The sequence below is a fragment of the Myotis daubentonii genome, chromosome 2, assembly GCF_963259705.1.
Source record: "Myotis daubentonii chromosome 2, mMyoDau2.1, whole genome shotgun sequence".
NCBI classification, from domain to species: domain Eukaryota; kingdom Metazoa; phylum Chordata; class Mammalia; order Chiroptera; family Vespertilionidae; genus Myotis; species Myotis daubentonii.
In genome coordinates, this window is record NC_081841.1 from 7,789,622 (window position 1) to 7,857,658 (window position 68,037).

Consider the following 68,037-nt stretch of genomic DNA (forward strand, 5'->3'; position numbering starts at 1 on the left):
GCCTTTGACCAGAATCGAACCTGTGACCCCTCAGTCCACAGGCTGATACTCTATCCATTGAGCCAAACCAGCGCGGGCTCTAATGAGAGTTTGTGTAGGCGGGGAGTTAGCAGAGTTCTGAGAGTTCAGACTCCCTTCCCTGAGAAGGTGGCAGTGACCTCTGTCCTTTGCTGCGCAGCCAGGGGCTGCCCTGAAGCTTGAGAGAAGGTACTAGAGCTGGCAGCCCATTTGGGGACACTGAGCCCCAGGAGGGCAAGCACTTGTTCAGGTCAGAAGGTCAGCGGGCCAGCCCGAACCAGGACCCAATGCAGGGCCCCACAGCTGAGCAGGGCCCTAGAGGTGCCCCGCAGGGAGAGACCCCTGGGAGCTCTCTGAAGCCTGGGACCCCTGGTGCACACTTCATTTCCTGGGAAAGGAAGAAGCACATGGGATTGTGACGGGCGTGTGGCAAATGCACACGGTGGGTGATTGATGTGCAGGTTGTGTAGGACCTCTGTGCTGTGGGAGCTCTGGGTGTGTCACCATGTGCCCTGGGGCTGTGCCGGAGTGACCTGTGCGCCTCCGTGCGAGGTCCCTGCCAGGTGCGAGCAGGAGCCTCTGGCAGGGGGTGTGGAGGGGGGATCGTGTGTGAGAGGGTGTGAGTGTGAGTGTGTGTATGTGTGAATGTGAGTGTGTGTGAGTGTGATTGTGTGTGTGAGTGTGTGTGCGTGCACGTGTGTGTGAGTGTGTGTGTGATTTTGTGTGTGTGTGTGAGTGTGATTGTGTGTGCGAGTGTGAGTGAGTGTGTGAGTGTGAGTGTGTGAGTGTGCGTGTGATTGTGTGTGTAGTGTAGTGGGGTGGTGGCTGTGCGCGTGGGGGCCCAGCCGGGAAGGTGTGTCGGGAGCGGCGTGCGGGAGGGTGTGACCTGCGTGTCCGCCCCGCCCCGGGAGGCCGGGCAGGTGTGGGCGGGCCGCGCGGACCCCGGGAGCCGCCGGCCGGGAGCCGCGGGAAACAGGAAGCTGGGGGAGGCGCGGCCGGACGGCGGGGAGGCAGGGCGCGCGGGGGGCCAGCTGGACTCGCGGCCGCCCGGGCGGCGATGAGGGGAGGCCCGGGCAGCCCCGGCGGCGGCGTGGACGGGGACGGAGCCGGGAGCGCCGGGGGCGCCGGGGACACCGCGCCTTTGCGCCGGCGGAGCCGCCGCCCGAGCGCAGAACCCGGCGCCCGAGGCGGCTGCGGGGCGCGGGGTGAGTCGGGCCGCGGGGGCCGCGCACAGCGGGGCGGACGGGGCGCCGGGGGCAGGGGGCGCTGGGGCGGTGGGGCGCTGGGGCCGGCGGGCGACGCCCTGGGATGAGATCGCTGGCGCCCCCCTCCCCCGCCCGGGGCGCCCCGCTGATGTCCGGCTCCTCTGGCCCGCAGACCCCGAGGACGCGACCATGCCGGGCGGCGCCGAGGCGGGGGAGGCGGAGGAGGAGGCTGGGGCCGGTTCGGGGTCCGAGGCGGAGGAGGACGCCCTATGGGAACGGATCGAGGGCGTCCGGCACCGGCTGACGCGCGCCCTCAACCCGGCCAAGCTCACGCCGTACCTGCGCCAGTGCCGGGTCATCGACGAGCAGGACGAGGAGGAGGTGCTGAGCACCTACCGCTTCCCGTGCCGCGTCAACCGCACGGGTGAGCCGGGGTCGGGGCCCGGGTCGGGGTCGGGGTCGGGGTCGGGGTCGGGGTCGGGGTCGGGGTCGGGCCCCGAGCGCGGAGCCCGGAGCCAGAGGCCAACAGCTCTGCCTCTGGGCCGCAGGGGGGATGGCCGGTGTGCCCACCATCCCGCCACCTCCCCGACCGCTGGCAGGAACAAGCGGTCCGGGGCGCCCACAGCGGCGTCTGGGTTTTGTCTGCCTTGGGGTTTCCTCCCACGTCCCGGGCCACATTAGAGGGGTGCTGGCGGTGGTGGTGGCGGTGGGTGGGGGGGAGTTGGATGTGGTCGTTAGGGCGGCCAGGCACCTCCGGGTCACAGCCGGTGCCCTTGGCATCTTCCTGCGCCCTTGTTTCCTCAGTTCTCTGTGCCCTCCCCGAGCCACACACTCTTGGAGACTCACTTTCCTCCAGGTGCTCAGGACCCATCTCTGCTTAGCGAGGGTGCCCTCCCACAGCGCGGGTCCTGGAACCAGGGCTGGCAAAGGGCTGAGGGTCTACTGGACTTGCAGGAATTGGCCCATGGGAGAGCTATTTTACTTCGCTTTTGGCGATAGAGGGGGCTTTGGTGGGTGTGCCATTGAAAAGGCAGGCAGCATTTGCTGGGCCTGTGTGTGTGAGTGTGTGTGTGTGTGTGTGTGTGTGAAGCTCAGGTGCTGGGGGGGGGGGGGCTCCTGGCTCTCCTGGCTGTGGCCGACGGGCTCTCCCCATGATGAGTTGAGACAGGCCCCTGTGTGTATCAGTGTCTTAAAAATGTGGGGAATGTGGGCCCTGGAACACTGGGGGGGACTGGCTAGGCACTGGGGGAGGCCTCCCCTTGAACCCTGGGCACCCGCCTGCACTTCCCAGGGCGCCTCATGGACATCCTGCGCTGCCGTGGCAAGAGGGGCTACGAGGCCTTCCTGGAAGCCCTGGAGTTCTACTACCCCGAGCACTTCACGCTGCTCACCGGCCAGGAGCCGGCCCAGCGCTGCTCCATGATCCTGGGTGAGTGGGTCCGCCGTGGGCGCCGCAGCTCCCACCCCCGGGCAGAGGTCGCGTGCCTTGTCCCTGTCAGGGAGGCACCGCCATGATCCCTGTTGAACAGATAGGGAGACGGAGGCACAGAGAGACCGGAGAGGGCTGCCCGAGGCCCCGGAGCAGGCTGAGTGTGGGCTGGGATTCTAATCCAGTTAGTCAGAGTTCCGAACAAGGCCCCTAAAATTGATTGCAGGCTTGTATGTGTCAGACATACATGGGTGTACGGTTTCTTATGCAAAAAGTTCAAACAGTCCAGGTGACTTTAGAATGAAAAGGAAAGACCTTTACTTCTTTCTTCAGCTCTGCTCTGCTGGTAGCCCTTCGTCGAGTCTCCCTTTTCTTTGCATTTATACATGTGCCACGTACACACACACACACACACACACACACACATACATGGGATCATCCTACATGTGCTGCTCTGTATTTCACTGTTTCTCAGAACAACTGATTTTCCCCACATCTGTTACACTTGTTTTAAATGACTGCATGGTGTTCATTAGTGCTGCTTGCCACAAGTCACTTAACTGGTCCCCTGTTGATGGACATCTAGGTTGTTTCCAGTTTCGCAATATTACAAACGATGCTGGGAACATCCTTCTGTACGCATCTTGGTGCAAATGTATATATCTCAGGAGGAGAGCTTCTGAGAAGTAAAGTTTCTCAATGAGCATGTGTATTTTAAATGTGAAATCAGCATACATCTCACCAGCGGTGTATGGGTCTCCATGTTGCTGTACCCTCATGCATCCTGGGGATGTAAAAACATTTTTGCCAGTTTGATATGTCAAAAATAATGTTTTTAAGTTTGTCCTTCATTGAGAGATATCATTCATAGCTTACAAGTTAGTAAACCTTGGGCAATGGACATGACCTTTCTGTGCCTCGGTTTCTCTGTCTTTAGGGTAGATATAATAATAGTACCTATATTAAGTGTTGTCATGAAGATTAAATAAATTAACATATGTATCTAGCCCAAAGAATAAAGTTAAATGTTAGTGGCTATAATTATTATTATAATAATGGTGAGGTAGGGCCTATTTATTAGCCACTTTTGTTTTGGGATTTACCTACTGATAGTTTTTACCCTTATTTTTATTTGTTTGCCTTTTTTTTATTGACATGTAAAAGCTCTTTATATATTGTGGTTCTGAATTCTTGTATTTTTCTTTTGCTCTGTTGCTTGTTTTTTTAACTTTGTTTGTTACATCTTTCATCATTCTGAAAGTTTAATATTTGTATATGGATTTATCTATCTTTTCTTTTATAGCTTCTGATTTTTGTGCCTTATTTAGGAAGGCCTTCCTTGCCCCTAAATTATAAAAACATAGGGTGTTCCCCCAAAAATATATATACACACTTTGAATAATTATAAAGGCAGTGTTTATTAAAATACATTTCATTTTCAAAATTGAGCTATCAGCTATTAAATAAGTGGGTATGCATTTTTTGAGACACCCTGCATATTCCAGAGTTTTCTTCTAGTGTTTTTGTGGTGTGGGTGTTTCTGTGCAGCTTGCTGTCCCTGTGGGTTTTATTTGCCTGACTTGGCTTTTCTCCCCACTGTGTCTCGCAGATGAGGAGGGCCCTGAGGGCCTGACCCAGTTCCTGATGACCGAGGTGCGGCGGCTGCGGGAGGCTCGAAAGAGCCAGCTGCAGCGGGAGCAGCAACTGCAGGCTCGCGGCCGGCTGCTGGAGGAGGAGCGGGCAGGACTGGAGCAGCGGCTGCGGGAGCAGCAGCAGGCTCAGGAGCGCTGCCAGCGGCTGCGGGAGGACTGGGAGGTGGGCAGCCTGGAGCTGCTGCGGCTCAAGGATGAAAACTACATGATCGCCATGCGCCTGGCACAGCTCAGCGAGGAGAAGAACTCGGCCGTCCTGCGCAGCCGGGACTTGCAGCTGGCGGTAGGCCCTGGGAGATGGACAGGGCACCGTGGGGCAGGGGCGACCTCTATAAAAAAGGATGGTAATGTGGTAGCCAGCTCGTGTCCCAGAGCCACCATCTGCCAGCTATTGGACTGTGGGCAAGGCCTTTCACTACCCTGTGCCTCAGTTTTCCCATCTGTAATATGGGGTTGTTGGTGGCACTTATTTCATTGAGTTATGGCTGTGGTTCTCAACTGGGGACAGTTTTGCCCCCCCAGAAACAATAGCCATGTCAGGAAACATTTTTGGTCGTTACAGCGAGGTGTGTTCTATTGGCCTCTAGTGGGTAGAGGCTAGTGTTGCTGATAAACATCCTGCAGAGCACAGGCCAGCCCCCAAACCAAGAATTATTTAACCCAAAATGTTAGCAAGTGCCGAGGTGGAGAAAACTTGGGTTACAAGGGTGCATCAGTTTCAGATATGTACAGTGCCTGCACAGCGTTAGTGCTCAGACCCTGCATTGTCATTAGCCATTGTCGTTTCTGTTGTTATTATTATGTGCTTCTGTGTGCCATGCCGGTTACATGTATCACGTCACATGTTCCCACGGAGGTTCCCTGCACTGGGTTCTCATTCTGAAAATCAGACGCTGGGCTTAGGTTGTAAAGGGGCTTGCTCATCACACAGCTGGGAATGGCACCTGGCTTCGAACCAGGTCTGCCCGGCACCAGTGCCGGCTTTCCCCCTGATGCTGTCCTGCCCGATCTTGTCCAGGTGAAGTCGCACCGGGCCCTCCAGCAATGAACGAGGCCCCGCCTCTTACAGGTGGAGAAACCGAGTCTCACTTCTTGGTTTCCTATGGGCACTCAGCATGGGGATGAAATTGGAATTTTACTGCCCAGGGGATTGTTTCAAGGATTTTATTTTTAATCCTCACCTGAGGATATTTTTTCCATTGATTTTTTTCTTTTCCCAGAGAGAGTGGAAGGGAGGGAGGGAAGGGAGAGAGAGAAGGAAAGAGAGAGAGAAAAACAGAAACATCCATGTGAGAGAGACACATCGATTGTTTGCCTCTCACATGCTCCCCCACCGGGGCTGGGGATCCAACCTGCAACCCAGGCCTGTGCCCCTGCCTGGGAATCTAACCTGAGACCCTGCAGTGTGTGAGTGGATGCTCTAACCATCGAGCAACACGGGCCAGGGCTGTTTAAAGGATTTAACAGTGCCAGCGGCACACAGTAGGCTCTCTCCCGCAATACTGTGCGAGGCTGCCTGGGGGGATTCTGACCGTGGGGTTGGAAGACCCATGAGCCTCAGCGGAGGCTGCGGCATTGCAGGCGTGACAGGTGCCTGTTGGAGGCTGTCGTGTGGGTGCACTGGAGTGCGGGAGCCTGTGGCTGTGCACACCAGCATGTTGGGGTTTGGGGAAACGAGTCCTGATTGGGGGCGTTGAGGCCACAGGCTGAAGGGCCTAGACTGCCAGGCCCGATGGGGGGCGTGGGAGGCAGATGCTTGGAGTGGGGTGACCAGGAGGCGGTTCTCTGCCTGCTTGGTGTTTGGCATGAGGTAGGGCTGTCTGAGGCCCAAGACTGGCTGCAGATTGAGCGAAGGGTGGCCTGGGCAAGGCTTTCCTCTCTGTGCCTCCGTTTCCTCACCATGCTGGAGGCGGGAGGTCACGGAGAAGGACGACATAGTGAAACAGCACCTCCTATGCCCAGGCACGGTCCTCACTGCTTGCCATGCACCGACCCCTTGAATTTTCCAACAACTCTATTGGGACAAGGGTGGCGGCACTATTACTGTCCCCATTTCTGGATGAGGAAACTGAGACCCAGCAGGATTGGTTAGAGCACTTCCCCAGGGTCCCACGACTGAGAATTTCTGAGCTTGCTCTTGGCACTGCTAGGGTGGGGTGGGGCGGGTGGCAGGTGGGGAGAGCTGGGTTCCCCATCGTCATCATGCCTGCTTTTCTGAAATGGGCATGAGACCTGCTATGAGTGTTCTTGGAAGAAGGGTTCTGCTGCCCAGAGAGGACAGTGTGAGGGCCACTGGCCCAGGGAGTTGGGAGTGGCCGAGGCTGGAATGGCCTGGAGCATCATTCGTGCACCAAAAGGTTGCTGGTTTGATTCTCGGTCAGGGCACATACCTAGGTTGAGGGTTTGATGTTTTTCTCTCACATTGATGTTTCTCTCTCTCTCTCTCTCTCTCTCTCTTTCTCTTAAAATCAGGTGAGGATTAAAAAAAAAAAAGAAGAGGCATTGGAGGTGCCTCTGTATCTGCAGATTAGCTATAGGTGTGCATAGTGTGACCACCTAGGGGTAAGAGAATCTGACACTAGGGGAAGAATGGCTGCTTTTTCCCAGTTTAGGGGGTAGAGCAGTGGTTCTCAACCTTCTGTCCCTTTAAATACAGTTCCTCATGTTGTGACCCAACCATAAAATTATTTTCGTTGCTCCTTCATAACTGTCATGTTGCTACTGTTATGAATCGTAATGTAAATATCTGATATGCAGGATGGTCTCAGGCGACCCCTGTGAAAGGGTCGTTCGACCACCAAAGGGGTCGCGACCCACAGGTTGAGAACCGCTGGGGTAGAGGGTAAGGGGTGAAATTCAACAAATGGATAAGTTTCTCTTTAAATGTAGCTACTGTAAATTTTGCCTAAATTTTGGGGGCTTTCTTCGGCCACAAAAATGAGCAAAGGCGTTGCAGATGGAAATGAGTAGAACAGCTGATGGTTCCTGTCTTGGCAGCCTGGGCCTCCTTTCCCCACGGGCAGGTGTGTGGCGGCTGTGACTTAATACTGTGCTTTGTAAGGTGCAAATTTAATGAGCGGCGATTTCCAAGCAACATAATCTTAAGGAACCAACACTGTAATTTTGTGCTAAGTGAGTTTGTACCCCAGGATTAAATGCACCCGCATTTCCTGGCATTCAGCAGAGACTCCCAGGTGCTCTGCCCCCTGAGCTCATCGCGGGAGTGTGCTGGCCAAGGGTCAGGCGGGCGGCCGTGGTGTGTGGCTGCGGTTTGCTGGAGAGGGTGTGACCACGCTTGCCCTTGTAACCAGCTGTCTCTCTCCGACGGTTTACAAAGCATGTTTTGTGAGGGAAAGGAATGTGAGAATCACGAATTTCTTCCTGAGCCTTTTGCGGAGGAGGAGAAACTCCTGGCCCAGCCTCAGACCCGTGTGTGTGTGTGTGCGTGTGTGTGCGTGTGTGTGTGTGGCCATGCTCGGCTCTGGGAAGTGTGAGGCTGCCATTCATTTTCCGAGACAGGCCAGGGCATTCCGAGGGCACCAGACATTGGCACGCCGGAGTGTAGCACCAGAGGTCATTGTGCCTTCTTTCAACAGTGACTTCGTTTTGTGGCCTGCCACCTGCTGCTCCTCTTGTCACTATTCAGCAACCTCGGACCCCACATGAATTTGGAAAATACCTCTGGCTGAGTGCGGTTATGATCCAGCAAACCGATCGTGCATATCTGCTCTCAGCCTGCCGGCCACCTCACGGCCGTCCAGCCACCACCCCGGCCAGCTCCGGCTGCACCCACCGTGTGGTGGCAGGTTGGGATTTTTTTTTAAAGCTGTGAAGACAGCCACTGTCACACCCCTGGCAGCTCTGCAGCCAGCCTCTCACTGCTTAAAGATCTCTGCCCACCTTCTGTCTTGTTTGCTTCTTGCAATGACTTTGGGAGGCAGCGCATGCACGGAGCAGGGGCAGTGAACGGGCCCATTTTACCTATAAAGAAACTGAGGCCCAGAGGAGGTCAGTGACTTGCTCAGGATGACAAGAGGGCAAAGTGGTACAACTGAAACGCGGACCCCAGGCTTGGAGTTCCTGTGGAGGATGAACTAACAGCACAGTCTTCTAGAGGGGGGCCTGGGAACCCTCAAAACCATCCTCTTCCTCCTCTTCCCTGGGAGATGAGGAAACCGAGGCACAAAGAGAGCCCAGGACTTGCCAAAGGCCACACTGAGTTCGAGGCGGAGCTGGGCCCAGACCCTGGTCCCCCTGTTCTGGGTGTAGCCCTCCTCCTCCTCCGTCAGCTGGTACTGGGCTCTCTGGCCTGTTCTCCGTGTCGGAACCGTGGGGCTGATGAAGCAACGTGGCCAAAAGTCCTTGAAGCAGAGGCCCCTGGGAGGGCGGCTTGGCCCTGCCGCCCCCTTCCTTCCGCCTCGTGTTTGCCCAGCCGGCACTTCCTTCATAGACAAGTCCAGGAGGGCGCCTGCTCAGGCCCCTCTGGGGATCTGGGAGGCACCCAGGAATGAGGAGCAGGCCTTCTCCCCAGGGGCCTCCCTGGGGTCCTTCCCTGGGCTGCATCCCTCCCTGGGCTGACCCATGTGTTGCTACCCAGGTGGATCAGCTGAAGCTGAAGGTGAGCCGGCTGGAGGAGGAGTGTGCGCTGCTCCGCAGGACCAGGGGGCCACCCCCCGGGGCAGAGGAGAAGGAGAAGGAGAAGGAGAAGGAGCCGGACAGCGTGGACCTGGTCTCTGAGCTGCGTGCAGAGAATCAGCGGCTGACAGCGTCGCTGCAGGAGCTGCAGGAGGGGCGGCAGCAGGTTCGGAGGTGGCCACTGGGGGGGAGGGGCCAGAGAAGGAGGAGCCTACACCTGGGGTGAGATCGGATGGACCCTGGCTGGCCTCTTGTCTTGGCTGAGCGTTCTGCTCTCTCCGGCCTTTAGTCCATGGTCTGTGGGTGGCCCCATGAGGTAGGTCCCTGGATCCTTTGCTACTGTGCACCTGATTTTGTGTGTGAGCATTTTTAGGGGGAAAGCGCCCCAGCTTTTATTATTTGTAGAAGAGTCTGGAAGGTTGAGACTCCTGGGGTCTGGGTGGCCCAGGGCTTGCTGGGGGTCCTGGGGCAGGTCAGTGGCAGTGTGGGCTGGCCACCCGGCCATTGCTCCACACAGGAAGTGGGGAGTGGGAGCCAGGGTTCTGGTGTACTTCCTAGGGTTGGGGGTGCCTGGCTGGGGTGTGGGTTTGGGGGTGGATCTTGGACCCATGGTCTACCTGCTGGGGACAGGCTCAGCCCCTACGAGGACCCCTTGTGAGAGGGGCCGGAATAGGCCTGGGAAATGGCCGCCTGTCTGCTGCCCTGGGCGGCTGGTGGGGGCCCGAGCAGGAGAGAGCGTGCCTAGTTTTTGTTTCGGAACATGATCCTGGCTGAACTCGTTCAAGCATGCCTCACACCCTTAGCTCATCTGCACCCCAGATGTTCCCTGGAGGGTGGGCAGGGCTGGTGGGCCACGCCCACTCTACATTTGGGAAACCGGGGTCCAGAGAGGTCAAGGCCCTGGGCCCAGATGGCAGAGCTAGTGGAGTGGGGCTGAGGGCTGAGGGCTGCGGGTCCCCCTTCCCCTGACACTCAAGGTGGGCCCTGGGCCAGAGGCTGAGGCAGCCCTGAACTCTGACCCCCAGGAGGCAAGCCGGCCGGGGGCCCCAGGCTCAGAGCGCATCCTCTTGGACATCCTGGAGCATGACTGGAGGGAGGCGCAGGACAGCAGACAGGAGCTGTGCCAGAAGCTGCACACGGTGCAGGGGGAGCTGCAGTGGGCCGAGGAGCTCCGGGACAAGGTACGGTCCCCGCGTACCATCCCCACCCTGCCCTGCCCCCACCTTCCTTCTTACACAGCTGGGGAGGCTCCCGGGGAGGAGAGGGTGGTGGGCATCACCAGTTCACTTGCGCCGACCTTCCCTGCAGGTGTGCCAGGCACTGTGCTAGGAACGGTGCATTCATTCGTCCTCAAGTATTTATTGCGATACATCAGGGAACAAAACCAATGTCTCTGTCCCTGTGGAGGGTAAATCCTAGCAGGGGAGACACACCGTCTGCCATACACGCAGCTGAGTCAACCACTTCACGTAGGGGAGGTGATGAGGGATGTGGAGAAGCAGAGCAGGGCCAGGGAGCAGGTTGCAGTTCAGAGGGAGGCCCAGGCTGGTTGGGAGGGAGTCATCATTACTGGTGGTCCCATTTTACAGATGAGGCAGCTGAGGCCAGGGAGGTGAAGTCAGGCCCAGCTGGGGAGATTGGATGGGCGCGTGTTTTATGGGCTCAGGCCTCTCTCTCTGGACCTGTTGGGCACCTGCTGGTTGGCTTTCCTGGGTCACCAACCTTGTGGTCTGACCCTGGCATGTTCCACCCTGTGCCGCCCCACCCGCTCGCCCGCAGTACCTGCAGGAGATGGAGGACCTGCGGCTGAAGCACCGCACGCTGCAGAAGGACTGCGACCTGTACAAGCACCGCATGGCCACCGTCCTGGCCCAGCTGGAGGAGATCGAGAAGGAGCGGGACCAGGTGAGCCCCACCTGCTGGGCCTGAGGTCGTAGCCTGGTGGGTGGGCAGACGAGGAGACGTGGACGGGACTAGAATTGTGGAAAAGAGACTCCCACGGGGCACTGATTGGTTAGGAGGGCCATGTAGGCCAGGAGGACACAGGCGTGGGGCCTGGAGCACTCCAGGTATGCCAGCCTTGCCCCTGAGCACACCTGCTCACCTGAGCTCCTGGGACAGTTAGGGAGTTGGTCCTGGCGCTCTTTACTTCTGAATTTCTATTCTCTCTCCAAGTCAAAAACAAGACCTACGCAGGGGAGGTGCTTGCAAATATTTGCTGATGAAGAAATTCTCTAAAGTTCTGGCTCCCAAGCCCTGGGCACCAGGGCCCTCTCCGTCTGAGGCCACAGGGTGGGCCGAGGGCCCAGGCCAGCTCCTCTGGCCCCCAGGCCTGTGTGAGGCTCCCACGCTCTGGGGAGGGCAGGAGGTCCTGTCCTCGGACCAAGTTTGAATCCCACTAGAGGAGTTGAAGTCAGCGCATGAGAATGGGGCTCAGAATCCCCTGGCGGGCTCGGTGAAGAGGCGGGTTCAGGCTTCATCCGGACACTCTGGTTCTGTGGTTTGGGTGGGCTCAGCGATCTGCCCTTTGCCCGGGTGCTCCTGGCCGCTGGGCCTGTCTCCAGCTCCCCTGGGGCAGTGGGTCGGTGGCAGGTCCAGGCATGGGCCCAGCTTTCAGGGGCCCTGGGCTTCATCGTGGGGAAAAGTGCTGTGGATGCAATGGGATGGGTTTGAATCCAGGCTCCTCCACTAGGTGGGGGTGCTGTGAGTTAAGCTGGCTACACACAGTAGGTCTCACAGTTTTAAGTTGTTCTTGGGAAGTGGTCAGAGCCTGGACTCTGCCTGGGTTTGAATCCCAGCCCTGCCCCTGCTGCCTTGGTTTCCTTATTGACAAGATGAGAATAATGAGACTGCCTCACTTGGAGGGTGAGTGTGCTGATTAAATGAGCTGATATTAAGCCCAGGGTCAGGCACAGGAAGTGCTATTCCTGCTGCCACCCCCGTCTGTGTGGTCAGAGGCCAAGCCAGCTGAGTCAGTGTGGCGCCTTCGCCCTCCCAGGCCATCCAGAGCCGTGACCACATCCAGCTGCAGTACTCGCAGAGCCTCATCGAGAAGGACCAGTACCGCAAGCAGGTGCGGAGCCTGGAGGCCGAGCGGGACGAGCTGCTGACCACGCTCACCAGCCTGGAGGGCACCAAGGCCCTGCTGGAGGCGCAGCTGCAGCGGGCCCAGGGCGGGCCCTGCCTCAAGGTGATGGGCAGGAGGAGTACAGGGTCCTGGTTGGCGTGCTGGGGCCCTGGCAGGAGCTTTTGGCCAGGGGTGGGAACATGGGGGAACTGGCGGGAGCCCTCAGCTGGGAGTGGGGCTTGCAGGATTGATGGGAGCCTTCAGCGGTGGTGGGATGACATGGGACCCACTGGGAACGCTCAGCTGGGCCTGAGAAGATGCAGGTTTTGGGAGGGAATGTGTGGGTCCTGGCTGGAGCCCTCATGTGGGTCAAGAACACGCTGGCTTGGAGAGAGCTCTTGGCCAGGAGGGAGGATATGCCGGTCTGGTGGGGGACCCCAGCCAGGGTGGGTGTGGGTTGGTGCATAGGGAACGGGACAGAGGCATGAGGCATGTGGGTCTCTGAGCTCCTGGGCTTGCTGCTGGGGCACCAAGACTAGTTTAAAGCCTGTCTTTGCAAACCCTTGGAGAAGCCCAGTGGCCTGAGGGCCTGTGAGCATCTTGGAATGCAAAACACGGGCCCTGAAAGCCCCTCAGAGACCAGCTAGTCCGGTGCCCTCATTGCACAGGGCCCAGAGAGGGTCAGGGGCTTACCCAAGGTCACACAGCCTGACAGCGCTGGAGCTCTGCCCGCAGACCCCTTGAGAACTAGATACTAGATCTTGGCCGTCTGTCAGGAACTCTGCCTTTTCTTATCTCGATTTTCCTTGGAGATAATCAACAGGCCAGGTGTTTAATACCCAGAGGAACAGAACAAAGGAAGTGTGAGTCTGTGACTTCTCACTTTTTAAAACCCTCAGGGGTGTTTTGCTCTTAGGTAAAGACAAAGCCCTTCCTATGCCCTAGAGGCCCTTCAGGGGGGCCCTCCCCTCCCTCTAGCCTGGTCGTCTGGGCTCCTGGAAGGTGTCACAGTCCTGACTCAGGGCCTTTGCACATACTGTTCTGTCTGCCTAGAGCAGTGGTTCTCAACCTTCCTAATGCCGCGACCCTTTCATACAGTTCCTCATGTTGTGGTGACCCCCAACCATACAATTATTTTCATTGCTACTTCATCACTGTAATTTTGCCACTGTTACGAATCGTAATGGAAATATCTGATATGCAGGATGTATTTTCAGGGCTCGCGACCCACAGGTTGAGAACCGCTGGGCCATCCTCCCCAACTTTATCTGTTTAGCGCCTGCTTATCCTTGAGCGCTCCGTGTAAAGCACACTTGCTCTGGGAAGCACGCGGATGCTGCCAGGCTGGGTGGGCCTCTGAGCGCCTTCCCTGCGCTCTGCTCCGGGCAGTGTAGGGCTATTTCCTTCATCTGTCTGCTTGTTTACAGCTTGTGTCCTCTGGGCTGAGCGCTCCGTGAGGGCAGGCGCTCACTAAGTGACTGGGGCTGGCCCTGGCCCAGCACGGCTGACCTCATCCCTCCCCCTTCCTCTCCCAGGCCTGCACCTCCTCCCACTCCCTGTGCTCCAACCTCAGCAGTACCTGGAGCCTGAGCGAGTTCCCCTCCCCGCTTGGAGGCCCAGATGCAGCCGGGGAGGCCACTGTCCTGGGGGGATCTGAGCCCCACATCTCGGTAAGACACCTGCCCACCTGAGTATGGGGGGACACTGATAGTGTTCACATAATTGCTAACGTGGGGAGTGCCCTCCAGTTTGCTGACAAAGCCCTTACTAGGCCCCAGAGGCCCTTAGGGTGGGCCCCTCCCTCCCTTTAGCCTGGTTCTCTGGGTCTCAGCCTTTGAATTCCTGGAAGGTGTCAGAGCCCTGCCTCAGGGCCTTTGCACATACCTTGGAATGTATTTCACATAGGAGGAAATTGAGACCCACAAAGGTAAGCACCTTATTAAGCTTATCCAGAGCCAGCTGGGCCTGGTACCAGGAGACCTGGGGGCCACTCACACTGTAATCTTGTGGAGCTCACTCCTCCGCTCTGGGCCCCAGTTCTCATCTGTGGAATGGGCGCAAACCTAGGTGCATTGAGTTGGGGGAAGGTGCAGTGGGGGTGACCCAGGCCCTGTCGTGACATTGCAGGAGGAGGCTACAGACAATGAGAAAGAGATCAACCGGCTGTCCATCCTGCCCTTCCCTCCCAGCGCAGGCTCCATCCTCCGCCGGCAGCGTGAGGAGGACCCTGCACCTGCTAAGAGGTAAACAGGCCCTGGCCAGTTTGGCTCGGTGGATAGAGAGTTGGCCTGCAGACTGAAGGGTCCTGGGTTTGATTCCAGTCGAGGGCACGCACCTTGGTTGCTGGCTGGATCCCTGGCCTGGGAGGCAACCAATCGATGTGGGGAAAAACACACCCAAAAGGTAAACAGGCTGGAAAGAGAGTGGCAGAGGTCCAGCCACCTCCCAGAATCCCCCAGGCCAGCGTCAACACTTGGCGGTCACCTCCCCAACTGCCTTTAAATGGCTAGAGTGCTGGGAACCTAGGCCCTGAGAGCAGGCGTGACTGAGGTCAGAGGTTAAGACAAGGCCAAAGGGCAGAATGGGCTCAGCCCCAGCCCAACACTCTGGCATCTGAGTCACTAGAAACTGGACCGCAAAATTGCTCAACCCAGGGGAAGCCTGATGATTTAGGCCGGGAGGGGGAACGTCTGGCCCCTGGGCTGTATCAGGCCTGTGACGCCATCTGGTCTGGCCCTGCCAAGCCATCAGGGGTGAGTTAATTCAATGTCTGACCAAATAGAGCCGCTAACTTTTTTTTTTTTAAATTTTATTTTATTGTTTAAAGTATTACAGATGTTAGTACATATGTCTCCTTTTTTCCCCCCCATTGACCTTCCCCCGGCCTCCCCTACCACCCCCCCGCCCCCCCGCACATGCCGCACCCCATCTCCCCAGTGTCTTGTGTCCATTGGTTATGCTTATATGTATGCATACAAGTCCTTCGGTTGAGTTCTTACCTCCTCCACCCCCCCCAACCATGTGAACATCTACCATGCCCAGGGCATCTTACTATTTGATTTTCATGTGTGTTTTTTCATTGAATCGCTCTTGTTCTAAGCAGCAGCTAACTTTTAAGTGGACAATGTTGTATGGCCCTTGAACGATGTTATAAAAATCCACATGGCCCTCGGAAGAGTAAAGGTTCCCCATCCCTGGTCTAGGACGCGGGCTTGCAGAGAATATTTCCAGGTGTCAGGGCCTCAGGCAAGAAAGCTGGCCTCAGGTGTGGGCATCAGCAGCCAGTGGGGCCAGAAAAGGCAGCCATGTCCACTGGTGGCGGGACCGAGGGTGGGGACGACCTCCCTTCCTGGTGTGGGTCCGGTCTCGAGCTTGATCCCCGATGGGTGAATCTGCCAGGAGTGGGTGTGTGACGAGGAGATCATGATCTAGAGCAGCGGTTCTCAGCCTGTGGGTCGCAACCCCTTTGGCGGTGGAACGACCCTTTCACAGGGGTCGCCTAAGACCATCCTGCGTATCAGATATTTACATGACGATTCATAACAGTAGCAACATGACAGCTGTGAAGTAGCAATGAAAATAATTTTATGGTTGGGTCACAACATGAGGAACTGTATGTAAAGGGCCAGAAGGTTGAGAACCGCTGGCCTAGTGCGAGCATGTCATGGCCGCGAGTTGGACTTGCTTGATCTAGTGTGAGAGGGAGCCCAGGAGCCACCAACGACAATGTAGAAAGTGCGGATGAGATGGGGCTGAGAGGTCAGGGGAGGCCTCCTGGAGGGGGTGGCATTAAAGAACAGGCCGGGGCATTCTAGGTGGAAGGCCATGGGCTGCGGCCAGGGTGTTACCTTCTTGCCTCTGTGAGTGTAGGGGAGCTGGGTGGCAGGCGTGCCCTGTGCCTGGGACTCCCACCTGCTCTAGCCTGCCGGTGCTTGGGGGCTGCAGGACCGCTTGGTGGCATAGGGGCAGGAGGAGGGAGTGGGGCAGATGCCCACGGACTCTCAGCTCCTGCCCCTCCCGCCCGTCCTCTCTCTGCCCAGGTCCTTCAGCAGCATGTCCGACATCACAGGTAAGGGCCCTCGGACACTCCATGGGGAGGGCTCACGGGGCGGGGGGTTGGGGGGGCGGGGGGGAGAAGAGCTTTTCAGTTTACCTGAGGCCTGTGCTGCCTGCTCTGCTCTTGGCTTGTGACTCCCTCCCCCAGGCCCAGCTGTGCCCTGGACAGGCAGGAAGGCTCTGCTCAGGAGGCATCTGGGGGAGTGGGTTTACCCTGAGCTCAGCCCTGGTCCTGGCTGTGCTGTGCGGGGGGGCCCCCCTCAGTTCTGGTCCACCCTTCACCCTCTTCTAGGAAACTGCAGGGCCGTCCTGGCAGGCGCCGGCCCAGCCCTGAGCCCAGTGGGTCCCCTGTGTTCTTGGGGCCTCCAGCCTGCTGGGCCCCAGGCCTCTGGGCTGTGGGTGGTCTTGGGCCCTCCCCCATGTTTCAGTCCAGCGGCCTTGAACCTCACTCCTTCTCCCCAGGGAGTGTAACGCTTAAACCCTGGTCCCCCGGCCTCTCCTCATCCTCATCCTCCGACAGCGTGTGGCCACTGGGAAAGCCGGACGGTCTCCTGGCCAGAGGCTGCGGCCTGGATCTCCTCGGCAGGTACGGACGCCACCTGGGTGGGGGGAGGTGGGGGCCTGCGTCTCAGGGCCTGGAGCCGGGTGAGCAGGACGAGGGGGGAGGGAGCAGAGCTAAGCCTTTGGTTTATGCAACTGTCAGTTGGATTCCAGCCCCGTCGCCACCGTTTATCACCTGCGTGACCTTTCTCGGTTTCTTCAACGGGAGCAGTGAGCTCTCTCTTCTGCATGTGGGTGGTGTGAGGGGTAGGATTCATGTCAGTCAAGCACCTAGCTTTGCCAGGCACATGGTAGATGCTGAGTTAACCCTCTGCCTGTCTTCCCAGCTCTGAGCTCCCGCCCAACAAAGCTTCGAGCTGTGGGTGGGGTGGGGCCCCTCAGGAGCCAAGAAACGCATTGGCTCAGAGCGTGCTGGAGGCAGTGAGCTCTGTGTGTTGGTCGCGAAGGGCCTCCCCGGCCAGGCTTTGGAGCGGACCTCAGGAGGGGAGAGAGGGAGGCCGGGCTGACAATGTGGCCTTTGAACTCAGCCACGGAGAGAGGGCAGGTAGGGAGGGCAGCTGCATGACTGGAAGAGGCAGAGAACAGAGGCTGTTTGGGATGGGCTTGGAGTTTGGCGTTGACGGGTGCACGTGGGAGTGGGGCTGGGGGGGAAGGCCAAGCCACAGCAGGCTCTGAGTCAGGCTGGAAAAGTGTGGACTTTGGCTGGTGCACTCTGGGAAGCCTGCGAGGGATTAGCTATTACTAACTGCAGGCCCGCTGCTGGCTGCCTTCGGGCGTTCTCTCTGTCCCTGGAGGAAGGCGCTATTATGATTATCCTGGTTTCCTAGGAAAGAAACTGGGGCTCAGAGAGGTTAAGCGCCTTGCCCGAGGTTACACAGCTGGGAAGTGCCCTGGCCCAAGTCCATGGTGACCTGATCAGACGTGGGTTTTGGAAAGGGCGTAGGAAGCACTGAGGTCAGAGCTGGAAAGTGGGGGTGCTGGATACAGAGCACAGGTCACCAGGAAACCAGGGCAGAGCAGGACCAGGAGCCTCCCGCCCCCTGGACGCAGCTTGGCCAGGCCCGAGTCCAGAGCCCTGCCCCCACCCTCCGCCCCGGCAGTGGGCCCAGCGTGACATTGTTTCTCCCTGTGCAGGACGTGCTTCTGAGGGAAGGGGTGGAGGCACCTCCCTTCCTGCCTGACTTGGCCCTTCCTCCCTCCAGCTCAGGCCTGCAAAAGGGGTCTTGGCTCTCGTCCAGGGGGCGCCGGGATGTGGCAGAGGGAGCAGGAGCCGTGTGCTCAGGGGGCCGCCTCTGATGCCCGTGCTGTTCCCGAGGAGGAGGGAGATGGGGGAGAACACAGGTCAGGATGGAGGCAGAGGTGGGGGATGGAGAGAGAAAGAGGTTGAGGGACAGGCAGAGAGGGAGGTGAGGTGCGGGGCATGTGTCCTGGGGCCGTGCGACAGTACAGTGCAGGAGACCGTGTGTCAGTCAGCTGAAATCTTGCTCCACTGTGGAATCTTGGGCATGTGACCTAGTTTCCCAGTGCCTCAGTTTCCTGCTCTGTCAAATGGGGTCACAATTGTGCCTGCCCCCTTAGGTCGTTGTGGGGGTCCCTGTATTCCTGTTAGAGTGGCTCAGAGTGAGTGGTAGTGCCAGTTCTGAGCTAATGTCATTGTTGCCCTGTTGCTTAATTCTCAGAGTGGCCTGCAGGCTGGCATTTCTAGCCGCCTTATTCAGATAGGGAACACGAGGCTCAGAGTCAGGAATTTGTCCCAAGGCCTCTGAGTGGTGGAGTTGGGGGTTCCTGGGTGCCTTCCTTCTGTCTAAGTCACATTTTTTGGGTTAATCCTCACCTGAGAGTATTTTTTCCATCGACTTTTAGAGAGAATGGAAGGGAGGGAGAGAGGGAGAGAGAGAGAAGAGCTAGAGAGACTTGGATGCCTCCTGCACAGGCCCTGACCAGGGCTGGGGATTGAACCTGCAACCACAGTACATGCTCTTTTTTTTTTTTTTTTAAAGTATATTTTATTGATTTCTTACAGAGAGGAAGGGAGAGGGATAGAGAGCCAGAAACATCGATTAGAGAGAAACATCGATCAGCTGCTTCCTGCACGCCCCCCACTGGGGATGTGCCCGCAACCAAGGTACATGCCCTTGACTGGAATCGAATCCAGGACCCTTGAGTCTGCAGGCCGAAGCTTTATCCACTGAGCCAAACCGGTTCTGGCACAGTACATGCTCTTGACTGGGAAGCAAATCTCCATCCTTCCGTGCCAGGTTGATGCTCTAACCACTGAACACACTGGCCAGGGCCGTCTAAATCAGCGGTCGCCAACCTTTTGGACCTCACAGACCACCAGGGGTCCGCGGGCCACCAGTTGGTGACCGCTGGTCTGAGTCACTTGAATCTCCCACTTGTGTTCAGTGCTCACTCCATGCTGGGTATTCTCAGCCCTGTCTCCCCTGCCCCGCTGGCTCCTGGGGCCTTGGGGCAGGGCAGAGGAGGGGGGCAGTGGGGGTGCTGGGCAGGCTGACGGATAGATGGACGGTGGACAGGCTGGGAGACAGTGAGGCGCTGAGTATGGAGGGGCGTGTGGGGAGAGGACCAGGTGCCGTGCCCCTGGCCAGGACCCGCCCCTGCCCCCACTTATTCACATAGCCCAGTGGTCGGCAAACCACGGCTCGCGAGCCACATGTGGCTCTTTGGCCCCTTGAGTGTGGCTCTTCCACAAAATACCACGTGGATGACCACGGGCGCGCACGTACAGTGCGATCGAAACTTCGTGGCCCATGCGCAAGTCGGTTTTCGGCCTGGGCGAGTCTATTTAGAAGTGGCGTTAGAAGAAGTGGGGGTACTTTCGCTGAGGTCGACCCCTCAGATTGAGGACGTTTTTAGCAAAGGCCAGCTTAGGAGCGCCCTAATTAAGTTAATAACAATGTACCTACCTATATAGTTTAAGTTTAAAAAATTCGGCTCTCAAAAGAACTTTCAATCGTTATACTGTTGATATTTGGCTCTGTTGACTAATGAGTTTGCCGACCACTGACCTAGCCTCAGGATCCATGGCCCCTTCGGTTTGCCCAGGGGCTTGAATAGGTCATTGCCCGACTGTACCACCCACCCGCTGTGCAACCCTTGTCTAGTTATAACTTCCCCATGCCTCAGTTTCCCTTTCTCAACATGGGGGGCGTAACAGATGTCTCCGTAGGGTTGCTGGCAGGGTTAAGTGAGGTCATCTGTGTGGCTTGCTCAGGTCTCTGGGTCCCTGACCTGAACAAAGCCGCCATGTACGCTGCCCAGAGATCTCCCCACAGTGCCCTGGGTTGGGGCTGGGGGCACTCATCCAGGCCACTGGGCCACCACTAAGGACTGCCCACCCTCCGCCTGCCTTCCCGTGACCTCACCTGACCTGATCCCGGGGGAGGGACTGGGAGCCCTCACCTGGCGGACAGGTTACCCCATCCTCTCACGGCCCACAGGCAGGGCTGGGGGGCAGTCGGATTGTGTTGCTGCAGACCCAGGAGTCCCAGGAGGTTGGAGCAGGCAGCCCTGCTCGTACCATGTTCCTCTGTCCCCTGCTGCTTGCTTGGGTGCTGAGGCCCGGGACTGAGAGGGACCTGGTCTGGACCCTGCCCTCAGCCAGCCCAGGTGCCAAGTGCTGGTAGCCCGGGGCTGCGGGGGCTCAGAGAAGTTACTTGGTCCCTCAGGGAGGTGGGCAAGGGAGGTCCCGAAGGAGGGGCTGCCTGATGTGTGTCTTCACGAAGCGCAGGACTTGGCAATAAGACACCGAAGCAGGCAACAGACTGCTGTATTTCAGAGGGAAGGGGGAGCGGGAAGACATTAACCAATGAACTTATGTGCCTACATGCATAGCTCACGGACAGACAATAGTGCCGGGAAGGCCTGGGGAGGGAGGGGAGGTGGAAGGAGGTGGAGGGGGTTAGTGGGGGGAAAAGAGAGGACATCTGTAAACCTCAACTCTAATGGAAAAATAATAAAATGTTATTAAAAAAAAAAAAAGCCTGAAACCCGGTTGGAGGGTGGAGTTGCCCCCACCTGGGATTGCAGGGAAGGGAGGGGCGTGCTGAGGCAGGGTGGAGGTGGTGCAGGCTGCTCCCTGGGTCCTTGGGGAAGCCGTGGTGGTGGATGGGCTGTGGGTGTGAAGCAGGCGGAGAAGCCCTGCGCACAGAGGGGTGGCTTGTCCTGAGTCACACCTGATAACAGCGACTGTCTGATGTTCATCGGCACTTAGTTCTCACCAGGCACTGTTCTAAGAGCGCCATGTTTTTTAAAAATATTTTTATTGATTTCAGAGAGGAAGGAAGAGGGAGAGAGAGATAGAAACATCCATGATGAGAGAGAATCATGGATTGGCTGCCTCCTGCAAGTCCCCCACTGGGGATCGAGCCCACAACCTGGGCATGTGCCCTTGACCGGAATCGAACCTGCGACCCTTCAGTTCGAAGGCCGACGCTCTATCCACTGAGCCAAACGGGCCAGGGCATAAGAGCGCCATGTTTTAACTGGCTGAATTGTACAATGAAACAGGGAGACGCAGAGGGGGCTGCTGAGGACCGGAAGTGGAGTAGCCAGGCCTTCTGGCCCCGGAGTCCTGCTGGCGCCCACCAGGCCACATTGCCAAAACTCTTCTGTCCGTACCCCAGCGAGAGAACCCGTGTGCACGTGCCTGAAACACGGGGTCACCGTAGTTGGAGTCACTTGAAGGGAGACAGGCTTCTGTGTGCTCGCCCGTTCCATTAAGAAACAGAATTCTTCTTCCCCTGGGACAGGCCTGCAGGTGGGAGGCCCCCCGAGCCCTCTGGTTCCCCTACCTGCACCGTCTTTACATTCGTCTGATCCTCATGGGCAAAGTGGGAGACAGGTGCCGCCACCGTCCTTGGTCTGTGGATGCAGGGACTGCGAACCAGGCAGCCAGCTCGCTCGGCCCGGTCTCGGGCGCAGTTCGTGCTGGGGTTTGGAACTGGGCTGTGTTGCTCCAGCCGGAAGGCCATTGGGCAGCAGAGCCGGGCCCAGCGTCCGGCCTGCCAGGTCTGCCCAGGCCTCTCCACGCCGCCTCGACGCAGCCAGGACAGTCCCAGCACCCATGTCGAGCCCCAGTCCCCCAGGCCTGGTTCTGTTTTGACTGAGAGGACAGGAGCTGCGATGGGCCCTCAGGGCCAGCGTTCCCCCCTCTGCTTGGGTGCTGATTGGGTTAAGGTCCTTGTAGCCTTGCTCACCCAGGCGGGCAGCAGGGGGGCAGTGAGACTGTGGGCTGCAGCTGGAGGGTGGGTGGGGAGGCGGGTGGACGCCTGGGCTCTCCCTGAGCCACCTCTTCAGCTGGGGCACGCCCACTGACCTTGGCCTCTCCCCTCCCCAGTACCAGGGCCAGGGGGTCATGAAGGAGACTTGGAGTCAGTGGCCTCTGAGCCTGGCCAGGAGGCCTCATCCGTTCTCATCCAGGGACAGGCAGAGAGCCCTGCGTGATGGAGGTCTTAGTGACTCTGTCTTAACCACCCGTGGCTCCCACGGCCACGAGAGGAAGACAGAGGCTTGCTCTCCGAAGGCTGGCCGCAGCTTGCCTTTCTTGGGAGCTGTTTCCCACGATGTCGTCGCAAATAATGAAAATACATCCTGCTTATCGGATAGTTACATGACGATTTATAACAGCAGCAAAATTTACAGTTGTGAAGTAGCAACGAAAATAATGTTATGGTTGGGGGTCACCACAACATGAGGAACTGTATGAAAGGGTCACGGCATTTTAGGAAGGTTGAGAGCCACTAAGTTAGGAGCTTCGCATGGTGTCGGCTGCTATTATTGCTGTTATTAAATTCTTCCACAATCCTACGTCCCGTCCCCCACACCTGTGCTCGTGGCCGCCCTCCAGCCGGGAGCACCATCTCTGCCCGTTGCTGCAGTGCTTCTGTTCTTGACCCCGGGGTAGCCTGGCGGCTGCTTCCTCTGGGAAGCCACTCCCTTGTGCTCCCACCGCCCTGGGACCATCTCTGATCTGCGTTGCGTTCCGATGGTGACCTCTCTTCCTAGACCGTGAGCATCGCAAGCTTTTCTTAGTCCTCTCCTAGGTGCCAGGCACTGGGTTTGGTGCTGGCACCCAGAGCTGAGGGCGTTTTTTCTGTTGGAGGAAACAGCAGGCTACGTGCAAGGTGCAGACGGTTGCTCACCGTTTGCTGGGGTCTGGGAGGGAGAGTTCGCTTTTGACCTGAGCTCTGAGGATGAGCAGAATTTGCCAGCCAGAGAAGAGGGGGCAGTGCGCTCCAGGCATTAGCACAGCAGGTGCAGTGGACCGGGGGTGGGGGTGGGGTGGGGGTGGGTGGGTGGGGTGGGGCGTGGGCATCATGGAATACTTGGGGAATTGCTGTGGTTGTCCAAGGATGTTGAACTGAAGCAAAATGTTGACTGAACTCTAATTCCCATCCCCTTCTCTCTTCTCAGGTCTCTGGCCATACAAGTGTCTGGCCGGAGCCCCCCGGGGGGACCCGAACCCCAGGACAGAGGTCCAGATGGCCTGCCTCTCCTTGGGGACAGCTGGTCCGGGACTGTGGTGCGGAGGGTGCTCTCTGGGCCTGGGTCTGCGGCTGCCAGGGTGGAACCAAGAGAGGTGAGCCCCCCACCCACCTGTGGGCTGGGGGAGGAGTTAGTGCTTTCACCAGGGCTGGATGCCTTCTGATTGGTGGATCTAGGTCACTGGGCCTAGATTGGCGAGGGATTGGCTACAGCGGAGACAGGCTCACTGGTTCCCCGCTGGTTGCCCCGCCTCATCCAGCATTAAGTGAAATCTGATTGGACAGGGACTGGGCGGTGGGGCAGAATGACAGCCCACCTGCTTTTAAAGGTGGGAAGGACCTGGCTGAACCTGCTGGGTGGAGAGACCTGTTGAAGGTAGCAGAGCCCGGCCGCCCTCCGAGGTGGAGGCGTCTGAATTGCGGAACATGGCTGGCCGCACACTCAGTCTTCCTCCAGAGCCAGGGCTGTCCTGCCTTTGGAAGCTGACTTCTCCCTCCCTGCCTGCGTTTTCTCCCAGCCAAGGGCAGAGGCTGCTGGCCCGGAGGGGGCAGGCCTGGAAGGCGAGGCCCAGCGGAGGACCTTGACCTGGAACCAGGTGTCCACACTCCCCTTCCTGATGGATTCTAAGGGTGAGTCTGGCCCGGGGGCAGGGGGAGTGGTGGCTGGGGACTCACCAGGCCTACAGGGTCGGAGCTAAGGGCCCAAGAGAGGGCTCATCCAGCCCCTGGGGATGGTGCAGCTGAGGCCTGAGCAGGAGACCGTCCACCTCCTGACTCTTGGCGGAGCCCTGCCTTCCCCTGTCGATGCCTCGTGCTGGCTGTCTGTCCTTGTGCCCTTCCTCTGTCCTCAGCGAGCAGAGGTGAAAGGAGCACTGGACAGGAGCCCAGACACCTGGGTTCGAGTCCTAGTTCTGTCCCGAGGGGGCTTGGTAGCCTTGGGCAGGTCCTGCTCTCTCTGGGCCTCGGACTCTCACTTTAAGAGGAGGAAAGGGGTCCTGGTAGCTTGGGCTTTGAGAGGGCCACATCCGATGCCTGACTTCATCCTCCTCTTGTCCTCCCTGCTGCCCCCTGCCCTGTCCGTGCCCAGCTTGCCAGTCCTTCCACGAGGCCCTAGAAGCCTGGGTGAAGGGGCTGGGCGCCGAGCCCTTCTACATTCGAGCCAACCTCACTCTGCCCGAGCGGGCAGACCCCCACGCCCTGTGTGTGAAAGCCCAGGAGATCCTGCGGCTGGTGGACCCAGTGTACAAGCGGCGGCAGGAGTGGTTCTGTGCTCGGGTCGACCCCCTCACGCTGCGGGACCTGGATCGGGGCACAGTGCCCAATTATCAGAGGTGACCCAGAGCCAGGAGCCTGGGGAGAGGGTCCCATTGGGAGCTGGGACCGGGGCGGGGGCCTCTTTCTCCCTTTGCAGCCCCTCACTATCCTCTGGAACAGGACGGGGGGCTAGAGGAGAGGCTGTGAGGGGTTCCCTGTTGCCATACTAACATATGACAAGACTCCCCCCTGTCCCCCCAGAGCCCAGCAGCTCCTGGAAGCTCAGGAGAAATGCCTGCCCTCCAGTCGGCCTCGAGGGCCCCGCAGTAATGTAAGCAGGGCTGCACCAGCCGGGTGAGGGGCTGGGGAGAGGGGTTTCGAAGGGCGGGTCCAAAAGGGAGAGGCCGGGCTTCATTCTCTGGGGGAGGAGAGGAGGGAGGCTCCCACCTCGCTCCCTCATCCGTACTTGGTTGACGTCTGTGTGCCAGCAAGTGGAACAGCAGGACTCACGCCCAGGGTAGTTGAGAGATTAAATGAGACAGAGTGTGCCTCGTGCGCACACGGTAAGCACTTGACAAAACAACAGTCAGATCCCCTGTTCCAGCCCCTGGAGAAGGACTGGGCCGTGTGACCCTCCCCTGTTCACCTGGGCAGAATGAGTTGCCATAGTAACGCGAGAGGCTATGGCACTAGAGAGGGGGTTGAGAGCGCAGGCTCTGGAGCCAGACTGGCTGGATTTGAATCCCAGCTCTGCCACATAATCAGCCATGCGACCTTGGACAACCACCTGACCCTCCCTGGAGGCTGTGTCCTCAGCTGTAAAATGAGGGGCTACACTGCCTGCTTGGCCCCTCTGCATAGAAGGCTTTCGTGGTTCATGCACATCCGTGGCCTAGTTAGTATTTGTCACATTGTAGGCTTTTGATACCTGTCAGCTGTTGGTATGATAAACGCTGCTGTTGTTGGTTTCATTAATCTTCCTCCCCAAGGCCATATTGCGAGTTCATTGTGAGAGACCCCAAAGTTTCTCTCTTGTGACATTAGGTTCCTATAGTCTCTGGGCCTCCGTTTGTCCATCTGTAAAATGGGGGTGGGTACACCTCACTTCTTGGGTCCTTGCCTCCCTGGGCAGGGACAGGAGACCTGGTGGCATGGCCCCCCCTCTGCCTGGGGTTTCATGTACTCTCCCCTCTCCCCAAGGGTGGAATAAGGCAGAGTTCACAGGGGCCCCTCTTTCCCTCTGCCCTCCCAGCTGAAGAAGCGAGCTCTGGACCAGCTGCGGCTGGTGAAGCCCAAGCATGCCGGGAGTCCTGCCGGGGACTCCCCGGAGCAGCTGCTGCTGGAGCCCAGCTCAGGTGAGGGCACAGGTGCGAAGGCGCAGCCTGGGTGCCTGTGGAGTCCAGGAGTGCACCTCTGGGTGTCCTTTGGCCTGGAAGGGCCTGTTGTGAGGGTGCCAGTGGGGCGGGGCCTGAGAGACAAGGCTCCCTTGGTGGGAGGTGGGCCTCCAGGTTTGAGAGAGCCGGTTGGTGCAGGAGGCGCATGTGTCCTAGTGTGTTTGTGGTCTGTATGAGTGCGGGGCACGCATGAGCTCGGGCCTGTTCTCGTCTGGCAGAGCAGGTGTAACTGTGCCATGAGGACCCCAGAATAGATTCCTGGAGGCAATAGGAATAGGGTGAGGCTTTGGGCCAGATCAGGGGGAAGGGGCTGGGAGAGCCCACATGGGAGAATAGCAATTCTGAGGGGCAAGGAGACGAGGATGGTGAGGAAGACGTGCAGGAAGGGAGATTGTTCAAGGAGGAAGAGGAGTTTGTTCCAGGCAGAAGGCACAGCTTGTCCTGGCCCGTGTGGCTCAGTTGGTTGAGGGTCATTCCTGGCACCAAAGGGTCATCGGTTTGATTCCTGGTCAGGGCACATGCCCAGGTTTCGGGTTTGGTCCTAGTTAGGGTGTGTATGGGAGCAGTTGATGGGTGTTGCTCTCTCTCCCCCTTTCTCTAAGAAATCAACAAAAAACATGTAAGAAAAAGAAGGCACAGCCTGTCAAAGGCCCGGTGGCATGGCTGTGCATGTGTGTTTGGAGGACATGGGTATCAAGTGTCAGAACTGTCATTCTTGGTCCACAGGACACAGTGGTCCCCCACCCCTTTGAAGCTTACTGCCTGTTGGGGACGGGGAGAGGCAGATACCTGTCGGCCACATCATCTCATTCATGGACATGATTGCAAAGTGTGACACTTGTCATGGAGGAGAACTGGATGCCAGGGTGGGGCCCTGTGACAGGAGGCAGCTGAAGGGCGGTCTGGGTCTGTGTAGTAGGAGGGGAATCTGTGATGGGGTGCAAGGCTTGCGGCTCCCAGGCTCTGGCGGGGCTGGGTCACCCACAAGGAGGATGTGGTCTTTTCCCTAAGAGTCATGGGAAGTTGACACATTGAAAAAATGAGAGTTAGAAGATCTGACTTTAGTTTTAAAACCTCTCTCTGGCCTGGCCAGTGTCTGAGCATCAGTGATTGAGCATCGACCTATGAACCAGGAGATCATAGTTGGATCCCCAGTCAGGGTTGAGGGCGAGATCCTCAGTAGGGGGTAGGCAGCCGATCCATGATTCTCTTTCATCATTGATGTTTCTCTCTCTCTCTTTCTCTCTTCTTCTCTCTTCCTCTTTTGAAATTAATAAAAATATATTAAAAAAAAAATAAAACCTCTCTCTGGCTGCTGAGAGGACAATGGCCTCTAGGGGGCGAGAGGGAGGCAGAGGTTAGGGAGGAGTCTACTGCAGAAGTCCCAGGGAGGACTGGGCAGCGTGTGTGTGTGTGTGTGTGTGTGTGTGTGTGTGTGTGTGTGTATGTGTGTGTGTGTGTTTGTGTGTGTGTGTAGTGGGGAGGGGTCAGAAGGTGGGGGGCATCCGCAGGACTTAAGAAGGGGAAAAAAAGATGGGGGGCATGAGAGGAGGTGATGGGGTTTTGAATGTTGAGGGGGCTGGCGCCCTGGAAAAGAGGAGCTGGGGCCCTGCCTGCACCCTCATTTCTTCTGCACCCGCCCCTGCCACAGATCCGGAGTGGAGCCTCAAACCCTACAGCCTGGTGCGGCCGCTGCTGGTGCCCTCCCTGCGGCCCGTGGTGCTCTTGCCCGAGTGCCTGGCACCCCGGCTCATCCGCAACCTGCTAGACCTGCCCAACTCCCGGCTGGACTTTCAAGTGTGCCCGGCGGGTGAGCCTTCGTGCCCGGAGAGGGGAGGACAGGGTGGCACCCTGGGGCAGCCAGGCCCACTGGCCGTTGGTTCTGGCTTCTTCCTGCTCTCCAGAAAGCCTGTCTGGGGAGGAACAGTGCGCACCCTCAGCTCCCGGAGCCCCCAAGGCCCGTCCTGCCACCCCTGGGCTGGGCAGCAGGATTCGTGCCATCCAGGAGTCTGTTGGGAAGGTAGGTGCTGGGGCGGGGGCTGCTCTGGGCAGTCCCTTCCATCCTGTGGGCCTTTCCTCACCTGTGAATGGCTGGTACATCTCACCTCTCTGCCTCCGTGTCCGCAAACTCTCCACTGCCCTGGCAGCGGCTGGGACGGTGGGGGCGGGGTGGCATTAGCTTGATCCTATAGATCTGGAGGCTGAGGTGCGGAGAGGCGAAGCGACTGATTTCCCCAGGTCTCCTGCCCCCCTCCTCGCTCCCTCACTGCCAAGGTCCCTGTGGATGAGGAGGCAGGACCCTGTAGGGGCGGTGCTGCGGAGCCCAGTGCTGGGGGCGGGGGGGGGACGTTAGTGTCTCTGGGCCGGAGTAAAATGTAGCCTTGACCCCCGAGAAGAAGCACTGCCTGTTGGAGCTGGGCACGCGGGGTGTGCGGGAGCTGGTCCAGAATGAGATCTACCCCATCGTCATCCACGTGGAGGTGACCGAGAAGAATGTCCGGGAAGTCAGGTGCGGCCGGGCCGAACCTCCTTTCTGGGGCGTCTGTCTCTGTCTGGCTCTCCCTCCCTCTGTGTCTTCTCCCTCCTCCTTTGCCCTCTGTCTTTTTGTCTTCATCTGTTTGTCCTTTCTCTCTAACTCTCCGTATCTTTGTCTCTCTGTGCCCCTCTCTGCCCACTGCCCACTCTCTTCTCTCGCAGGGGTCTGCTGGGCCGGCCGGGCTGGCGGGACTCGGAGCTGCTTCGGCAGTGCCGCAGCTCGGAGCAGGTGCTCTGGGCGCTGCCCTGCTCCTGGGTGCGGGTGCCCGCCCACGCGTGGGCCCACTCGGAGGAGCTGGCCAAGGTCGTCCGCGGCCGCATCCTGCAGGAGCAGGCCCGCCTCGTGTGGGTGGAGCGCGGCAGCAGCAGGGGCTGCAGCAGCAGCAGCAGCGAGGCCTGAGGGCCCCTTCGGGGGCCGGCGACTTCCTCGCACACTCAGACGCCCCCAGGAGACCCTGCTGTCGGTGGCGGAGCTGAGTGTGCGACGTCCTCTGTGTCCTGAGCCTTCCCAGGCCCTTGGGCTCTGCTCCGGGCTGTCACCGAGGGATCCTGCCGGAGCCGGAGCCGGAGCCGGAGCCGGAGCCGGAGCCGGAGCCGGAGCGGGAGCCCTCCGACAGCTTCCACCCTCCGGCCCGTACCTGCTGCTTGGGGCCTTCCTGCGAGCCCTCCGGTCTCCGTGTCCCCCTCGTGGGTCTGTGTCCCTCCGTCACTGCCCACCCGAGCACCTGGGTTCGCACTACTGTGTACTGTTGTGTACACCCAAGTTCTCACGGGCAGGCTCCTGTCTGCCTGCCCCCGGGCACTCGAGGTCTCCCAGGCTCTCAGCCTGTTCTGCTCACAGGAACCCCGAGCCGGCCCTTTGTGACCCCCCCTCCCGTCAGTCACATTTCTGTGTGTAGCTCCACAAGTGGGCGTTGTAGATGCCCCGGTCCACTGTCACCTGTGCCCGCGTCTCGTGTCTTCAGGTCACACACGTGTCCGTGGTTCTCTCTCCTGTGTAAATGTCATGTCCCCCACCCCCATGACACTCGGGCACTTAACACGCGTGTGTTCCTGGTGAGCACACCCAGGACCATGTTCTCACAGCACCTCCTCCCTGCCCTGCCGCCTCCCAGAGGGACAGGTGGGGAGGGGCCCGGCTGCTCCGGCACCAGAATGTATGGCTCGTTCGAATGGGCCCTTTTCACTCAGAAGCTGCACATTATGGAACATTAAACAGTTTGTCATAGAAGTTGGTGGCCTTTTGCTTGTTTGCATCCCTAGTGGGGGTGGGGGTGGGGGCACACTTGCCCCGTCCCCACCTGCAGCTCAGCTTGATACCACCTTTCAGGTTCCCTCTTGCCCTTGGGGAGGGTCAGATTTCACTCCTGACTCATCCCCAGAGCCGCCCGCCATCTGTGCTGGCATCACCTTACCCGCCCCCGAATGACCGGAGAAGGGCTCCACAGATGGGCCACCCCCACAGTGAGCCCTGCTTGTGCCTGATCATCAAAGGAGTGTCCCCTCGGGTGGGGACACTGAAGCCAGCGGAGCGTGGTCTTGGGTTTAAGGGCCTGGCTGCGGAGTCCAGGAGACTAAGAGCAAGCCTTCAGTGTGCAGTCGGGTCCCTGAGACCTCCTCCAGAGAGCGGTCAGTCACCTCCGCTGGGAGAAATCCCGGCAGGCCTGCTGGAGGAGGTGCCACTTGAGTTTGAGGTGACTCCTTTCTTTAAGAAGCATTTATTGGACTTGTGTGCCTATGTGCTGTCCTAGGTCCTCCTATGACTGTGTTCTCGGTAACAGTAATGAACTTGGGCTGGCCCCTGGGAGATTTTGGGGGCGTGGGTTACTAGGTGGAGAAAACCTCAAGAACAAAGACTCAAGAGGCAGAAAATGGGTTGAGTTTGGCTGCTGGGAAGTGGTAGGAAATGAGGCTGGGATGTTCAGGGGTGGGGGCTGCCTAATTCTTAGTGTCCTTTGAGGTCTGGCTCAGACACCGTCTCCATGAAGCTTGCTTGATTCTTTCAGCCTTGGGGCTTCTCCTTGGCCGTGCCCTGCCTTGCCTTGTGGCAGGAAGGCGGGCCTCTGTGGGTGGCTGTGGGCTCCTTGGGGGAGGAAACTGGGTCGTTCTCATTCAGGTAAATGAACCGCTCCCCTTGCTGTGTGCCTCGTCCATGGTCTAAGGACCCAGGAGTCTGGGTGAAGAGGTGGGAACCTGGGAGCTCAGCTGCCTTTGCCTGGTCCCATGTTAGGGGACCTTCCATGGGGTGAAGGAGTCCACGAATCCTTTACTTTTTACCAAGTCTTACGTTGTCCTCGTTTTATAAATGATGAAAGTGAAGTTCAGAGAGGTGAAGTCACCTGCCCGGAGTTACACAGCCAGGATTTGAACCCTGGTCTGTGTGGCAGGAAGCCTGGTGATGCTGTTCTGGGAAGATGAGCTGTGAAGGGGCCTGGCATGGGGCTAGCCCTTAGTAGGGTGATTCAAAAGGGTTGGTTCCAGCCCTGCTGGCGTGGCTCAGTGGTTGAGTGTCAACCTGTGAACCAGGTCACGGTTCAATTGCTGGCCCCAGCTCTCTCTCCCCTCCTTGTTGGTCCCTGATGCCTGCCAGACTTTTGCTTTTGCAGGCTGGGTCCCTGCCTCACTCCCTTCCTTCCTTCAGGTCTTTACTGAAATGGTAAATGTCACCTTCGCCCTGAGGCCTTCCGAGACCACTTTATTTAAGTTGCGACCCTGTCCTGGCTGATGTGGCTCTGTTGGTTGAGTGTCCTCTCTGTGCACCGGAAGGTCAGGTTGCTGTTCTATTTCCAGTCAGGGCACATGCCCAGGTTGTGGGTTCAGTGCCCAGTCGGGGTGCGTGCAGGAGGCAGCCAGTCAATGTTTTTCACATCCATGTTTCTCTCTCTCCCTCTCCCTCTCCCTTCCTTTCTAAAATTCAATGAAAACATACTAAAAAAATAAATAATAAGTAAATCCCAATCCCTTCCCTCCAGCAGCTTCCCAGGATCCTTTTCTGCTATGTTCTCTCCATAGCACGTTCATCTCCCCGCGCCTGTACATTTTACTTACCTATTGCCTGTCTTCCTCGTGAGACCATCAGGGCAGAGATTTCTTCTCTTTTATTCGCCGAATCTACAGTGTCTAGGACAGTGCCTGGCACATAGCAGCTCAGTAAATATTTATTAATTGCATATAAGGAAGTACCGTGTGGCTGTGGACTGAGCTGGCTGAGCTGGGCCTGCTGTGGCCCAGCCCTCCATTAGGACTGGAGAGAGTGTAAAGGAAAACCAATCTTTTTTTTTTTTTTTTTTACTACTATTTTTATTAATTTCAGAGAGGAAGGGAGAGGGAGAGAGAGAAACAGCAATGGTAAGAGGGAATCATTGATTGGCTGCCTCCTGCACGCGCCCTACTGGGCGTCGAGCCTGCAACCTGGGCATATGGCCTGACCAAGAATCAAACCATGACCTCCTGGTCCATAGGTCGACACTCATCCAGCGAGCCACACCACCTGGGCCATTTTAGATCCTTCTGTGCCTTACGTGTCAGCTCTAACCTGGGAGTAGCCATCCTAGTGCTGTTGTGAAGACCAAAGGGGCTGAGCCAACCACTGTGGGAGCCCAGGAAGTTGGGAGAGCATCAGAGAAGGCTTCCTGGAGGAGGGAACATGGGTGAGGATGCCTGGAGAGCATCCAGGAGGAGGAACCTTGAGCAAAAGCTGGGAGGCCGGAGAGCAGGGCACCACAACACAATGGGTGTTGAATGAGCTCAGCGGGCGGTCTCTGGGGAGTGGGCAGGCCGGAGGGCCCCTCCCTTCCACCCTGGCACGGAGGGTTTGTTGTTGCCCCACCCCCACTGCAGCAGCTGGCAGGAATGGGGCTGTCCCTTCAGCTGCCTCTTTAGCTGCCACCTCTGGGGCTCCCATGGGCTGGTCCCGCCCCTTGGGCTGCGCTGGAGGGAGAGGCGGGGCCAGCAGCCCCAGAGCGGGGCGGGCTGCGGTGGGGAGGGTGGCCAGAGCAGGTGGAGGGCTGGCGGAGCAGAGGCAGAGGGGCTGCCGTGGCTCGGCCTCTGGGGCCCGAGCTCCAGCGCCCAGCTCTCCCCTCCTGGCTGGCCCCCGATGCCTGCCAGACTTTTGTCTTTGTCAGAGCCCCTCCCCGTCCAGTTGGGATTTGGGGGCCGAGCTGTCTGGGGTCCCGGGGCCAATGCAGTGCCGGCTCCTCCGGGGCCTGGCAGGAGCCCTCCTCACCCTCCTGTGCTTGGGGCTCCTCTCCCTTCGCTACCACGTGAGCCGGTCCCCGAAGAGCGTGCAGGAGACCCCCAGGCTGAGCCCACCGAGCCCGCCGCCCCCGGAGCTGCAGCTGCAGGACGTCTACATCGCCGTCAAGACGACCCGCGCCTTCCACCGCTCTCGCCTGGACCTGCTGCTGGACACGTGGGTCTCCAGGACCAGGGAACAGGTGACACGCTGGTGACCGTGGGCCCCAGGAGTGGCCCCTGGCCTGCGGGACTCTAAGGCTTTTCTATGGGTTGGGGTCCCTGGCAGCCTTGGGGAGGAGCGGCTCCCCCACCTGCCCACTCCCCCTTCTTCCCAGGATCCGGGGGCTCCTGCGGTCCTGGCTGTGCCCTCCCTGGCCCTGGGGTGAGCTACCCCTCAGGCCCGCTGCTCCGTCTCTTTTAGGGGCCAGGCAGGGCTCATGCCCCTGACTTCTGGGTCCCCCCTGGGATCCTCTATTCCCTGGCTGTGCCGGTGCCGGCTTCACTCCTGCCCAGCCTGGCCCAGCCTGGCACTAGGGGCAGGGGTGAGTGTGGGGCAGCGGGGGCAGAGGCCTCGAAGGGGTCCTGGCTGACATGAGCCTGGCCAGGCTGCCCCAGTGCAGGCCCTGGTGCTGTGAGAACAGGGGTGAGCCCCTGAGGGGGGGACCATCTGGTGGGGCCTGTCGGGAGAGGGTGGAATGGGAGGCATCCTCTCAAAATTCCCAGCAGCCCCTGCACCCACGACTCTGGTGCCCAGGGTGTGCCAGGGGAGCGCCCTGACCCCCTGGCTCTTTTCCTGTGGGGCAGTTTCCGAGGGAGGGGGGAGGGGACATGCTGTGACTGTGGAGGCTGAGGCAGAGGTCGGGGTAGGGCCGGCTCAGCATGTGGGATTGTGTGTGCGTGTGTGTGCATGTGTGCGCATGTGTGTGCACTGACACGTGTGGAGCCAGTGTCAGTGCTAGACATGTTGACAAGACGCACGTGGGTGACGGGCTTGTGCCTCTGTTTCCCCCAGAGGCGGCTCTACAAGCTGAGTCCCTCCTGGTTCTTCTCTTTCCCTCAACCATCACCCTCCTCAAGCAAAGTCAGTGGTTTGGGTGTTGGGAACCATCTCTGGGGAAGGTGAGTGGGGTCAGATTTACACACACATGCACACACACACGCACACACACGCATGTGCTGTCTCCATTTTGGCGGTGGCTCAGGGAAGGAAGTGACTGGGCCTTCAGAGGGGCGTGGGGACTCCTGGGGACCGAGGATGGGGGCAGGTGATGCCTGGAAGAGGCCAGGGCCCCCTGGGGAGAGGATCCCCCCATCCCAAGTTCCTGGCCCTGATATCCTAGATCCTTGGATTGACACTTCCCCACGGGGCCCCCAGCACCCCAGGCTCTTCCTTGCTCACCCCCCCCCCCACACACAGCTTCTCGTCTGGGGGAAGTTCTGGTTCTACTGGCGGAAGTCGCTGAGCCTGGCCTCCCCGCAGACCTTCCTGTTTATGGCGCTGAGTCTGTGTGTGCCCGGGAGTGTGGCCTCACGTGGTCTGAGGCCCCTTCCTGTCTTGTCTGGATCACCATGGGGGTGCCCTTGTCCCGGATGAGGAAACTGAGGCCCAAGGGGAGGAAGTACTTGCCTGTGTGTCACCCTGAAGGCCTGAGGGGATAGAGCCCAGTGGGACCAGCCCCCACCTCTTGGCCAGGGCCCTGTCTTCCCTGCCGAGACCCGGGATCCAGCTGCCTGGTCACTGGGCTGCAGGAAAGGGTCCTGGGCCTCCAGCCCGGGCGGGTGGGCCTGGCAGGACCAGGCCGGGAGAGGAGAGGCAAGCAGCCAACCCCTCTGTGTCCCCAGTTCAATCCCAGGTGCCACCCGGCAGCCAGGGGGAGAACCCGCTCAGCATCCAAGGAGCCGCGAGTCAGAGGCATCACTCAACCTAACCCTCCCAACGACCCCACGTGGTAGCCATTATGGGGTCGGTGGCCCTTCCTAGTGTCCCCACAATGGGCCACCCTGGCATGGAGAGGGTTTCGAGCTGAAACATACTCAGGAAGAGGCTCAGACCCGCCTTTCGTGCCTAAGGAGACGGGGAGAGTGCCGGGAGCCGGTCCATCCTTGCTGTTTCAAGGGACCTGGCATATATGGCATACTTTTCTTAATATGTTTGCTCACCTTCTTGGCGCTGTGTTTTAACCAAAGTCACCTCTCCGAGAAAGGTTGAATCCCCAGGTAGGGATTTTCCCCTGAAGTTAGGGAGGGAATAAAACCCCTCAACTAAGTGCCAGGCGGGTAATTAATCCCTTTAACTACGAACAATCATGCTTAAACTACATAATCTTTTCTCCCTGGAATGGAGATAAGAAACGCCCTAACCTTTGTAATAGAGATTGATAGGATTGAATCAACTGGTATAAATACAGTTGTAACAAGACAGAAAGACTCAGAACTCAGGAGACAGAATCAAGAAGACAGAATCTACACGGAGCCTAGAGACAGAAGAACTTCGCTGGAGAGAGCATGCCGGAGGATCCTGGAGAGGGACTGGCCTCGGAGCCTAGAGACAGAGCCTAGCGGGAGAACATGGCAAGGGATCCTGGACTGAACCTGACTACAGAGATTGGCAGGAGAACCTGACTGGAACCTGGACACTGAACCTGACTGGAGAGCCTGGACAGAACCTGGCTGGAGAACCTAGCGAGGAACATGGCTACAGAACCTCGCTGGAGATCCGAAGCAGAGCCTCTCTGGAGATCAAGACCAGAACTTGGCTGGAGATCCTGGCTAGGCTGCTGATCAACTGAACGCTGTCCCCGTGTCATTCCTTCTTCGCCGACTCCGTCCACGCCTTTGGGGACCCCTGGACCCGCTGGGGTTGGACCCCGGCAGGAGAGAAAAAGCTGGCCCGGGGCAGGAGCCTTAGCACAGCCACCTCTGCGCATGAAGAGCTCTTCCCTACATTCCCCTTGTGTCCATTGCTGGTGGCCCTGCAGGAATCTGTTTAGCAAATGTTTGCTCCTTCTCATCTAACTCTGGACTGCCTGCCTCCCCCTCTCAGTCCAGAAGCCTCCCTATTTTGGGACTTTTCATGGTGTGCAGCTATCAACATTCGATTTTCTCCTGTTAATGTGCTGTTTGACCGATCGGGCCGGCCAGAAGAACTAAAGGGGTGAGAGGAGAGTGTCCCTGCCTGACACTCTGGATATTCCCCTTGCACAGGCGAGGAAAATGAGCCCAGTTAACAGGGGTGGGAGATGGACTCACTCAGCAGAACTCCCGCCCTCGCCCCCCAGTGCAAGGGGCGGAGCCCCGAATCTTGTCTTTCAGGGCAGAGGTGAAAAAAGGAAGGAGGCTCGACCGGAGGAAGAGGAGGGGGGTGGGGTGGGGGGGCAGGGAGACCCACTTTCGCTGCCTCTCCAGCCCTTGGCTCCTCTCTCGCTGTGACCTTGGCAAAGCCCTCCCGCTTCCAGCCCTCAGTTTCCCCATCTGCACAGGACGGGAGGGTCTTGGCACCTCTCGCAGCTCTGCCATCGCAGCTCTGCCATCGGGAGCTGGCCCGAGCTGGTTAACTCCAGGGCTGGGTGCCCACCCCAGCTGGTTAAGGGCGGCCGGGTGGCAGGTGGGCCTTTGTGGCAGCGGCTGGGGCTCGTGCGCGGCCTTTGTCCCAGGCAGCAGGGGTGGGCTGGGGGAGGCGTGTTCTGTGACCCGAGAGGAGCCTTTCTCTTCCCCACAGTCCCCTCCAGGGCTGGGGCGGGGCTGGGGCGGGGCTGGGGGAGGGAGGGGTGGGGAGCAGCGCAGCCCCTCACTTCCCGCCTCTGGAGCAGATGGCCCTCCAGCCCCCTCCCCTCCCCCCAGCAGGCTGCCTGTCCCTTTGTTTTCCTGCGAGATTTTAGCCACTGTCAGGGCCCCCTCTTTAAACAAATCAAATGCAACCCTTGCTCAGAGGACACTGCCCGCTGCCCTGTGCCAACCTCAGGGTTCCCATGCGCCTGCCCAGCCCCCAGGCCTGCTGTGGGACCCCTCCGTTCATTCCCGTTCCTGGCCCTCCACAAACATTCCCTGGCCCATTTGGCTCCGGCTCCCCACTCTAGGAGAGTTCCACTATCTGGTGGCAGAAGTCCGCCAGGAGCGGGGGAGGCCGGCTGGTCTACTGGCTCCCTCGGGGGCTGTGTTGAAAACAGACTTGGGGTTGGGGCAGGAGGAGCAGGGAGCCCGGGCGAAAGGTGACGCGGAAAGCAGGCGGGAGGTGACAGGGAGGGTGGGCTGGACCGCAGTGCAGCCTGGGCTGTGAGGCTGGTGGGGACAAGTTGCATCTTGGGTCATTTAAAGGTTAAGGGTTAGCTGACAGACTGGATAGAGGGGAGGGTGTGAGAGAGAGAGGAGGCACAGTGACCCCCAGGTGTTGATCTCAGAATGATGGGGAGACCAGGAGAAAGTACAGATCCGGGGAGCTCGGAGCTCAGGCTTGAGGCTCTGGGCCTGAGGTGCCTTCCCCCCAGGGTGGCCGGGATTTGGGAGTAGGGAGTGGCCCCAGGCCTGTGGGTTTGAATCCCGGCTCCACTTGCCAACTGCCACATGCCTTGGTCCTTTACGTCGCCTCAGTTTTGCCATCTGTGCGGGGGACAGACGGAACACCTGTTTCCACATTTCGTCGGGACCAGGAGTGTGAAAGGCCCTGGTGGGGGGCCTGTCCACCTGGGAGAGCTGCATGGGGGCAGGATGCAGGATTTCTGAGATGCGTGGCGCCCCCACACTCCACAGGGGTTTTGTGTGGCTGTGAAGCTGGGGCTGCTCCCTAAGTGACGCAGTAGCCCAGCTTGGGGGTCTTTTCACGCAGTCTGTCTCCTGACGCTGTGTAGGGTTGTGTATATGTGACTGAGAAGGAGCCAGGTGGGACTCTGTGTTGTGTGTGTGTGTGTGTGTGTGTGTGTGTGATTCTGCCAGGGGCGCGCGACTGACAGGGTCCCTGTGGGTGCTGGTCTGTGAAGGGCCGCGTGAGTGAGCGGGGTGGGTGGGTGCACACAGTGAAGTTGCGTGTCTGCAGAAGGTGGCTTGTGGAGGGAACCGAGGTGTTGCCACCCTGTGGCTGCTCCCTGGGACAGGGATTTGCAGCTGCTGCTGAAGAAGCAGACCCGAGGGGCCTTGCCCCTCCCCCTTTCCTGCCTGCCTTCGGTGGGGGCCTTGGCTCAATCACCTTAAGAATCTTCACCTCACAGTTCCCCAGACACCTCCTGGGTCCCGCTGCTCTTCCTTAACTACCTGCAAATGGCCCTTTCTCACTCCTGAAATCCAATGCCTCCCTTTCTCCTTCCTCCAAAATGTCTTATCTACCCAATGCTGCCCCACTGTGCTCGAAACTCTCAGGGCTCTGTGGATTCCCCATGCACCTGTATTAAAACCATGACTTTCTCCTATGGTTTTCTCTCTGTTAATTTGGTTACTAGCCCAGCTAGAAGAAGGTAGAAGGCGGGAGGGGAAGTATTCCTATTTCTTTAGCCCCCGCAGTTGTGTGTGTGTGTGTAGCATGGGGGTGTCGCTGAGAAGGTCAGGCTGTCCTAAGGGAGGGTGTGACTGGGCGAGGGTGTGTGCCCCTCCATGAAGGAGCAGCGGGGTCTGCTGTGTGTGTCTACCTGGCCGGGTGGACCCTCGGGCTGCAGGCACCCCTCCCCGCCTCCCACTCCCCCTGGCGGAGCCCCACCCTGACTCTTCCTTCTTCTTTCCAGACCTTTGTCTTCACTGACAGCCGGGATGAAGGCCTCCAGGAGAGACTGGGTAACCGCCTGCCTGGGGGTGGCTGCCCTGGCCTGGGAGTCCCCGGAAAACAGGGCTGCCTACTCTTGGCCTGTGGGGATTCCCCTTGGCCCCAGCCCAGAGCCAGCTTCTTCCCCGGAAATGGGTGTGGGTGTGGGGAGGGGCTGTGCTGGACAAGTCCATCAGCTGTGGGGTCCTGGGCAGGCCAGCCCTCCCTGGCCTCAGTTTCCCCGTGTGTGAAAGGGGAGTGGTGGACTGGCCCTGCTCCGCCCTGTCACGGGGCCTGTGTGCAGAGCTGTGGGGAGGAGGCGGGCAGGGGCCTCACACTTGTCCTCCCTTCTCCAGGGCCCCACCTAGTGGTCACCAACTGCTCTGCGGAGCACAGCCACCCAGCCCTGTCCTGCAAGATGGCTGCTGAGCTGGATGCCTTCTTGGCCAGTGGACTGCGGTGAGTGCGTCTGGGTCTCCGAGGGCAGGTGTAACCTTCGCCCCAGGCCACTTCTTGAACGGGGTGTTGTGCCAAAACAGTGACGTCGCCTGGGTCCTGTGAATTTCGCCGTGTAAGGCCTCCTATGGTCTGTCTTTGGGCAGACTGTCCAGGTTCAAATCCTGCCATTCACTGGCTGTGTGACCTGGGGCAAGTGTCTTAACCTTTCTGAGTCTTAGTCCCCACTGGTTAAATGGGCAGATCTGCTTCAGGAGCTTACACAGATGCTGCCTGGCACAGAGCCACCCCCACCCGGTAACTGTTTATTGATTGACTAGAGGCCTGGTGCATGAAATTCGTGCGGGTGGGGGGTGGGGGCGGTGTGGCCCTCAGCCTGGCTTGCACCCTCTCACAGTCTGGGAGCCCCCTCCCTCATCCATTGCCCCACAGAGGGAGGCCCCGCCCACCCACCACAGCACCGCTGCAGGGTAGCCAGGGCCTCCCTCTTTGGGACAATTGATCACGGGGCTCTGCGATCCATTGCCCCCAAAGAGATAGGCCCTGCCCACCCGGCCAGGGCTCTGGGATGGATCGCCCCCTCCTACCTCCTGCCCCTGCAGAGGGAGGCCCCGCCCACCTGCCCAGCCCACTGGTCCGTGGCCTGGGCCTCTCTCTTTGGGGCAATCATGGGGCAATGGCGGGGCCCCCAGCCAATCCCATCGCACCTGCCTTGGCTGGCCTGGGGGCAGCGGGTGTCATAGCGTGGTCGTCCGGATGGTTGTCAGCTGTTTGGCCGTTCGATTGATTTGCATATTATGCTTTTATTATTTAGATTATTATAGATTATGGGGGCACAGCAGCTGGCAGCCCTTGGGAAGCCCCCTCCAAGCTCCTTGTCCCCCTCCCATCCCCACAGGTGGTTCTGCCACGTGGATGATGACAACTATGTCAACGCAAGGGCGCTGCTGAAGCTGCTAAAAGCCTTTCCGCAGACGCTGGATGTGTATATAGGCCGGCCCAGCCTGAACCGGCCCATCCACGCTGTGGAGCCGCAGCCCCACAATCGCACGGTCGGTCGGTCCCTCCCTGGCATCTTCGGGCCCTGGCCACCAGCCAGGGGGCAGCCTGGACTGTGGGGTTTGGGGTGGGGCCAGGCTGGGGGCAGGGCTGTGGACGAGGCGGTGGGTTTTCTGGGTCTCGCTGTGTGTCAAGCTGGTGGCTTTACCTCTGACCCTCTGTGGAATGGGGAGACTGAGCTCATGCCAGGAAGGCAGAGAGACAAGGTCGGGCCTTGGCCACGGGGGAGCAGTGGGGATGAGCTGGGCTCCTAGCCACCTGGTGCATCGTGTGGTGGTACAGGTTGTTCAAATGCGAATACTGCCGGGCCGGCAGGCTAACTGCCCAGGCCTCGGCCCCTGAACGCTCCCCTCCCCTAGGGCCCCCCTCCCTTCAGACTTCACTAACCTGCGACTGGAGAGCTGACCCCTGACGTAACAGGGCCCCCAGCGCCAGCTTCCGCTCCGGCCTGGGTGGACACTGATTAGGGCTCCCGGGTTGAGAAAACAAATAAACAAAACCAGATACCTGTTAAATTTGACTTTCAGATGAGCAGAGAATTTTTGAGTACAGGTAAGTTGCCCGAGTTCCCACCTGCCCCAGGACGCCACTGGGGGTTCTGTGTGGGGGGCCTTGGCCTCCAGGAAAAGGCAAGTTGTGCTTCTCAGGAGGCAGCGTCTGCAGCAGGCGCTGGGCCCGCATGGGGCTGTCTCCTCCCTCGGTCACCATCTGCTTCATTAGGGAAACCAAGAGAGCAAGCAACACAAAACCTTAATTATCAGCAGCTAATCAGCCTCCGAGTCCTAATTAAATCCTCCGGGGCCCCAGGGTGTGTGTATGTGAGTCGATTTCAGGTGAGCTGAGGGGTCCCCCAGGCTCCCACACCACCTCACCCCTGACCTCAGAGGTGGAGAGCCGGACTCCCTGGGTTCACTCACCAGCCCTGCCACCTCTTGGCTTCATGACCTTGATTGAAGTCTCCTTGCCTCGCTGTGCCTCAGTTTTCTCATCTGTGAAACGGGTGGGAATAGTCTCTTCCTCATAGGGTTGAGAGCAAAAAAAGAGAGAGAATCAAGTGGCATCCATCCAAGTGCTTGGAATGGGAGCTGGTATGTAATAGATACTAGTTAAGTGTTAGCAGTCGGTACCCAACGCAGCCTTCATCTCTGAGCGGGTTCAGCCCCCTGCGGGGCACACGCAGGCCCAGTCCCCAACAATGTGCACAAATGCCCTCCTCGGCACACACCCCACCCGTGGGATGCCAGGACTCCGCCCCTGTTTCCCAGCCTGTTCAGAGCCTGGGACCAGCCAGTGTGGGACAGAAAAAAGGGCAAGATCACTGGCTTGGGGTTAGTCCCAGTGCTGGGACCTCAGGCAAGTGACTTCACTTCTGTGCATCTTGGGCTCCTCATCTGCGCATAGCCCTCGGCACAGCCAGTGCTCAGGGCCCGGCGGTTACAGTGTTACTGCTGGTGCGACTATAATTACCATCAATTCATTAAACAAGCATCTATTGTGCACCTCCTGTGTGTCTGGTCCTTAAGAAGCCATTCATTCCACCTTGTTGAGCCCTGACCTCCCTGTAGGAGGGCAGTGTTCCCCGAGGTCAGCTCACAGAGGTTTTAGGAGGATGCTCCGGGCCAGGGGAACCGTCCGATTTAGAACTTAGAGCCAGTGTCGTGCTCACAGGTGACAAATCAGGCCCAGGGAGGGGCAGTGACTTTCTTAAAGTGGGGGAAGCTGGGGACCCAGGCTTCCCAACTCCCTGCTGAGGCTTCTTCTCACGGCTGCGTCATGGGAGATGCAGCCCCATGCCACATGCATCAACGAAGCAACAACTGTGCACACGGGAGGAGGTAACCGTAGGGAATTGGCTTGACCAAGGGATGGTACAGCTCAAAGGGTCCAGTGTTTCTCAAAAGCCTTAGGGAAATTCCAGGGTGAACTCACGGGGCCTCGCAGAGGAGCTAGAGGAGGCCTCGGTGATGCTGGGCAGGGGCGGAAGGGGGTTCAAATCCCAGAGGGATGTGATTGGTTCCTGAGGTTGAGATGTCAAGGGGTTTCTGGCCTCAGGGGCTCACAGGCCTGCCTGTTCTCTTTACTCAGTGAGTCTCATTCTCTCTTTTGTGGAAAAGTGCTCGTGGTCCCAGGGGGTCGGAGTGGCAGGAGCAGTAGGTGTATGTGTCCCCAAGCAGGTGGCATCAGGGTTACAGCTTGCGAGCCTGGCGAAAACATCTCTTCCTCACAGTTGCGTAGAAAGCTCAGGAAAGGGTTCTGATTGGTTGGCTTAAGTGATGTGCCTGTGGCTGAGCCAATCACCTGGTCCAGAGGTGTGGCCCTGTGATCATTCCTGCCCACCTCTGTGGCCTAGGGGAGCAGGTGCTGTGCTTGGTAGCCCCTCTCAAGCCACATGGGGGAAGGTGAAGACATTTCCCTGGGGAAGAGGGGAAGGCGTGCAGGGCACACCGAGAGCACACCCGCCCTTTTAAACTGGAATCCAACCAATTAACTGGTCTAATTGGTTAGACCCTTGATTAGCGATGTGACTTTGGGCCTCAGTGTTCTTATCTATAAAAAGGGCATAATAATGGTAGGCTGTAGCAAGACTCGAGTGAAGTGTGAGTGAAAAAGCTTTGGAGCCATGCTAGATGGTGGTGAGGGGTGTCCTGGCTGTTGCCCCCACCCTCCTCCCCCCTCCCCCAGGCTCATTCCCCTCCTCTCCCCCTAGAGGCTGGTCCAGTTCTGGTTTGCCACTGGGGGTGCTGGCTTCTGCATCAGCCGGAAACTGGCTTTGAAGATGGCCCCATGGGCCAGGTAAGCAGAGCCCCCCAGGTGGGTGGGGGAGGGTGGGGGCTGCTGAGAGCAGGTGGCGCTTGGTGTATGCATGGGGACTTTCCAGCAGGAAGGTCTTAAGCGACAGCCCAGGTCACACCGTATGCAGGAGGCTCTGCTCTGCCAGCTGGTCCCAGGAGAGCCTTCTGGGAGGCAGGGTGGGCTCTAGGTGTTGAGGGTCCAGGCCAGTGGCCATAGCACGGCTCTACCCCTCAGCGGCCCCCGCTTCGTGGACACATCTGCGCTCATCCGGCTCCCTGACGATTGCACTGTGGGCTACATAATCGAGTGCAAGCTGGGTGGCCACCTGCAGCCCAGCCCCCTCTTCCACTCCCACCTGGAGACCCTGCAGCTGCTGGGGGCTGCCCAGCTCCCGGAGCAGGTGAGCGGCCCCAGGGCACGTGGCAGTGGGGAGGTGCTCATGTTTTGGGCCGTCCCCCTATTGACAGGGAAACTGAGGCCCAGGGTGGCAGAGGACCCCTTACGGCAGCGGTTCTCAACCTGTGGGTCGCGACCCCTTTGGGGGTCGAACGACCCTTTCACAGGGGTCGCCTAAGACCATCGGAAAACACATCTATAATTACATATTGTTTTTGTGATTCATCACTATGCTTTAATTATGTTCAGTTTGAAACAATGAAAATACATCCTGCCTATCAGATATTTACATGACGATTCATAACAGTAGCAAAATCACAGTTATGAAGGAGCAACGAAAATAATTGTATGGTTGGGGGTCACCACAACGTGAGGGACTGTATGAAAGGGTCGCGGCATGAGGAAGGTTGAGAACCGCTGCCTTGAGGGCATACCGTGACTCTCCGCCTTCAGACCTCCAGGGGTGTGAGGCTAAAATCTCTGAACTGGCTCCCGAGTGCCAGCGGGAAGGACCTGCCCAGATGAGACGAAGCTTGTCTTCAGGTTCAGATAGCCTTGCTCCCGACCCGCTGCCTCCTGTCCCTCTCTCCTTTCTTCCACCTGCCGTCCTCCCCACTTCCCTCCGAAGGGACCAGCCCTGCCCTCCCAGCTTTGCCCTTTGTCAGCGGTCCCTCCCTCCCTTCCTCAGAGCTTCCCTGTCTGTCCGCTGCTCGCTGCTTCTCCTTCTAACCCAGACGTCACTGGGAAGGACCGGTCTTCGGTGAGGACACTGAAGCATGAAGTCAGGCTCGGGAGGGGTCATGGCCACTGAGGTCCCACTGGCTCGGCCTTGCGGATGCTCCTCTCCAGCTCATAGGCTCCAGCCCTGTAGGTGGTCCTGGCTGGGGGGCCCCTGGCATCTTCCGCCCAACAGTGCGAGCAGAGCCCTTCCGGCAGCCAGCGATAGCAAAGCAGCAGGGACTGGGTAAACGCAGGACGGTTATGGGCCGCGCGCCTGCGAAGCTGAGGGCTTGGCTGGACGCGCTGGGCCTGGCTGGGCCTGGCTCTAGGGGTCTGTCCCCTTGTTCACCCGCCTCCCCCCACGCTGGCCCGCTTCTCAGGCAGGTCGCCCCCTTGCTGGCACGCTGGCAGCCCGGGTCTCTCTCCCCCGGAGGAGGAGGGTGCCTCCTTCCGCAGATCCCGAGGCTGCGCTCACTGGTCAGTTGGCCCGCTTGGGTCCTGCGACGGGTCTCCTGTCGGCGCCCAGAATTAGTGTAGGTCACTAGGCCTGGAGCTGGCTGTGGGGTTGGTCCCATTAGCACCTCAGGGCCTGAAGCCAGGAAAGGGGGACAGATTTGAGGCAACCAAACCGGGGCACCCGAATGGGGTAACCAGGGCACCCGAATGGGGTAACCAGGGCACTCACTATACCGGGCACCACACTGGGCCCTTATCTTCTTTGACTCTCTGGTTTCTCACAACACGCACAGGAGGTTGGTGCTAACATTTCCATTCCACAGATGGAGAAACTGAGGCCCAGAGAGCAGAACTAGCCTTGGCCACAATAGTACATGGCAGAGGGGGATTTCAGCCCTGGTGGGTGGCCCCTAAGCTGACAGTCGATAGCCACTGCCCTTGACAGCCTTGGACTGGGGTCGTGATCCCGAGTCCCTGCTGCTTGCGGAGAACCGGAGGCTCTGGGATATGGAGGGGGATCTGCTAGGGCCCCACAGTGAGCCTCGGGAAACCTCCACCAGGCACACAGCGCACTGGAAAGATGCCTTCCCTCTCGGGCCTCAGTTTCCCAACCTGTGGATGAGGGAATCGTGGCAGCCTCCTAGGGAGTGGGACTGCTGGGGCTGCCGTGGGATTTGGGCCTGAAGGTGCGCTTCACACTTAGAGTGCTGGCGGGGGGCTCCTCAGTGACGCACCCTCCGCTAATGGGGTTTCAGGCGCAGAGGCAGGCTCTCTGAGCCCTCAAAATGCCTCCTGTGCCTTCCTGCTTCCCCCCAATTCTGCCCCCTTGTGGCGTCCCCATGGAACACCCCTCAACCCTCCCCCGTCTTCTCTGCTTCTCCCTGCCCAGGTCACCCTCAGCTACGGCGTCTTTGAGGGGAAGCTCAACATCATTAAGCTGCAGGGCCCGTTCTCCCCCGAGGAGGACCCCTCCAGGTGGGTCTGGGGCTGAAACTGTCGAGCGGGAGGAATGGGGCTGAGCCCAGGCACCCAAAGGTGGGCGAGCCAGGAGGGAGGGCTGTGAGAGAGGCCCTTGGGCTGACCACAGAGCTGGGAGTGAAGGGCATGATGTTAGTCCCTGCTCCACCGCTGGCTTGCTGTGTGATCTTGGGCAAGTGCCTTGCCCTCTCTGGGCCATAATCTCCCCATTTTGTAACCCCAGGAGGCTGGGTGCTGTGGATCTGGAGGCCCTCCCAGGCCCGGTCCTCTGGGATAGGGGAATGTCTTCACTGAGCAAGGACCTGCTCCCATGAAGGACCTGCAGGCCCCGCTGGGGGATTGTTATTTGATCTTTGTCGGCTCTTTGCTTCCTTGATTCTCTTCAGTGGCTCTTTTCTGTGGGTAGAAGATTGGAATGGGGGCTAAGATGTCACCTGGGCACCTTCCGGTTCTGCCCTAAACTGGCCCCAGGTTGATTGGGGCTGCTCAGCTCAGCCCCTGGCTGCTGTGGAGCAGCTCAGAGCACAGCCTGTGACCCACGGTGGCAGGAGGGACGAGACCTGCTCCAGGAGGTAGAGGAAGGCAGTGGGACTGGAATGTGGGACAAGAGGGGAGGGTGGTGCCGATTCTTCTCCCCGCAAGGCCTTGGGTCTGGACTTTGGATTTATCTGAAGTATGTAACCTGTGGGGGGACCAGGCCTCCTGGCTCTGAAGTTCTGCACAGCTGTCTGTCGGGGGGAGGGGCGGGGGGGGGGCGGCAGAAGACATAACTATTCCAAGGGCTGGGGGCCAGGGGGTTCCTTCTAATGGGGTGAGCTCCCCATCAGTGGAGGTGTGCAAACTGTGGCTGTGCTGCCAGGAGGTTTAATAATTGCTGTTACGTTCTCTAAGCCCGAAGATTCTAGGGTCCATGGGTTTCTGCTTGAGGGGCTGGAGCCGACTGGGCTAGGCTATGCAGGGTTGGAAGGCCCCGGCTCAGCTGGGCCTCCTATGGCTCCGCTGGCCTTGGAGGCGTCCCTGAGGCAGCGGTTCTCAGCCAGGGCCCCTGAGGACACCTGACCATGCCTGGAGACATGCTTGAATGTTACCATGTAGGGAGATGCTAACGACATGTAGTGGGCAGAGTCCAGGGGACGCGGCTAAACATCCCGCAATGGACAGGACAGCCCCACAATGAAGAACTCACAGTCCCAAATGTGAATAGTGCTGAGGCAGAGAAACCCCGCTCCAATCCGCCCTTGTGACGTGCGCGCCCCCCCCCCCCCGCCCTCCCCCCCGCCCCCTGCCCCCGCCAGGGCCTGCGGGGTAAGGGTAGGAGTGGGGTGACGCCTTGTCCGTTTCTGGTCTCTCCTTAGGTTCCGCTCCCTGCATTGTCTCCTCTACCCCGACACTCCCTGGTGCCCACAGCTGGTGGCCCGATGAGCCCGGAACTGCCAGGTGACTATGGAGCTGAGGCCTCTGGTTGTCCCTCGCCTCCCAAGGCAGCCCCGAGGGCCTGCGGCAGTGCCCTGGGTGGGCAGTCCCCGGCGGGGCTCCCGAGTGGTGGGCAAGCCCAGGATCGGATGACTGGTGGTGAAGGCATCCCAGGCTCCGGAGACGTGGGTCGGATGGCCCGGGAACCAGGTGGAGTCAGAGAGGCCCCAGGGGCTGGGCTCCCACGGGCCCTGGGTGGCTGAATTGAACAGGGTGGAGGCCATTGAGCTGGCCTGGGGCTCAGGAGTCTTAAACCGCAGCAACATTACAGGGGCTTCTGGGTGGGGGGTGGTCCCAGCCCAGCTCTGGTCTCTCAGTCACTCCCTGGGGTCAAGCACCGGGCCCACCACTCACTCCTGGGTCCCTGGGCCTGATCCGCAACCGCTGGGCACCGGGAGAAAGGCGGCGAGGGCAGGGTCTGTGGCAGGTGCTGTGGTTGCTGACCGTCTCCAGCTCCTTGCCCCCCGCTGGCTAACAGGCCCGGTCTTGTTTGGAGGGTCAGCCTGCCCGGAGCCGACGATGGATCATCGTGGGTCCCAGCCAAGCTTGACGAGCCTTTTGCTCACTGTCTCAGCTCCCCGTGCTGTTAGGCGCTTCCGTGTGTCCAGCTCTGCTGCAGTCAGAGCTGTCCCTTCCTGTGAACTGAGCACAGCCAAGGGGGAGGAGTCGGGGAAGGTGTTGCCGCCCCGCCCTCGCTCTTCCCGCTGTGGATGTGGGTGTGATGTCGGGTTCTGGGCGGCCACTTTGCGGCCATGAAGCAGAGGCCAGGACACCCCTCCGCACCTGTCTTGTCTAGCATCCGGTTCTGTGAGAAAAGTAAACCCTGTCTGTTCACGTCTCTCTTGGCCCAGGTTTTTGTTACACGCGGCTGACATGTCGCCGAAGGGGCGGGTCTTTGGTCTGCCTGTCACAGTGGCGTTGACTTGGGTCCCGAGCGATCCATCCTTGCTCTGCCCTCCCTGGGCAGCCTTGGGGAGTCCACTAGGTCTCTCTGGCCTGTTTGCCCAGATGTTCCTGTTCTAGTAGATGAGAAAGGGAATACCTTCTTCCCGGGTTGATGTCTGGATGGAACGATGCAGTGTTGGGCATGGCCCAGAGCCCGGCACAGAGAACGGTGACTGCTGTTAGTGTGTGTGAGTCATGGTGTGACAGGTGTGTGTGAGGCACGTACTCTTTCTTCTACACATGTCTGTGCTAAGACTTGTGTGTAGTGTACATGTGTGTTTGTGCCCCAGTCACACCGGTGTACATGTACACGTGTGTGAATATGTGTGTGCCAGGAGGTGCTGGTATGCGGGAGCTACTCCTCCTTTCCTCTGCCCTCAGGCTTGGGTTGGGGGAGGCCAGGGAATCAGGGAATCAGGGAAGGCAGAGTGGCAACTTGGAGCTGAAGGATTCAGCCTCTGGTGTTGGATAAAGTGTGTGTGTGTGTGTGTGGGTGACAGCCAAGGTGGGAGCTGAATAAATGCAAGTGCCCTGAGAATGTCGGTCCCAAAGCGGTTGGATGAATGAATGAAGTGACTGTGGGAAATGCTGGCCGGTGGTGCTCGGCTGGGGCGGGTTAGGGATGGGAGGTGCCTTCTCCCACCCGAATCACGCCCGGTGATGCGTGGAGTCAGGGTCACAGTGGGGTTCTGGGCTTGGGGAGGAGGGAAGAGGGAGGAGAGGGCCTAAGGGGTGGGGGCTCCTGTGAACACACTGTCCAGCCCTCGAAGGACTGGTCCCTGCTGCTCCCCTGTCTGGGACCCCTGAGCCCCAGCGCCTCAGCCCTGTTTTCCAGGGGGAGCCTGAGCCCCAGCGAGGGGCCACTGTGTGCTCGGGGTCACACAGCAGGTCAGGTGCTGAGCCAGAGGGCTGGGCTCTTCCAAGCCTTCTGTCTCCCTGGGCTGCGTCTGTGGGATGTGAGCCAGGAGGAGTGGCCTGGTGGGGGAAGGGGGGTGGGGGGTGGGGTGGTGTGTGCTCCAGAGCCACGGTCCCGTCCAGTCTTCTCCACGCTGCACGTGGAAGGCGGCCTGCCGCCCTGCTTAGGGAAGCAGCATCAGACTCGCAGGCTGTTCCCAAATTCTGAGGGTCGGGTGGAGGGTACAGGCCATCTGCTGCCTCTATTGTCCCAAAATAGCTGGCGGGGGGGGGGGGGGGCGGGCAGAGTCAGCAAGGATCAGAATTGGGATGGAGGAAGGAGGCTGGGTTTAACCCTGTGTGTGTCTGGATGGGAGAGTGTGCAGCCGCCTGTACTCTGTGCTGAGGTGACCCTCGTGGGCCCGTGGGCAGGCGCTGGGAGTAGGGGCAGGTTGAACTACCCCATCTTGGCCTTGCTGTGCCCCTGGGGCACATGTCGCTCCCATTTCGCAGATTAGGAAACTGAGGCACAGAGAGGGAGAAGCCCTTGGCCCAGGTCACAGGGCTATGGGTGCCAGAGCCGACTTGAGGCACCTGGCCCTGCCGGGGTCACCTCAGCGTGGGGCGGCTCTGGAGGTCAGGACCCTCTCCGGGCCCGGCTCCACCTCCGCCGGCCTCCCCTGTGACACAGGCGCCATGACTTCGACACAGCGAGCTGTGTGGTCTCTGAGGCCGCACAGGAAGCTCCTGGCGCAGGTAGCGTCTTAAGAAGCACCACCTCCCTGCCCTCTCTGAGCTCAGCGCTCTCGGCTGTAAAAGGGGGTGAAAGGGGTGCTGGGCTGGCCTCCCTCTCTACTCCGCCACCCAGGTCCCAGCCCTTGTCAGTCCCACCTGCACAGAAGCCTCCATGCTGGTCTCCCCACTGCACAGGCCCTGGCACACTGGCCCCCCGCCACCCCATTTCTCCTGGTGGGTGCCCAGGCCCTCTCTCTGGAGGGCACCCCCATCTCTGCATGGCTGGATCGGGCTCCAGTGTCCTCTCCTGGGGAGGCTCTCCCTGGCCGCCATGACACGGTGGCCACCTCACTCCACGGTGGCGCTCTGCAGAGCTCTGACCCTCGCAGACACGTCTCCTGGTGCGTCCGCTTGCTCACGTATTGGTTGTCTGCTCCCATCCGACCGACGGCTCCACGATCCCAGGGAGCGTGTTGGTTCTGGTCCCTGCAGCGCACTGCCTGGCATACGGTAGATGCTCAACAAATCGTGTGGGATGAACAGGAAAGCGAGCGAGTGGTTCCTCAGATCTCTCCCAGGTCTGCGGGTGCTTTAAGATTCTGTGAAAGGCGGCAGGGGGCTTCCTAATGGGGAGATCAGGCTGGTGACACTGGTCATCCTTCGGACAACCCCAAAAGGAACATCTGACTCTAAGTGCTCCTGGTAGATGCAGTAGGAAGGGCACAGCTCCGCCCAGGAGGTCTGCTTATCAAAGTAATCGACCCTTCACAGAGCCGCTCTCCGATCAAAATGCCCATTTTCTGGAACGGGGAGCAGTGGGACATGCTGAGTGACACCATGAGGGTTCAACCCACCCCGCCAACAACGAGGGCAAAGCCCCTCGTTTCTTCAACATGTCAAAGGGCATAAAACAGGAGGAGAGGGACTAAGAGAGAGCTGAGAGATCGGAAGAGATCAAGAGTCATGACAACAAAATACAATATATGGACCTTGTTGAGGTCCTGGTTAAATAAATGGATCCTGAAAAGACATTTTTTGAGGAAAATGAGACTATTTGAACGTGGACTTTATTCGATTGGGATTCAGAAATAGTTAGTTTTATTAGGTGTGATAACAATATGGAGGTTTTCCTTGACGTTGTAACATATGAGAGACACCTTTGGGAATATTTATAAGTAAAATGATAAAACATCTGGAATCTTTTTTAACAAGGTGCCCGGGGGGAGAATGAAATGAGAATGGCAACACGGGGATGGTTGTTGGAGCTGGTGATGGGCACACGGGGTTCATTATGTTATTCTTTTTACGTTGGTGGGTGCTTGGAAACTCCGTAATAGAAAGCAAACCGCGGCGGAGAGGGCCTGTGATGTTCCCTTTCTCTGGGAGGCTCTCCCCCTTCCCGTTCTCTTTCCCCTGCCCCCTCCTCCACGCCCCACATTCAAGCCCGGAGAACATCTATTTTCATCAGAAACAGCTGCCCGGACTCCACTTCCTGTTCTCCCCAAATGCCAGAGAAAGGAGAGGCTGACCTTGACCCTGCTGATTTGCATTTGGCCGGTGGCCTGGTCCGCCCCCCCCCCCGCCCCCCCCCCCCCCGCCTCCGGCAGGCCACCCTGATTTCTTTTGGTTCTGAGCACTTTGTAACCCACAGCACTCTCCTCGGCACAGTCATTGGACACATTCCTCCAGCCACTTACCACTTCCCCCAGCCAGCCAGCCAGTAAGAATTCACTGCTCACCTTGGGGGGGATGGGGGGATGTCCCTGGTCAGAGGCGACACAGGGGACTCAGGTGCAAGCCCTACCCTCAACAGGGAGCTCAAATCCCCGTTGGGACAGCATAGCATGTCCTTGGTAACATGCAACCACGGGGCACGAGGAGGGAGGACTAACATCTGGGGGTCTGCGGGGCAGCAGCGGCCAAGAAGCCTCGATGTGGGAAGTGATGTTGGATCTGGAGCTTGATCTACGAGGAGGTGAGAAGGAGCAGAATGCATCCCATGCTGCCTTGCAGAGAGGCCTGTGGAGACCCTAGGGCAGGGGTGGGCAACCCCTGGCACACGTGCCAAACATGGCATGCCAGTAACTTTTGCTGGCACGTGAAACCCTCTCTTATAATCTTCCATTTACAATTTTTTTCTTAATATCAACTTTTTTATTTTTCAGATAAATTCAGTGTAGGTGCATCTTAGATAAATGAATAATTTTTCATAACAAGTTATCTTAAAGACCATAGACATGGATTGACGAGAGAGGGGAAGAGCAGTTTCTATGCCTCTGCCTTAACTCTCCCTGCCTTCCTAGTTCCGACCATTGTTTTGGTTTCATCCACATACGCTTGTGAATCTTTGTTCTCAGTGATGAATTTTGTTAAGGCTCGTAATAAGAGTAGCCTGACGGATGAAAGTAGTAGCTCGTGCATATCTCTGAAGGTCACGAAATATAAACCTGATGTAAAATCTCTGTCATCAGTGATGCAGCAGCAAAAGTCCCACGGATAATATCAAACGGAGTCATAAAGTTTTCTGTTGGACTATCAGTATACATTAAAAAATAAATGTATGCCCTGACAGGTTTGGCTCAGTGGATAGAGCGTTGGCCTGCGGACTCAAGGGTCCTGGGTTTGATTCTGGCCAAGGGCATGTACCTTGGTTGCGGGCACATACCCAGTAGGGAGTGTGCAGGAGGCAGCTGATCGATGTTTCTCTCTCATCGATGTTTCTAACTCTCTATCCCTCTCCCTTCCTCTCTGTGAAAAATCAATAAAATATATATTTAAAAAGATGTATTTTTCATCATATACTGTGTTTTTTGTCGCTCGGATGAATTTTATTATTCAAGGTTCTTTACATACGTACACCTTAAGAGATATCAAGTAGGCGTAACATGTTCTCAAAAAATTAGGGTTGGCACGCAGAAGAATTTTGAGTCAGAGATTTTGCTGGTTTTGGCACGCACTCACAAAAAGGTTGCCCACCCCTGCCCGAGGGAAAGGTGCAAATGGTATGGTCAGGAATACAACTGTTTTCAGGTGCCTACTTACCTTGCAGGGTAAGTTGAAGGGTGTACCTGGCCCTCCTCCCCTCCCTACATGTCCCGAATGATTTTGTAAATTCCCCATGGAGCAGAGACCATGTCTGATGCATCTCTGTACCTCATAGGATCTGGCACGGTGCTGGGCACACAGCAGGCACTTCACAATGACTATGTAGGTGAAAGCGTCAGCCTCGGGCCAGAACCAAGACTCACAGGTGCTTGATAAAAACATATTCCAGAGCCCCTAAGCTCTAGATCTTCAGAACCCAAATCTCCAAAGGAGGGGCCAGGGACGCTGTGTTTTTACCTGGTTCCCCAAGGTGCTCTAGTTGCTAGGTTGGAGAAAGATGGGGTTAAAGGGAATTCAGCACCACGGACAGAACCTCCGCAGCGGCCTCTGTCTGCTCTTCCTGGGACTAGCTGGGGCAAGGGCATGCTACCTGTGTCTGTGGCGGGGGCTCATGGTCTAACTCTGACAGGGGCTAGGTGCACACCCGTGGCCTTGGCCCCCAGATGCCACAGCCCTCGTCTGAGCTTCAGGGGTGAGTCTCAGGGCGGGCGCTGGTCCAGCTGTGGGAGACAGCGCTAACGGCCCAGGAGGGGACATCTCATAAATATCCCCTCCATCTCTTTTATTCGCTGTAAGCAACCCCACACTGCGCAAGCAGCAAAGTGTGAAGCCTGAGCCTGTGTGAACAGATTAATCCCCCAAATATGGTTTGAGCACCGACTGTGTCCAAGGGCTGTGCTGGTGGCCAAGGCGCACGTAGGGATGAGCGAGATACAGCCGCCAGCCTAAGGAACCCACGGCTTTCTAACACGGTTCGTCCATTGTTAGAAGGGAGAGCTGCCTTCATGATAATGAGACTCGAGCTGGCGAGTGTGGGTACTGGAGGCAGCCAGGGGCGTGGAGAGAAGAGACATTTGGGGGCGGAAGATTCAGGGTTTGAGACCGGGCCTGACTAGTGACATGGCCTTGGCTCTCAGAGCCTCCATTTCCTCATCTAACAAATGGGGGTGATGGCATCTATCCGGGCCCCCCTCCTGGGCATTTGTACGAAAAGGGCCCACTCAGTCCAGTGCCCAGGACCCAGCCCGAGCACCATTCATTCACTCATGGACTCCACACCTGTGCCAGGCACGGTGCCAGGCATCTTGCACTGGGCAGGAGGGCAGGGGTGGCTCCTCCTCTTCCTGCGGGCCCCCAGCCAGACTACATGTCCAGCCTCCCTTGCAGTAAGGGCAGTCATGGACGAAGCTCTGGTTGCTGGATGCGCCCTACTTGCAGACCTGGCTCATAAAACCCTCCCACTCGACATGACCTCTCTCTGTCCTTATTGTTGGTTGGATGGAGGGGACTGAGGTTAGAGGTGGGTGGAGCCTGGAGATGGGAGGAGCCCAGGATCCAGAATCTCCTCCGATCTTTTCTCTTGGTGGCCGTCTGTGCACCAAACAGCTGCAACGAACTGTTAGAAGACCCAGAACCAAACTGGTGTTGAGTTGAGCCCATGGATTCGGGGATGTTTGTTACAGGGCTGAGCCTACCCTGACTCATACAGGGAGACACAGCCCCTGAGGAGACAGACGAGCAGGAGTTGCAATGAGTGACCAAGTGACGGGGAACATACACGGGAAGGCGACTGCGGAGATCTTGGGCGGAGGACACATGGTGGGTTTGTTTGTAAATTGTCCTGAGCTTAACTCGTAACCCTTCAGCCCCTAGCAGTCCTGCTCCGAAAGCCTCTGGCTTTGACCATGTAACTTCCTCTCAAGCCCCCTGAAACCCCTTCTCGCGTGGCATACAAACCCCCACACGACTCCCCACCGTCTAGATTTTATTCCAAGGACCTGCCTACCAGGTTTGCCTCCCACTTGGCCCCGCTGGGTTGGAAACCATGCTGTGTAGCTCCAGCGCCCTTTCTCCCCCCAACCCATATCCTTCCCTCTGGGTGAAACAGCCCTCCAGACAGACCTACGTTCCCGGCTCTCCCCCACGGGCCACCCCCCGTCCCCCCCAGTTCACTCAGTATTCGGTGAAAGCACCTTTGCGCCTTCACTGGCTTCATAGAGGCAGGACACAGACCACGAGAGTGAAATCACCCAATTTACCAGTTGGTTGGCAAGAGGCATTTATGAGGTCCGAAGCAGTTTTATTTGTATCTGATTATTTTCAAATTAAATTGAAATAAATTCGAATACATAAGTAATGTGCTTACTGTTCCATTTAGCCGCTGTTGCATAACAAACAATCCCCAAAGGCTTGGTGGCTTAAAGCGGCAACACCACTCATTTTGCTCACAAATGTGTGATTCGGACAGGGCTCCCCAGGCAGGTGGGGCGGCCGCGGTGGGGCCGGGAGCATGCGCAGGCTCTCTCGTCTGTCTGAGGCCCTGTTGGCCTCGTCCCCTTTCTCTGCGAGGTTGCGGGGAGGCTGGACTTCAGAGCTCGGTAGTCGCTGGCTGTCCTCTCAGGACCCGGCCTAGGAGTCAGGCCGCGTCACGTCATTGGAAACCATTCACCAACGCCCGCCTGTACGCACACAGAGGGGATTTGGGCTCCCTGCAACCCCCATAAACATTACACTACAAATTTAAAAAACTGTGTTTAAAATATATTATATAAAATTCCCATTTTAGCCATTTTTTTCAGTGTATCTTTCAGTGGCGTTAATTATCTTCATGATGTGCAAACACCACCGAAACTTTTCCATGATGTCTAAGCACCCTGTTTTCGAGGCCCATCCATGTTTGACCAGGCGTCTGAACTCCATTCCTCCCGCGGCTGCATGCTAGTCCGTTGCAGGTGTGCATCACATTTTGTTTTTGCCTTTGGCCGCTTCTGTCTCTTGGCTGTTGTGAACAATGCTGCTATGAACTCAGGTGCACAAATATCTGTTCGCATCCCTGCTTTCAACTCTGCTGCGAATGTGCCCAGGAGTAGAATTACTGGATCACACGGTAATTTCATGTTTAAATGTGTGTTTTTGTTTTTGTTTGAGGAACTGGCAGACCGTTTTCCACAGCAGCGGCACCATTTTACATCCACACCAGCCACGCACAAGAATCCCAATTTCTCCACATCCTCGCCAACACTTGTTATTTTCTGGGTTTTTTTTGTTTTTTTTTTTTTAATAATAGTCATCTAACTCGGTGTGAGGCGGTATCTCATTGTGGTTTTGATTTGCATTTCCCTAATGATTCTTTGGTACAGCCATGTAGTATTTCAGGCATTTATTAACCAGTCCCCTATGGCTGGATATGAAGGTTGCTTCCAAACATGTGCTGTTCAAATAATCCCACAACAAGTTGTCTCGTACAGGTTACCCTGTGCACTGTGAGCATATTGGGGGCTCACTTGAAGCCGTAGGATTGGTGGGTGAAAGAGACGGTGTGTTTATCCTTTAGGCAGATACTCCAATGCCCCTGAGAGAGGATGAACCGATTGATATTCCCCATAGCCACGCAAGAGAGCCAGGCACAGCTTTAAAACTAACCCGTGTGTCTCCAGCATCGCGCCGGAGATTTCCTCCTCCTCGGGGAGGCTAACCTGACATTTCCCAACACGGATTAAGACATCGGCCTAACACTGTGTTCTGTTAAGGGATTTGCAACTTAATTGCATTTGTTCATAAGACGGAATTAATACCGAGCAACTTGCCATCAACAGAACTAATTTTGACCCCGTGCTATGAAAAACCCATTCACGTTTTATGTTTTAAAAATATGTTAAAAGAATTGCTACTTGAATACCATTAAACTGATATTAAAAATCAGGCTCAATCTCGATTTGTATGTTAATCCTTCTTCCAAATAGTACAAACTTTATTTTTTTAATTTTTTTTTTATCAATACTTGCCCAGAGGTACAGCCATGAAAATTCATGACTGAAAATTCCTTTCTCTTATCAGCGGATCTAACAAGATAATGGAACAACTCACACGTCAAATATTAGCTCAACTTGCATGTTCACGGCGATGTGCTGCAGAAGCAGACAGCACCCTCTACAAGGCCCGCACCAAACATTCACTCCTTCAACTTCCAGTAAAAAAAGTAACTGGAAATTGTTGGGTGAATTAGAGTCCAGTGAAAACAGATGAATAGATTGTAGACACATTACCAATGTTATATTAATAGATGTTCTTTTTTTTTTTTTTAAATCCTTACCCGAGGATATTTTTTCAATTGATCTTTAGAAAGAGAGCGGAAGGGAGGGAGGAGGGGGAGAGAGAGAAACATGGATGTGGGAGAGACATATCAAGACACATCAACTAGTTGCCTCCTGAATGGGGCTGGGAAGCAACCCTGCAACCAAGGTATGTGCCCTTGACCGGGAATCAAACCTGTGACCCTTCGGTTAGAGCCAATGCTCTAACCACTGAGCAACCCGGCCAGGGCTAATATATGTTCTTAATGAACTGGTCACAGTTTTTAAGAAGGGGAATTTTTATAGGAGAGAAAAAATTCCCATAAATGAAGAACTGCCCTAGCTAGTTTGGCTCAGTGGATAGAGTGTTGGCCTGAAGGGTCCCAGGTTTGATTCTGGTCAGGGGCACATGCCTGGGTTGCGGGCTCGGTCCCCAGTAGGGGGAGTGCAGGAGGCAGCCGATCAATGATTCTCTCTCATCATTGATGTTTCTATCTCTCTTTTCCTCTCCCTTACTCTCTGAAATCAATACTAATATATATATATATTTAAATGAAAAACTAACTTAGAAATAAACTCAAGACAGCCAATGCTATGTGTCCTGCACAGAAAGTAATGTCATGTTTACAGTAACTGATACTAAAGACATATGCCAAGTGAAGCGTGATGTGCAGGGTGCAGAAATGAGACAACCGGAGTAAACACACATCAACTTTACACGATGGGTTGTGTCAGAAGCTGGTTTACATAAATGCAGCTCACCTCCCTTCCTTGCATGGAACCTCCGAGCGCGCCCAGTCCATAGGGAGCCCAGGCCGCCCAAGAATGCTCGCTTCCTCCAGTGACGACAGTTTCACCGTCTCAAATGGCAGCGAAGCCAGGCGGCTCCTTGCAAGGAACCCAGCGGGGTGCGTGGCTTCCCCTCAGGAGCTGTCCACACAGCAGCGTCCCTCAGCCGCCCAGATTCCGAGAGGCATACCTGCCCGGAGATCCTTTAGAAGCCTCTCCAGGTGATTCCAAAGTGCAGCCACGTCTGGAGCCTACTGCTCCGGAAAGCTCACCCATCATCGGCCTGGCCATCTCTTCACCCCCTCATTCGCTAGCATCTGCGGGACACCTCCATGCCAGGTCCCGAGATACCGGGTTATTTACCTAGCGTTTTTCTTTACATTGACCCTTTTCACCTACAGACATTGTTTTAAAATCATGGATTTGATGGGCCAGATATTTTGTATCATACCCACATCAAAAATAAGTGTATAATTTCTAACATAAATAAGTTCATCATTATTATCTAAATGCTTCCTTGTGGCCCTTGCTGGTTTGGCTCAGTGGATAGAGTGTCGGCCTGCGGACTGAAGGGTCCCGGGTTCGATTCCAGTCAAGGGCACATGCCCAGGGTGCGGGTTTGACCCCGGTGGGGGGGGGGTGGGCAGGAGGCAGCCGATCGATGATTCTCTCATCATTGATGTTTCAATCTCTCTCTCTCCCTCTCCTTTCCTCCCTGAAATCAATAAAAAAATATATAAAAAAAATACTTCCTTGTATATTACTAGTGATACTCACATTACCATTTAGGAAACGGAATTCATTCTTCATTCATTAACATTCCTTCATTCATCGCACATTTCCTGAGCTCCTGGGACGGACCATGCTAGGTGCTGGGCATCCTCCGCTGCCCACTTGCGAGGCCGTGCTGGGCGTCCACCTGCCACCAGCAGCCTCCTCTGCTCCTGCTGCTGGGACAGGAGTGGAGCCATCCCTCGCTTCTCCAGGGCCCATGAACTCCTCCTCAGGGCTTCATGTTTCCTTGCCTCCAGGCACGTCAAGGTGTGGCTCCCTAGACTCCAGGTTGGAGTCGCAGTGGGCAGTGCAGGCCATCACCACTAGGGGGCACTCTGGCCTCACCGCTGGCTTCTCGCTCAGGCCAGGGCCAGGACCAGGTGAGTCTGGCTGGAAGGTTAGTGTGCTGCTGGGGGGACCAGAAGAGGTTGGGAAAGGCCGTATGGGATAAGGGGGCATGAAAATGAACCCTCTGAATTCAGATTCTAAGCAAAACCTCCCTCCTCGATGCCAGGGGAAGAAAGCACACAGGACATCTCTTTACCAGGTTTAACAAAACAGGACCAGCTGGGGACAGCAGCCATCAATCAATGCTGAGGTTTGGTGAAGGGTGAGGTGGCCCACTTGCAGGTGCTGAGCCCACCACGAGCCCCAGACAGCATGCCCGTGGCCTGGTCCCGGACCTGCCCTGTGCCTCAGCCCTTTGCTGATTCTTCCCAGGGAGAGGAGAGGGGCAGAGATCAGGTTCAAAGGCCAGTGGCAGCCTCCCCTGGGGACTGGGGCTGCTCTTCAGCCAGGAAGGCCAGGACAGGTGGACTGGGCCTTCTGCAACTGTCCTCCTCCTCCGGTGCCCTGGGCCTCAGTTTCCCCTTCTCTAAAATGGGGCTGAAAGCGTTTCTGCCCTGCCTGTCTCTCTTGAGAGTGTGGCTGTGAAAGCCACTGCAAACAGCAGGGAGCAGGTTTAGACAAAAACAGGAGAACCTGAAATGGAAGCTGGCTACCCTTCTCCCGCCCCTTCCTGCTTGCGAGTCTGTGCGGGTCTGTGATCTGCGAGAGTGGCTCTGTGCTTCGCGCGCCTTCCTCGGCTGGTAATGAGGTGCCGTGGTGGCTCCTGCCTTGCCCTCCAATGCCTCTTCTCTAATTGCTCTAATCTGTGCGTTCAGGCCCTTGCTGCAAATGAGAGCAGCGACAGCTTCAGAGGAGTGAGCCCCAGGCAAGGGGTGGAGGTTGGGGGCCCAGCACCCACTGTCTGCAGCCTCTGGGTGGGGCTGGGGAGACCACGGAAAAATGGCATGAGGTCCTTGTTCCCAGGTTCTCACAGTTCCCAGGGCTAGGAGGGTGGTCATGGAGGAAGCATCGGGGAGTGAGAAGATTCCTGGGGGAAGGGTGCGGGGCGGAGGGCTGAGGACTGGGAAGGGGATGAAGGATGAAAGGGTACCCTGGCGGGCTTGGTTCCCGGAGAAAAGACTTGGGGCTCCCAGAGAGGAGAGGAGCTGAGAGCCTGTGGGGCGGGAGGCCTCGCTAGCTCAGGCAGGAATGTGTGTGTGGGGGGGGCAGGAATGGGGTGCAGGGGCAGAGAGCCTTCCAGGGAGACTGGCCTGCATGCCTCCCTTGTTTCTGGGAGTGCACAGCCTTGGCCTTGTCCTGGGCGGGACGGTTTGGTGTGGCCTCTCTGGATTAGTCACGCCTTTGGGAGGACAGCTCAGCGTGTGTCTGTGTCTAGTGTGTTGCCTCCCACTGTGCACGAGTGTGTGAGCTCGGGTAGCTGCTAGCTCTGTTACATGCAGCTCCCAGCTCTGCAGGTTTCCTTTCAGAGCCTCTGGGAACCCCCTCCTGGGACTGAGGTGGCTGGTGCAGCTGGGGGAGGGGTGGGGCTAGCCTAGATAGCAGCTTAAGGCCCCCAAGGCTGGGATAAAGCGATTAGGGTGTGTGTGTGTGTGTGTGTGTGTGTGTGTGTGAGTGTGTGTGCATGTGTAGGTGGATGAGACTGAATTCACACCTTCAGTAGCTGCAGGCTCCTCAACCACTCGAGAAGGTCCAGCATTTATTTGCCTGTGAGGCCGCCCTCCTCGTCCTTGCCATGACTCACTCCCCCTGCTGACCTGGATGCCTGCGTTTACTTCAAGGAGGCTGTGCGTCTGAATTGCATCTTTTCCTGGGTTCTCGGGCTCTCAGGGTGGAATCTCAGCAGGTGTCAGAGAGGAGAGAATTTGGGATGCAGGGCGCTTCCCGGCACCACTTATGACAAGGACGAATTGAGATTCTTGACCTTGTGCTTGACAAATGAATCGCTTATAATCACCACTTATTTTGACTTGCATCAACCTAAGTGAGAGGAAGGGCTCTGGCTGGCTCCTTCCGGTGCCAGGAACTCTACGCGGGGTTAATGATAATAAGAGCAGTGAGTGTGAAGTCAGCGAATGAAACGTGCTGAAACTGGTGAGTAAACTCAGTTTCCTCTCACAAACACACGGTAAAGAAATGACATTCACGCCGAGAACATAATGGCCGCTGATCCTCATCACCCGTCCTGTGTGGCTGGCACGGCTCCCAGCTCTGCCCAGGTCAGCAACTCATAGCCAACCTGGGTGCCCATTTTACAGATGGAGAAACTAAGGTGCAAAAAGGGTAAGGCGCTTGCCCTGAGATGACACAGCCCATGGAGCAGCCGCCTGAACCCAGGCTGTCCGGTGCCTTTGTTGAGCTCCAGCCACGGTGCCATGCATTATAGGATAGCCAGGTAGGGTGGTCTTGGTGTGGGTTTAATGGTGCCCCTCTTTCAGGGGAACCGCAGACCTTAGTCCCACCGGGGAGCTTCTTGCCAGCGACTCAGCTTCCTGTGGCAAAGGCAGATGAGGAGAAGTTTAAAGGAAACTTTTCTGCTATCTGGCTAGTATGTGTTTTGTTTGCTTGTTTGCTCTTTGTAGCTATTATCCGGCTCCCCCTTTATCTCTCTAACAGGCGTGCTCTCCGGGACTGCGTTTTGCTGGCTCAACAGCCCCGTGTCAACAGCTCCAGCCAAAATCGGCAGATCCGCGCGGAGGGCCATTGACATTGGGCTGACTCACAGGGGCTGGGAGCTGGGGCCTGACTGCCGGCCTGTGGGGCATCTGGGTGCCTGAGAGGAAGGCAGGGAGGCAGGGGGGCTGCGGCTGCATCTGGAAAATGGGGATGCCAAGGTGGGGGTTGCGCAGTCATCCATCTCTCAAGGCTTTTGTGTATCGCAGAGGTTCTCAACCTTCCGGCCCTTTAAATACAGTTCCTCATGATGTGACCTCCAACCATAAAATTATTTTCGTTGCTACTTCATCACTGTCATGTTGCTACTGTTATGAATCGTCATGTAAATATCTGATATGCAGGATGGTCTTAGGCGACCCCTGTGAAAGGGTCGTTCAACCGCCAAAGGGGTCGCGACCCACAGGTTGAGGACCACTGACTTAGGGAGTGTTTCCATTGTTGATGAGAAGCTGGAGATAACAGCGAATTAAACAGACTGAGCTCTCTCTCTCTCTCTCTCTCTCTCTCTCTCTCTCTCTCTCACGATGTCAGGACGTAGGCATCCAGGACTGGTAGGGGGCTCAGCAGTGTCATCAGGGACCCAGGCTCCTTCTCTCTGTGAGAGCGTATGGCCTTCCATCCTCAAGGTCACCTCATGCTCCAAGAAGGCTGCTGGGTCTCCATCCTCACGTCTGTTTTCCTGGGAGGGTGTGAGCACAGACCAACTGAAGGTTCCCCCCGTCCCACCTAACAACTTAATGCTCGCCCCTTGTTGGCCTCTCCTAGCTGCAAGGGACGCTAGGAAATCCAATCTTTTGGCCGGACACATGGCCACACAAGTGTTCGTTACTAAGGTAAATGGGAGATGGGATATATTTTTTAAAAGTATGCTTTTATTGGGATTTTTTTTAGAGAGAGAGGGGAAGGGGGAGGGGAGAGAGAGAGAGAGAGAGAGAGAGAGAGAGAGAGAGAGAGAGAGACTAATTGGCCAGGAATCAGCTTGGTGACCTTTCGGTGCATGGGTGAGAGGATGGAGCCCAGCAGTGAGCACTAGGCTCAGGCCTCAGGCCTTGCTATTTGGGGTTTGTTTCCCCTCAGTGTCTGTTCTGTAGCAGTTCCAGCCGTGGGGCAGGGGGAGAGAGGATGGGCCCTGTGCCTGTAGGTGTGCTCCAGGCGGAACCGTGGTGACATCAGTGATGTGCAGTTGGCACTGAGTTGGGAGGTCTGAGTGGACCACCTGGGGGGCCGGATGGGGGGGGGCTGGGGTCTTGAGAATGTGGGTGGCCAGCAGATGGTGGCCCGTCTGGGAAAACCTCCTGATTCCCCTGGAAGCCCAGCCCCAGGTGACCCAGGCCTAGGGACCTAGTCCACGCCCCTCCCCCTCCACATCTGTGGGGCCCTGAGAGGGCTCGCCCACACCCCTTCCCAGCCACTGACTCTGCCCCACAAAGGCAGCCACTCTCCTGACCTCGTCACTGGGCCCGGCTGTGCCTGTCCCTGCACTCCACGTACACAGTCACAGCGCGGCCTCTCGCTGTTGGCTCCGTAGGCTTCGCCTAACGCCTGCGAGAGGCACCCAGGTTGTGGCCCGTGTCTCAGCAGTTGGCTCTTTTGGAATCCCATCGTGGGGAGAGGCCACCATTGTTTGCTCATTCGCCTGTGGATGACATTCGGGTTGTCTCCGGGCCAGAGCTGTCACGGGTGACGCCGCAGTGAGCACTCGCGGCCAGTCTCCGTGGAGACCGATGCTTTCGCTACTCTCGGGCAGAGCCGAGGCGGGAATGGCCGGGTCACGGGAAAGGTGCGTGTGTAACCGAGAAACCGCACACTGTTCTTCAAACAGCTTGGACCACCGACACTAGCTGTGGACAGTGGACCCTCCTCTTGCGGTCACTGGATATTATCAGTGGCTTAGCGTTCGATGCTGTGGGGGTGAATGGTGCTTTCGGGGGTTTCAGTCTGCACGACTCTGACAGCTGCTGATGCTGACTGTCCTTTCGTGTGACAAGGCCATGGGGACACGCTCTTGCGTACAGGGCGAGCTCATATCCTTTGCCTATTTAAGAATGTGCTGTTTGTATTTTCCTATTGATTCCTAGGAGTTCTTTATATATGCTAGGATACTAGTCCTTGTCAGATATGTTCACCGAGATACCTTTTCTGCATCTGTGGATTGGCGTTTCTTTCTCTTCACGGTGTCTTTTGTTTGTTGAATGTAATTTCTTAATTTTAATGAAACCCAATTCATCATTTCCCCTCCTGTGGTTACTGTTTTGTTGTGTCTTGTTTAAGAAAGCTTAGCCTCCCAAAGCAGTCTTTTGTTTGTTTGTCCTCAAAAGAGGATATATTTTTCATTGATTTTTAGAGAGAGTGGAAGAGGGGGAGGGACAGAGAGAAAGAGAGAGAGAGAGAAAGAGAGAGAGAGATCAATTGGGGCAGGGAGTGGGCATCGGGCTTATAATCCAGATATATGTCCTTGACCGGGAATCAAACCCCAAACCCCTCAGTGTGTGGGCTGATGCTCTAACACTGTGCCACACAGACCAGGGCAAAAAGCAGTCTTTTTAATGCACCTGACCTTGCCCCCCCCCCCCCCCCGGCTGCTCTCCCCCTCCTCATCTCCTATTAGAAGTGCCACCCAGGAGCAGGGGTGAGGCAGGCAGAGATGAGATGGGAGATCCGCGGTGAAGTGCAGGGTTAACGCGTAGATTACTGGCCTCCCGGGACACCAGATCTGTGTCTCGCACCCCCGCGCCTCTGTGTGGATTTGGGTTTATGCTGGGCTGCAAGATTAAAGCCAAAGAGATTAAAAGATTACCTTCAGCTGGGAAGGCAAATTCTGCCTCTGCTCCTCTCTGCTCCTGGGGTGGGGAGGGCAGTGGTGGCGAGGGTGCCCTCCCCTTCCTGCTCAGGCCCGGTCACCCTCCTGTGGGTGACCTTGGGCACATGCTCATCTCTCTGGGCCTCAGTTCCCCAGCTATTGAGTGGGCGGGGGAGCTGAGCTGGGGCGTGAGCACCGACCTGGGCTTCCCCGGGGTCTTACAGTGTGGCCCCCAGAAAAGCAGTCCCAGTGTCAGCAGGTAACCGGGTTAGAAACGCAAACTTTAGGCTCCTCCCCGGACCTATTGAGGCAGGAGAACTGGAGGGGGCGGGGGGGGGTGCGGAGCGGGCAGCCATCTGGGTTTTAAAGGCCTGCAGGGGATTTGATGCACAGTGTGGTTCGCACACCAGCGCCTTTAATGACGGCGACAATTGCTAATTTTTAGGGCACTTAACTGTGCTCACCAGTGACTTTAAAGAGTATGTACCCATTCACTCAGGCTGCAGGGACGATCACTCACTCCACTCAGCACAGAAGGAAACAGGCTCAGAGAGACGAAGCGGCTTGCCGAGGGCCACACAGCTGAGAGGGGCTGAGCCTGGACTGGGACGTGGGGAGGCTGGCTCCGGAGGCCGAGGCACTGACCACTGCTCCTACTGTTTCGGAATCCCAGCACCGGGTGCCCCTGGCCTTGGCAGAAGCCCACAGTTTTCAGCAGCTGCTCTAAGGGGCAGTGGCCCTAAAAGGCTGACAGCTCTGGGGGCCCCCCTGACTCTCAAGGTCCTTTCCTGGCCTCCACCAGGGCCCACTGAGTCAGCTCTGACCGCGGGGGCACCTTAAAAATGCCTCTTCCTGCCTCTCGGGGGACAGGGCTGAGTGCTGACCCCAGCTGCACGTCAGCCAGACCCCGAGACAGAGACCTCGAGCTCCCTGCCTCGGGAATCCGTTCCTGGCTCCGTTCATTCCTCATCAGAATGTAGTGATCCCACCAGAGAGGAGCGGCAGGCACAGAGCTGGAGGCAGAGAGGAGGAAGAGGGGGACGGGGAAGCCTGCCCGTTAACTTTACAAATCTCCCTGCCAGCCCCCTCCTGGCACCAGGGGGGGTGAGAAACCCCAACCCCAGAGCTGGAAAGCGGTCAAGGAAGAGCCGAGGCTGAGAGGAGGAGGCTGATTTATGGGGGGAGTGCTGGGGAGCGGGAGTGTGCGCGCTGGCGGTGGGAGAGAGCAATTCATCACAGCTCCTGGGAGAGCCGAGAGGGCCAGCTCCCAGCTTCACGGCCTGGGCCGGAGGCCTGACTACCCATGGGCCGCCCAGCCTGCCCCTGCTCTCTGCCAGATCAGCACGGACCCTGCGGTCAGGGTCAGGGTCAGGTTCAGGGTCAGGGGGCATGCCGGTAGCTTCAGGGCCCCAGCACTCCCCCGGTCCCCCACCCCCACTTCTCTTCCTCACTTCTCTTGGGCCTGCAGCCTCTTTGAACCACTGAGCGGGTGGGGTGCAACCCTGGGCAAGTCCCTTCCCGGAGCCTCAGTTTCCTCATCTGTGAAATGAGGGCTCCAGCCCTAAGGGCGGTTGTGGAGGTGAAGCAAGTGACGAGCTGCAAAGCTCTGTGCCACCTGGGAGGTGAGGAGCGTGAGGCTGGAATGAGGGACTTGCCTCCTGCTGTGCTTCTGGGCACGTGCTGGTCTCTTGCTGGGGAGACGTGTGCCGGGCACTGGCTGCTGCGGTGGAGTGTCTGTATGCACAGGGGCGCTCACCTGTGCATGTGCACAGCGAGTCCAAAGCCGCAGCTGCATGCATGTGCATATATGCATGTGTGCATGTGCATGCGTGTGCGCGTGTGCATGTGTGGGCACGGGTGTGCAAGTGCACCAGTTGTGAGCTGTAACTCTCCTGTAATCCTTCCCCCCCTGCCTGCTTGGGAGGACCCCCTTCTGGGGCGGGGTGGGGGTGGGGGGTGGCTGAGCGCTCATGCCCAGGCCCCATGCAGCTGGTTATGTATTGATTAATGCTGCTGCCAGCTGATGAATGCCAAGCCCGTGCCAGGCGCAGGCCCTGGGCTGATTTACATAATTAAAAACCATCAGTAATAGAGCCTGGCCTCGCCCGCCAACTGCTTCCTCCAGCGTGACAACAGGCTGAGCCTCCCTCCTCCACCCCACCCCGTCCTCTGGCTTCCCCGACCCCTCATCCCCCGGCCTGCCCTGTGCGGGCCCACCCACCTGGGCCGCTGATGGAGAGCTCGGAGCGTTCTGGGATTCTCGAGTCACTGACTCCGAATTCTATTAGTCGATGGCTCGAAGGTTCTTTGATGGAGAGTCTCAGATTATAAGATTCAGCTGTGATCCTCTGAGTATGTGATTCTTCAACAGTCTATTACTCTACGTGACAAAGGGGAGAAATGTTTGCTCTCAGCAGTCCTGCCTGCTCTCTGGGAGGTGGGCCCGCATGGGAGGGCCAGGCTTGCTGCGGGGGCGGCCATGGCGGGGTGGGCGTGTCCCCTGCTTTATGGAGGGAGGAGGTGGGGTGGGGGCTGGGGGGGGGGAGGAAGAATTTGTCACTGCAGAGGGCTGAGGCCGGGGTGGGCACTGCAGGGATCTGGGCAGAAGGAAGGAGCACCCAGGGACAGCAGGGGAAGGAGAAATCCGTGATGGCATCCTAGCCACCGAGAGGGACTGCGGAAACATGGGATCCTGTGGGTGTGCAGTGTTAACCCCTTGCCTGGGTCACCTGCAGTGTCTTCGGAAGGGCTTGGGGGCCGTGTGTGCGCTTCTGCACTTGCCAGCTGTGTGGTCCTGGGGAGGCTGCTCAGCCTCTCTGAGCTGTAGTTACCTTCCCTCCAAAAATGGGGGTGGTTGTGAGGATTCAATGTTAGTCCTTAGAATGCAGGCAGCCCCTGCTGGAGCCCGAATGAACGGTGGCTATTATTGTGTGGGAGTGGGCTTTTGGGGGAGATCGTCAGCAGGCTGGTTAGAGTCGGGGAGAAGAGCGACACACAGGAGGGCTGGGCCTGCGTATCTCCATGGTAGAGCAGTCCCCAGCGGCTCGGTGCTCAGAGGATGTTTGTTGAATGAATGAATGAATGAATGAATGAATGGATGGATGTTTTCTCAGCCTTTCTAAAACACGGAGCGGCCTGCAGTTTAGGGAGGGTGCCTGGGACACCCGGGCCCCAGGCCTTGCTCTCTTCACCTGTCCCATCTCTGCCTCTTCCTCTCCATTCCCACAGCCTGATTCCTGTGCTCAGCAGGAGTCCCGGCCCCTCCCAGTGGCCTCCCCTGCAGCAGCCTTCCTTGGGCGGGGCGCGCAGCCTGGGGAAGCCGAGCTGCCTGAGCGCGAGCCACCACCGTGGCCGGGAAGTGCACTCACAGACCCTGTCCCATGGTGCCACGCGCCCTAGCCTAGCATCCCAGTCCTCTGATCCAGGAACCTCGGGACGGAAACCCCCAGAGCAACCTCGCCCCGACCTGTGACCTCTTGGATTATGTAATGGCACAAGGTGTGCAGGCAAACCACCAATCTTAGGTAAATTAAGAGAAGATGTGTCATGATTTAAAACATCTAAATAAAATACGTTTAAAATTAATGATAGCATGTAAGATGGTGCAGCCGCTGTGGAAGACAGTATGGCAGTCCCTCAGAAGGTTAGATGTAGAGTGTCCGTATGATCCAGCAATCCCACTCGCAGGCACAGGCCCGAAGGAGTTGCAAAGTACCCTGAAAGCGGAGAATCAAGCATCTGTACCCGGGAAGCAGCCAACAGGGGGCAACAACACAAATGTCCATCAGCAGGTGACTGGACAAACAAAATACGAAACACACAGAACAGATGCAAACAAGGGATCATTAAACAGCCTTCGAAAAGGAACACATTCTGATTCATGTTACCGCATGAATGAATCTTGAAGACATCATGCTAAGTGAAAGAAGCCAGACACAAAATGACAAACCCCGTATGATCCCACTTACCTGAGGTGCCTAGAACAGTTGAATTCATAGAGACAGGAAAGTAGAATAGAGGCTCCCAGGGGTTGGGAGAGGGGGGATGGGGCGTTAGTGGTTAATGGGGACAGAGTTTCAGTTCAGGAAGATGGAAAAGTTCTGGAGGTGGATGGTGGTGATGGTGACACAACAGTGTGAATGTGCCTAAGCCACTGAGCTGTACACTTAAAAATGGTAAATTTTGGTATGTGTATTTTACATCAATAAAAAGGCTTCATTTGAGTGAGAGATTGTCATTTTTTTGTAATCCTCTCCCTTTCATTTTCTTTTTAAAAGATTATTAGCATTGATTTCAG

The 68,037-nt window shown here is 57.6% G+C and overlaps 2 protein-coding genes across 5 annotated transcripts; both read left to right on the forward strand.

The window, feature by feature from the left end:
* The first annotated feature begins 962 nt into the window (after window positions 1-962).
* CARD10 (caspase recruitment domain family member 10) lies at window positions 963-29,543 on the forward strand. 2 transcript variants are annotated; one of them, XM_059681607.1, is made up of 21 exons: window positions 963-1,223; window positions 1,396-1,647; window positions 2,515-2,652; window positions 4,262-4,587; window positions 8,902-9,105; window positions 9,965-10,120; window positions 10,719-10,844; window positions 11,938-12,129; window positions 13,542-13,676; window positions 14,134-14,249; window positions 16,047-16,075; window positions 16,525-16,648; window positions 23,059-23,224; window positions 23,648-23,759; window positions 24,217-24,460; window positions 24,645-24,714; window positions 25,636-25,738; window positions 27,429-27,587; window positions 27,682-27,797; window positions 28,171-28,286; window positions 28,475-29,543. In XM_059681607.1, exons 1-21 carry the CDS (start codon window positions 1,076-1,078, stop codon window positions 28,710-28,712), a joined length of 3,270 nt encoding a protein of 1,089 aa, XP_059537590.1. In that variant the 5' UTR covers window positions 963-1,075; the 3' UTR covers window positions 28,713-29,543. The 2 variants fall into 2 exon arrangements, with proteins under 2 accessions (XP_059537590.1, XP_059537591.1); XM_059681608.1 differs by having other exon boundaries at window positions 964-1,223; window positions 28,174-28,286.
* A 2,712-nt stretch (window positions 29,544-32,255) lies between these two features.
* MFNG (MFNG O-fucosylpeptide 3-beta-N-acetylglucosaminyltransferase) lies at window positions 32,256-54,121 on the forward strand. 3 transcript variants are annotated; one of them, XM_059681610.1, is made up of 8 exons: window positions 32,258-32,748; window positions 38,257-38,305; window positions 38,630-38,732; window positions 39,628-39,781; window positions 42,496-42,581; window positions 42,816-42,981; window positions 45,043-45,128; window positions 53,773-54,121. In XM_059681610.1, exons 1-8 carry the CDS (start codon window positions 32,494-32,496, stop codon window positions 53,819-53,821), a joined length of 948 nt encoding a protein of 315 aa, XP_059537593.1. In that variant the 5' UTR covers window positions 32,258-32,493; the 3' UTR covers window positions 53,822-54,121. The 3 variants fall into 3 exon arrangements, with proteins under 3 accessions (XP_059537594.1, XP_059537593.1, XP_059537592.1); XM_059681609.1 differs by lacking the exon at window positions 53,773-54,121 and adding an exon at window positions 46,487-47,444 and having other exon boundaries at window positions 32,260-32,748; XM_059681611.1 differs by lacking the exons at window positions 42,816-42,981; window positions 53,773-54,121 and adding an exon at window positions 46,487-47,444 and having other exon boundaries at window positions 32,256-32,748.
* The last annotated feature ends 13,916 nt before the right edge of the window (window positions 54,122-68,037 follow it).

Bases quoted from the DNA above. Each gene is read 5' to 3' on its own strand.
- CARD10 (XM_059681607.1), top strand. From the start codon at position 1,076: ATGAGGGGAGGCCCGGGCAGCCCCGGCGGCGGCGTGGACGGGGACGGA. The intron at 2,653-4,261 runs GTGAGTGGGTCC...TGTGTCTCGCAG, and splicing joins GCGCTGCTCCATGATCCTGG to ATGAGGAGGGCCCTGAGGGC. The intron at 10,121-10,718 runs GTACGGTCCCCG...GCTCGCCCGCAG, and splicing joins CCGAGGAGCTCCGGGACAAG to TACCTGCAGGAGATGGAGGA.
- MFNG (XM_059681609.1), top strand. From the start codon at position 32,494: ATGCAGTGCCGGCTCCTCCGGGGCCTGGCAGGAGCCCTCCTCACCCTC. The intron at 38,733-39,627 runs GTGAGTGCGTCT...CCATCCCCACAG, and splicing joins TTCTTGGCCAGTGGACTGCG to GTGGTTCTGCCACGTGGATG. The intron at 45,129-46,486 runs GTGGGTCTGGGG...GTCTCTCCTTAG, and splicing joins CCCGAGGAGGACCCCTCCAG to GTTCCGCTCCCTGCATTGTC.